Below are 72,089 nucleotides of genomic sequence, written 5' to 3' on the forward strand. Positions count from 1 at the left end.
TTTCGAAAAATGAGGTTAGGAAGGTCGGGATAATATATTTTAAAGAAAAGAAATAAAATAATTTTCTCTCTCCTGTGTTTCCTTTTATTTACAAATTTGTCACCTTGCCCTTTTCAATTATCATCAAAACTACGTAGTTTTATTCTGTCACACCATAAACTCTCTGTCACACCACAACCTCTTGTCTCACTAGATCTCACCCATATATATATATATATATATATATATATATATATATATATATATATATATATATATATATTAACTCTATATATAACAATATGAATTTTATTTATATGTATATATAGAGAATATGAAATATATAAAAATAGAGACATAGCCGTGATATATTGGTAGAAGTATTTGTCTAAATTTTATATTCACTGTGAATCATCATCTTTTGAAATTAACAAACATATAAGTTACTAATTACTCATAAATTTAGGGGAAACAAAACGGTATTTGTGAAAGGAGTGTGGTTTGTAATATGGTGAAATGAATGGAATGTCTAGGCTCGAATGGGTGAATAATAGAGAATGTGTTTAAGGTAGGGTAATATTTTGCGTTTGATATGTGGGGGTAAAACAAGAAAAGCCTTAATCATATCGTGTTTTGAGTTAGACGCGTGAGGTTTTGACCGATATTTGATGCAAATTCTCAAGTTTCGCGTAATTATGGAACACTCATGAGAAAAACAATGAAGCATTAGTGAATGCTTTTAAATTAGGCTCAAAACTCGCTTTGAATATTGTAATATGTGTCAATTAACTCAATTATATTACTCAAATTGTAAATGTCGATTTGTTAAAAACTGAGTGTAATGAATTAAGATTTTCAAATAAAACTTCATCCTATCAAAATTTAACATTTATTCTATACATCATTTTGTTTGATTTTCTTGTTTGATAAAAGCAAAAGTTTAGAGTGGAGGTTTTATTCAAAATTATTTGATGAAAAATACTAAAACATGAAAAAATGTGTTTTTAATGTTTTTCATGTTTTCGTGTTATTCACGTTTTCATGTTTTTTGTTTTTTCCATTTTTCACGTTCTTGTATTTTTCACATTTTGTCACTTTTTCGTGTTATTCGTGTTTTTTCATGTTTTTCGTGTTTTTCACGCTTTTTTCATTTTTTGTTTGTCTTTTCACGTTTTCGTGTGTTTTTTATGTATTTCCCATTTTCATGTTTATCTCAATTTCACGTTTTTGTGTTTTTTGTTTTTTCGTATTTTTTCACGTTTTTATATTTTTCATGTTTCCTTGCATTTTCCGTTTTTTCACGTTTTTGTGTTTTTCTTTTTTCGCATTTTCCTGTTTTTTCACGTTTTCGTATTTTTGTGTTTTCTCATGGGTTTTTCGTATTTTTCACGTTTTTGTGTTTTCGCGGTTTTCACGTTTGTATTTTTTTTCATTTTTCACGTTTTCGTGTTTTCCGCATTTTTTCACGTTTTTGTATTTTCGTGTTATTCATGTTTTTGTGTTTTTTGTGTTTTTGTGTTTTATAACATTTTCATGTTATTCACATTTTTTGTTCTTTCATATTCGCATTTTGTAACGTTTTGCCGTCTTTTCCATTTTTCACGTTTTTTTTAGGATATAACTTATGTATTTGACAAAATTCATAGGATTTGAGAAATTTGCTAGAATATAATTTTAGAAATGAATGATAATATATATTAGAAATAACTATTCCTAGGTTGAATGAATAAATCCATATTTCTCACTTATGGAATATATGTTCCATGAAATAGCTATTCAAAAAAAATGAACCAAATGTATGAATAGAAATTCTAAGTTATAGCTATTTTATTCCCTCTATATTCTATGAACCAAATCAGCAAGATTGAACTTGATGTTGGAGACTTAAAATGATCTGATGGAACGTAACCTTGTGGCAAATTGTCCCTCTTGACGAGTCTACACATTATTCTGCAAGCTTTGGTGGACTAATTGTTTCACTGCTTTCTTTTCGTCGCTCACCATGTCTTCTGCCTCCTCCAAGCACTCATTTCCAACGCCGTTTGGATGAGTCTGTAGAAGATGATGAAGAGCCATAAATCGGAGCAGACACAACTGCACATGAATTCCCACCGCAATTATGTGAAACTTGCTTTTCCTTATCGATTCTAAGACATTCCAAAATCTTTGATTTCTTATGAAAATACATCAGTGATTGCTGATAATTTCTTATATAAGATAAGATGATTTTGATAAAGATCTAACTTGCTTCGGATGGAAAATTGTATGTAAAAGTCTTGAATGGGTTTATGAATAATAATGATATCGATATTCTGATCTATAAATATGATAAGCATAACAAAAGAATTTTTTGTAGCTGCAAGGGTTACCGGAAAGATATGGATATGTTATGAATTTGCTTGTTTTATATGTGAATTTGCTTGAAATTTAGAACTTTGAAGATAAGTTATGAACTTCAAAAGTGTTTTTAATAGAATTGTACGGTGGAGAAGAAAGGGAATGAGATAGAAAGAGAGAAAAATATATATATATAAATTAATTTTGCCTTTGAAAAGTCAAGTCAACGTGTAAAAAAATTATTTACAAAATTGCCCCTTAGCACATCAATAATTTAACAAATCACAGACTTATTTTTGTGGCAAAAAGAAAAACCACAGATACCATTCTGTGAATTCGTGAAACCACGTGGTTTTTTTTCTAAATTAACACAAAAAAAAAGGTAAGAACAAAATACATTTAACAGTGTTAATTACATGAAACTTAGTAAATTTTATTAAAGACATGTAAATTGTAATATAATTAACTTTATTCTAAGAATGAATAAATATATATAACTGAAGGTTACTAAATTTAATAGGCAATTCCTTTTTTTACTAAATACTGATGATCAATTAAAAAAAAAGTTCAGTAGTACAATCAAGGAGAAGAAAACACAACTAGTGCCTTTAATGCAAAATAGAAAGTAGTTTTCGTTTAGTGGTCTATGAAGAAATAAATAAGCAGAATCAAACTCTTCATCTAGGGTCTTCAAACTTTATCAAAATTTGGTCCATTTGGGGTTGATGTTTTCTGACCTGCATTTGCATAGAAAAGGTGACATTGAAAAATTGACTGCCTGTATTTATATTGGCCGAGCAAAGGTGTTAACATATTCTATCAAGAGCATGAGCTTGTATACAGTCATGTTAGTGCATGATTTAGTATAGGTCCGTTTTGGATAATTCTTGTGCTTATTTACCAGATTTAGCATATGTTCTTAAAGACTCAAACTCTAAATCTCCCATAGGGAGAGATGCCATTACGATAATTATACACTTGGATAGGCTAGGTCAAGCTCTCAATACAAAAATGTTCTAGCTAAATCAATCCTATGATGAACTTTGAGACAGCTTAACTACGTATTGTAGGAAAGTAAATAGGTAACAGAAAAACTTATCATGAAATCGAACTGTGTCGTGGCAAGAACCACTGTCTTGAAAGCGATTTCAGCAGACGGAGATGTCATCTGATCACTCCTCAAGGTTAACACAGAAAGCTTCCAAACTTGTGTACTCAAAATTGAAAAGCAGTGGAACGTCAAGGTAGTTTATTTGCCTAGAAAAGTTTGAGAGAGAAAAACAAAACCAGTACGGTGGAAGGAAGATAAAAAAAACAACTTTATATTTTCTGTGTAAAAACTTATCATTGGAACGTGCAGTTGATGAGTAAGAATAGGAGAAAAAGTCTATGAAACTTAAACGTTCTGATTTTGATGTTGAATAAAACTAAAGTAGTTGAGCAAATGGTCTAATAACTTGTGAGAAAAAATAAAACTAGGGACCAGTCCAGTTGGGCATCGCGCGAACGCGCGCGTGTGATATATTATTTACCAAAACCCACTAAACACAATTTAAAAGCTCACAATACCCAAAACATTATAAACTCTTTTAACCTTTTACAAGTTTTCCATATGGGATAGAAAAACTACTTTACCTGAAAAAGCCACTTCACAAGTACATGTACGGAGATACTTTTACATGTTTTAAAGGCTTAATGCTAAAAGCCATTTCCAACTAAGTATAATCAATACTGAGTTTGAAAGATAGCCGACTTACTTTGATTCCAGCCATAGTTAGCAGCTTGTGAGACGCAATATAAGCTGTGTCGGAATTACTTAACTTCTTCTCCACAAAGTATATAACTTCAGATACACCAGACTGAGAATGAAGGTCAGAAGGAGATATATCAACAAAACATTTTCAGAACTTGAGAAAGCCTTACAAATGACAAACCAAAAGCCCTTGAAAGTTCTGAATCGTTTTGCTGACAGTAGTTCTAAGGTACTGGGAAAAAAAAGAACTTATTTCAATTAAACATTGCCAGTTAAGTTTCTTCTAACTGTACATATGCTTGCTTCAAGCCATTCGTCAACCAATTGATGTTAACTGTACATTTTGGTCTGAAATGATGTAAATATTTAATGCTCAAATACTGATTAAGAAATAAAAAGTTTAATTCCCTAACGGAGTACCAAAAACAGAGGACTGCTAACAGAACACTCATCTCGCCTGTTTGCCCCCTTGTAACCTTAATGAAAGAAAAGCACAAGGAAATGCATTTTAAGTGTATATCATGCTCCATAGTTCCATTCATATATAGAATAAAGTAGTGTCGTCAAACCTGAATAATTATCTTGGCACATTCGTTGCAAGGGAACATGGTCACATAAAGTTTCTGCAATTATTATCAAAAGATACATGATTTTTAGTTCTATATGTAAAAATACATTGTATGTACTGAATTACTAAAAACAAAAGTAGAGACAAACAGAAAATGACAAAAAAAAATAAAATAAATAACAATCAAACAATTACTACCTGTCCAGCAGCAGAAGCATGATTTGTGTTCAGAATAGCATTAACTTCAGCATGGCAAACATAACTGCAATAAGTGTTTAAATATATGGATTACACATTGGAGGTATTCACAAGACCATATAAAATAGAATAAGGCGACTTAACCGAATTTTCAACAAAGCAAAAACATTGGCAAGCAATAAATTAAGCAAAAGAATGATGATATGATCAAAAAATTAAACAAATGATGCTACATATTGGACATTATTGGACATTATTGGACATTATATATTAAGGAAAAATTGTAAAACAAATATATATATGCTGTACCAGAACATATATAATGCTAATAAGAAAGTAGCTAACTTGACTATGAAGTAAAAAAAGAAGCATGAGTTCTGTGATGCTTACGGATACTTTGTTTCCAAAGGGTTGTTAGTTCTAGATTTCTGAAACATAGATGAGATGGATTAGTAGATGAAAATCCTTGGTATTAAGAGAGACTTATCAAGATACCAACCTTTGCCCAAGGAAGTTTGTCATCAGAGCAACCTCTTGGAAATCCATTATAGCCTATGCCTAATCAAAGAAATCACTACGAGTCAATTACATTGGCTATATATTGTTACTAAATGCATTACATTCTTTAAAACTTATATTCATAGTCTACTATGCAACTACGAGCAGAAATAGATTTATGAAGTACCCTTGACATTTCATTACAATACCATTTAATTCCCTTGACATTTCATTACAATACCATTTAATTCCCTCATGGGCAGTGGCGCATCCAAAAATTTCTGAGATGCGCAATATCGGCAAGAAAAAACATGAATGAAAAGAGATGAGAGATGGGAGATTTTTTCTAGAACGAAATTTTTGCAAATTTTGGAGGCAATATTTAAAATTTGGATTTGGATTCTCTCAAGTTCGTCATGTTTAATACATCTCAACCAACAAAATTAATGATTGGGATTTAATGCTAATGGATAAGATGACAACATAACCAATTTGAGAGAGTTTCAACTTGAGAAGATCTCAATCCAAAAGATTTTATTTCGTTTTTTGAACATCCAAAGATAATGGTGGCAATTTTGGAATGAAATAATTAAGGGGTGTTAGAATAGAAATAGGGAAAACACAAATTTTTACCGAACACAATATGGGATGAGTCGCGGACAATGTCGTTCTCTTTAAGACATTCGCGGAACTTCCAGAAATTCAGTCGCCTCCATAGTCATGAAAGTCGAAAGGCGAGCCGAGGCGATGAGAGCAAAATATCGCCTCAAGGCGAGGCGAGAGGCGACCGCCTCTCGCACGTGAGGCAACACACAAATTAGAAAAAAAAAAACAGAAAAAAAAACTATAACTCAAATTGACTAGTTTAACTTCTAAAGTTGTAAAACAAAAAAAAAAATTCTAGTCTAATAATAAGATCCTAATTCCTAATAACATATCAGACATCATCATCAGAATTACTAATACTTCCCTGCCTTGAGCTTTTGCACATACTTCCAACAAGAATTCGTTCTTGTTGTAGCGTTCAATGTATTAGAATTACTAATACTCATGTCCAAAAGCCTGCAAAATTTGAAAATTAGACAATAATAAGCTATTGTTCTATTTCACAAACTTTCATACAGTTTCACAAACTTTCAATATAGTTTCATACTCTTTTACACACTTTCATAAACATGCATAAACTTATAACCTTCGTAAACTTTCATAAATGTAAGTAATAATAACAGAAAAATAATAGCAGCATCATCAGCATCATAATCAACATAACTTTCATAAAAATCCCAAAAATTGGGCAGCATTGTCAATCACAATAACAAAAAAATAAAATAAAAGAAGAAAGTAGAAGAGTAGAAATTTGGACAGCATAACCGTAGCATCAGCAGGATGAAGAAAATAAAAACAAAAAACAAAAGAGAAGATTAGAGAAAAGTAAAAAAGAACAGTACCTTAGAGTGCAATGAAGTAGATCGGTGGTGATGGTTGGCCGGCTGAAGAAGATCGGCGGTGGTTGTGGTGAGAATTTCTTTCGAGAAGAAGTTTCTTTCCTTTTTCTTCTTTTCTTTCTATCGTTAACTTACAAATCTGACCTAAAACAACATTATATATTTCTTTTCTATTTTTTCTTCCGATGACCAGAGAAAAAAAGAGGACCTACCTCCTCAACTACAAGAGGCGACCGCCTCTCGCCTCCCGACCGCCCCTCGCCTGAGTTGGAGAGGCGGTCGCCTCTTGCAAATCGCCCGCCTTCCAGCACCGAAGGCACGGGAAGGATCGTCTGGGTCACCTCTTGCCTCAGATGACCCAGGCAAACGCCTTTCACAACTATGGTCGCCTCCACCATAAAACAGTCCATTTTGGAAGAGAAATACGAATCGTATTATACAGTACGAACTTGGTCTGATTACACTCAATTTTGTTGCTCAGTTTCGAAATTCAGAAAGCAGAAGTATTCTTAAGTGTATTAAAAACGAAAATTACAACAGGTATTTATAGAACCTCATTATTGTGTTCGGTAAAACGTCTTCAAGAGTTTCCATGTGACCTGGGTTTCCAAGTTAAAACAAAGGAAAGAAGCATCATTCTTAAGTGGTTGTTACTGGCCTGTTTTGGTTCCTTTAAGGGTTCCCATTATGATTAACCCGAGTATTACGGTTTTGGTTCAATTTGCGATCTTGATTCTTAAAAAATTTCTAAACTGGTTTCAGAACAGCAGTGGATCTTTTAGTGTTGATTGAAACAAGTAAACAAGTACTTCTTTTTGGTCTTGTTTTCGGGCTTCCTGCTTAATACGGAGAAGAGCGATCAGACTTTCCATTGAAAATTCTTTTATTTTGTGTCTGAAAACATTTTTAAAATCCTTCCAGAAAAACGGCAGTCAATAATTACAGCAACTTGAAACTGATCATTAAGAGACATACCTTCCAAAATAATCTCGTGTGCAATTTTTTGGAGTTCATGGGATTGAGCTTCCACAGATTTTTCATCAGTTATTTGAAATTTGAGGTAGCGTTTGAAAGTATATTTCTTCAATTCAGCCTCTTCTATATCATCTTTCCTTTGAAGAGCATCTATATCTCTTTGGCAAATTTTAGTTCATCTGCTAAATCATTTAGAATGTAGTTTTTGCAAAAAAAAAAAAAAAAAAAACATCGGTCATCTGTGTCACCTTTCCTTTGAAGAGCATAAGCCACCTTTTTTGTAGTAAGGTAGAACAACATTTTTTGTTTCCACCTTTGGAAGTGAGCCCTCTCGAACCGGAATGGCTCGTTGATATCAGACAACCATTGGTTTATTCGGTAACCATAACAGTAGTGAATCGTCTTAAAATTGTTTGAACAGAAACAGGGAAAACACAAATTTTTACCGAACACAGTAATGGGATGAGCCGTAGACAATGTCGCTCTCTTTAAGACGTTCGCGGAACTGCCAGAAAGTGCAAGTCGTGTGTATTCCGGTCGCCTAAAGATAAAACAACCCACTTTGGAAGAGAAATACGAGTCGTATTGCACAGTACGAAGTCGGTTTGACTACACTCAATTAATTATTTTTTTTTCCAAAAAAATATAGAGTCCAACTGAACGCGGCTCGGACAGCGACGGCGCATGCACGTGTGGTGGTCAAGCATCAAGTAGGTCCTCGCCCTTTCACAAAAGTGGATACCTCTTGGGCCACATTGAAAATTCTTTTATTTTGTGTATGGGAACATTTTTAAAATCCTTCCAGGAAAACGGCAGTCAATAATTACAGCAACTTGAAACTGATCATTAAGAGACATACCTTCCAAAATAATCTCATGTGCAATTTTTTGGAGTTCATGGGATTGAGCCTCCACAGATTTTTCATCAGTTATCAGAAATTTGAGGTAGCGTTTGACAGTATATTTCTTCGATTCAGCCTCTTCTATGTCATCTTTCCTTTGAAGAGTATCTATATCTCTTTGGCAGATTTTTGTTCATCTGCCAAACCATTAAGAATGTAGTTTTTGGAGTTAATGGGATGAGTCGCAGACAATGTCGCTCTCTTTAAGACATTCGCGGAACTGCCAGAAAGTGCAAGCCGTGTGTATTCCGGTCGCCTAAAGATAAAACAGCCCACTTTGGAAGAGAAATAAGAGTCGTATTGCACAGTACGAAGTCGGTCTGACTACACTCAATTATTTTTTTTTCTAAAAAAATATAGAGTCCAACCGAACGCGGCTCGGACAGCGGCGGCGACGATGCGCGTGTAGTGATCAAGCATCAAGTAGGTCCTCGCCTTTTCACAAAAGTGGATACCTCTTGGGCCACACCCAATTGTGTGAGGACCTTATTTATAAATATCACTACAAAGTGATTTCTAAGCAACGTGGGATCCTTTAACTCTTCTAAAGCTCTTTGATGATAAAAACTTTAATAGATTTTTCATAAATTCAATTTGGACTTAAGTCACCTAGCCCATCGAGGGATGAAAAATGAAAATGGAGACCTATTCTACCAATTTTGTTACATGGTGCTTCTCATAGGCTTATGACACCGAAGATTTCATATTCAACTGCTAAATTTGGCGATTTGGGATGTTGACGACAAGGGTAAGAATGTGAGTGTGTTCAGTTACCTGCAATGGGACAAGACAAGTGTGGTGCATACATTTTTCAAGTTCTGAGTAGCATATATATGTAAAACAACATGACTATCACGTTAATATCACATCACTGTTCATTTACATGCGATGTATTTTTTTCTGTTGAATTGTTCAGAATGACTTTATTGAAACAAAATAAAATTCAGTAGCCTTTGTGAATAAGAACCCAAAATTCAGTGACTATACCCCTCGGTTCAGTAAGAAGCTCATACCTAAAGAACTGAGCCAAATGCTCAAAAATAAGATACAGCAAAAACCAAATCACAAAATTTACCAATTACAGCAAACCATACGCAAGTTGACTGAATCCATTGCAATTCTTCCCCATCTCACATAAACAGAAATACATAATATATTATTACCAAGTTTTTCATCCAATGCAAATAATTAGGAAGAAAAAGGCATCATTGGATTGCTATTATATGTACACCGATCATACAGTTCAGTCAATGAATTAAGCTCTGAATATCAAATGATAATATATGCAGTTGTGGAACCCAAGGGGGGAGGTGACCCTCCTGCCCCCATGGATCCGTCAGTGCTCATGGGTACTCTCTATAGTAAGTCAAGCATCCCCAAAAAATAAGGCTCTTTCATAGTACAAACATCATTACGAACGTTACCAAAAAAGGAATGAGCAGTAAGAAAAAACAAATGTCTATTGCAGGGGTTGCTAACTAAATTACCCATATAAGCGCATTCACATTTGTTCATCCATCAGTAGACCAAGAAGACTCTATCCACATTCCACAATAAACTTCAAACAATTTTTTTTTTATGGTTTTTTTTTTAGCCCTGGTTTGGGAGGGGTTAATGGAAATAAATGGGAGTAATGGAAGGTCAAATATCAAGTTATGAGTTTTTTTTTAGAGTAAACGAAGGTTAGTGGAAGATAAATGTTTACTTCCTTTAACCTTCAAATTGAGAGTTAATGGGAGTAACGAAAAGTTTTTTAATTTTTTTTTTGGTCTCTGCAAGAGTAAATTTAACTTTATTTCTCCTCCATATTTAAACTCTAAAAAATAGTTAAACATTTAACCTCGTTTACATTCTATAAACTCTCAAACAATGTTAATTTTTAACTTTACTTTCTATCATTTCCCTTCCCTTTCCATTACCTCCTTTAATGGTCAACTAGTTAACCTTCAAACTCCCAAACAAAGGCTAAGAAAATGAATTCCAACCCACAACCTTATTTCAGCTATGTAAATTCAAACAAATTTAAAGCAAGAAAGGTTCCAGCCTAATAGTTGGACCGAATCTTTCAGCTAAGTGATCTTACCAAGAATAACGCCATTTTGACTAACCAAGCACGCGCCTACCTGACACATGAAACGTTTCGAGAAATCAACAACAAACTCTACAGATTCTCAATATAGTAGTTTGTGATTCACTTCATAACAAAATATGCAATCATTATTACATAAGCTACTAAAACTCAAGAGAAAGAAAACATACCTGCCTGTTTGGATCTTTGGATCGTTCAGCTGACAGGAACGCGATTGCCATAAAATAATCGTCCCATGACAAATATCTTCAAATTAAAACAACAAAAAAAAAACACGGTGAAACCTCCTATCTGTAATGAAAATTTTCAAACTTAATTGATTTTGAGGCATTCCACTTACTCTTTGCGTTTGGAGGGATCGAACGGGCTCTGAGGAGAACTTTTCTTGGAAGCGGCCCCGTTTCGAGTGGAATCGATTTGGGGAAAGCGTTCTTTCTGGTTAAGGAAAAAGAAACGAACAGCAAGTGCAGATGATAATGCACCGAAGACCGTTGCTGAAGAGACAAGAAGGAAATCTCGAGAACTCATACAGCTCGGTTGCTGAGAAAATGCTCGACAATCCAAAGATACAGCTTTTTTTTTCCAGATAAAAGAAATAGGGATTGCTGCGTTATTTAAATTCTAAACAAGCGAAAAATATGTGCAAAAAGTAAAATAGCCGGAAAGTTATATAAAAAAAAAACTAAACTGTTGACATGTGTTAGATTAGCAGAGTTAATAAGCTAGAGTAATCTAGCATCAGAGTGTGTTGTGCCTCCTCCACATACGAGACATCATCCAGGACAATATATGTGGGATTAGTTTTGATAATTTGATTTGATTTTTTTCTTTTGTTTTCTTGTTTGTTTCAAATGTTTAACACTCCTCTTACCAAAAAAACAAATAAGCTAGACCAGTTCACAAAACTATTCCACCTTAGCTCATACAAAGTTGGATCAAAGCATAATTCTAGGGGTCCACGTGGTCAGTTAACCAGTTCATTAAAGTTAATTTGATCGGTTTTTTAACAACATTAACCATATATTAGTCCGCTAAATTCGATTAACCACTAATCGATTAACCAATTATTTCGGTTGGTTAACCTTTTATTTTGGTTTTTAACCATTAGTAAATAAAAGAATTCTAATTTTTATTCTAAGTGCGACGACTAAATGGTGAGTTGAAGAGATTAACGGCAGCGAGAGATGTGTGTGCATTGTGTCTGTGTAGAGTGAATGAGATGAAGAAGGTAGCGGCAGAAACTGTAAATGATGAACTAAGTAAAAATAGGATTCAAAACAAAGAAATGAAAAAATAATCCGTAGATATAGGAGTGAGCAAAACCGAACCGAGAAAATCAAACCAAACTGAACCAAATTGCAATTTGGTTTGGTTTGGTTCTCATTTTTGTGCAACTTCAGTTTTTGGTTCGGGTATAAACCGAAAAAACCTAAAAACCGAATTAAAATATTATTTGGATATTAAAAATAACCCAACAGATATAAAAGTCGAGAAAGAGAAATTAGAGTACTATTATATTAACTTAAAACTTTTTTTTTTGTTATACTACCAGCAGATAAAACTCGAGAAAGATCTTTACATATATAATTATTATGGATTTGGAATGAGAATACCATTGTAAAATTTTAATTAATTTAAATAAATTAATTTAGAATTATTATTTGCGATGTTTTATAATTTATAAAAAAATAAAAAGTTCTACAAAAAAAAAGTTTCAGCAACATCTCAAATGTGTGAGATTTTGTATAATTTACAAACTAAGATAAACGGATATTAATATAAAACATTATAGATTATAAAAAAAAATTGTAAAACATTTATAGAATTAAGAAAAAAGTTCCATCTCTAATTTGGTTTGGAATAGAACCGAACTAAACCAAACCGAAATAGTTTGGTTCGGTTTTAACCAAACCGAATTACAATTTGATTCAATTCGGTTTACAAAAAATGCTCTTATCTGATTCGGTTTTGTTTGGTTCGGTTCAATTTTTGAACCGAATTAGACCATGCTCACCTTTACGCGGATAGATTGTATAAATAAAAAGCATTTATTTTTATTTATCAGATTAATATTAGATATTCAACTTATATTTAAATTCGTATAAACAAATTTTAGCATAAATTAAATCTTAATCTATTCAGTCGATGAATATTTTGTCTTTCTAGAACCCAAAGTGAGAAGAAAAGTAAAACTTTTTAACCTTAGAGTTCCTAATCAGCCTTCCACTTTTGACTGCCTTTCACCTTAGGCCATTGAAGAACAAAACGCTTAGCTCCGTCGAATGACCATTTCACATCCTGAAAAGTGATGAAAGGGCCCATCTTCCCCCCTCCACAGCCAAATTAGGATTATTTACCCAATACCTGGATTGGGAGATGAGATTTCCACTGCCCGTAGGTGTTGTGGCTAAGCTTAATGAGTTTAATATTTGCCCTTGCCAAATTACCCCTAACGCTTGGTTGGAACTTCTTAATTTTGACAACGTTTAAAGCAATTTGGATATTGAATTGACTGGACCTCTCTTTCGGAGTTTATGGCATCCAATTAAGCAACCAGACGAAGCCATGATTTACTGGACCATTTCCAACCGAAGACGACCCTTCTTGATAAAGAAAGTCCAAAGTGTTAAAGACTTCAAGCCGAAGTGGTTCTAGATAGAGTCGAATGGGGTTGACCCGAACAATCCCTATGTTGAGGGCTTTCCCTTCATCACTAAAATCCCAAAGAAAAAACCACATGGAAACTTGAGAGGGCGCTAAGCCCCGAAGAAAAAGTGTATGCCGAACGGATCAGTGCTTACAAACTTCAGTAGGAATATCCACACATGATCAAAGTAATCTGAACCAAAGGACACACCGGATTCTTTAGTATAGTCAAAGGAATTGCATATCCAGGATCTAAAGAATTTGCTGCTAGAGAAGGTAGATTTACTTACATTCTTTTTATTTTTGTTTTTTCTTCTTTGCCGCAGGTAATTCTGATCAATGTCTACCTTTCATGATCAAATCATTGCTCGTCTCAAGCAAGTGAAATTTGAGAAAGCAGCGAATGATGCAGTAGCATAAAGCTCATCAAGCAGAAATGCTCCTCCCGAAGTGTCGAACGCAACCGTTGAAGCTCAAATAACTCCAACATCTACTGAAACACAGGTATCCGAAGAGCCGGAGGTGCAGACAAATCCAGAAACTTCCCTTGTTGCCAATGTTATTTCTACACCTCCTGCACCAAACCTTCCTCTGAACTCCGAATCTCTTCTATTCGTCTCTACAACTTTTTTAAATGAAGTTGCCATCTCCATTGAAGGAATTCCTCCTTCACCAGGGCAATTTGGGGAAACTCTAAACCTTGTGAATGAAGAGACTATTGAGAAATAGTAATATATTATGTATCTTCCTCACCCGAACCTTCCTAAACCCTTCAAGTTGTTGTTCCCACCAAAGCTGTCGTCCCAACTCAATGTGAGAGTTCGAAGGGGACTAAGCAAGCTAAGCTCAAAGGTAAGCTTCTAGAAAAACCTTCTAGCACACAAGATTATTCTGATTCAGATGTATCTGATACTGAAGAAGCAATTGGAATGGAAGAAATAAACCCACAACTGAGCCAAAACTACCGCTTGAAGAGAATTCAAATTCCAGTTCCCGAAGATTCACACTTCGCTGTAAAACGCCCAATGCCTATTGAAGTGATAGATCTGAAGGAACCTGTGACAAAAAAGCTGAAAATATACACTTCAGCGATGAGTCTATGTTACACTCTAGCCAATAGTTGGTGTAGGTGGGCTTCACATAATGTTGTGCAAGATACGAGCTAAGACCTAGACCTTATTTTCTAAGTCATTTAGCTTGCGCTACTTTATTTTATCAAATTCTATTTGATTTATCATTTCTGAAATTAAAAAAAAATACTCGGGATAAAAAAAATGATCTTCGATCGAAGACATGTTCCCCGATCGAGGATGAGGGTCTTCGATCTGTGATCCTTGACGGTTTTCGGGTAGTTGCTTCATCATTCGTCTTCCCATTCCCTTTGTGCTTAGAGGTTGCTGGAGTTGCTTCAACCTGATTGTGGTGCGTTTCTTGGAGAGAGGTTGTTCATCAGATGAAATCTTAGAGCCGGTTCTCTCTGAGGGCTTTGGAGATTTAAAGGTTCTAGTCGACTTTTGCTCAGTAGCATTGCATTTCCTCCTTTTTCCTTTCTGCTGGTGTACAACAGAATCTTCTTCTTCTTGTACCTTGCAATGTGCCAAACTATTCAGCCTATCTATAGTTATTTCACTTCCAGCGACTGACTCCTTTTCACCAAATTTAATCTTGTAATGTTTAAGGATTTGAGTGATAAGAGCGCCATGGACGTACTGCACAGAGCACCTTTGAAGAGCACCAATCAAGAAGACTGGAAGATTCAAAGGCTTGTTTTCATTCATGTACTAGATGATGCACTACTTGAACTTAGATACTGAGTTGATAGAGCTCTTCTGAGGGAATAGATGATTTGTTTGAGATAGTGAGCTTATCGATGGGGCTGAGTCATGAAGGTGGCACATAGTTCACTAACATATCCTTTGGGCTTGCAAAAGTCTTCTAGAAAGGCTTTAATGTTTCTCTCGTTGCCGATGTTTCTGGACGTATGATTATTTGCTGTTTGTTAACACATCTGATGAGATAATCACAATCATCTTGAGCGACCCTTAGAATCACATAGAATTCTCGCACAAGATCTGGGTAAATTATGCTCGAAAGAGCAAAGAAATTGTCCCATTTTTGCTGAGATATCCATCTACAGAAGGGCTCAACACTCTTTAGGAAGGCATCAGAGAAATACGTGATCTATGAATCACAGGATTCTTCACTTTGTGTAGTCCAGGATAAACTATGGTGTTTGGCTTAAGGTGTTTGGCCTTTGATTTTTCTGGGTATTTTCTTCATTGTTTCAAGTAGATTTTTTAACGATTTGAATCTGAGGAGGAACCTCAAGATTATCCTCACTAGATGATGAAGAAATATCTTCAAGATTGTTAGAGGAGTGTTCTTCGTTTGACATTACTGTTTAAACGGTTTTATGAAGAACTTAGAACGATGAAGAATTGGTTGTTCAGAAATTTAGAGAGAGAGAGAGAGCAAGAGCAGAATTGTTTATGTGTAAAGAGAAGAAGAGGAGATTTGGCCTCTTTTTATAGGCAAGGTTGGGGTAGATGAAAGCTTAGAATTCTAATGGTTAGAATTTGAAAAGTCTATACTAGACCCATTTATTGCCTATTATCTGACATTAATAAAGTGACTGTGCATGCGTTATAGCCAACGTTAATGATGAAGGTGATGTCATCCTACTCACTAAGTTAACTATGCATGCTAACCCTAGATGACGTGGCATGTTATTTAGAGGAGACACATAGCATGTAAGCAAGTTATCATTTAGAGGCATGCATATAGCTCAGATCTATTTAAAAGGATTGAACATACCTATTGATTCTCTCAAAGCATAAAATTGTTCTCGTGCCAGAGGCTTAGTGAAGATATCGGCAAGTTGTTATTCTGAAGGTATATAGATCAGTTTAATTTCTCCCTTAAGTATGTGATCTCTAATGAAATGATGTCTTATACTGATATGTTTCATCATGCTATGCAGGATTGGATTCTTGGATAGATCAATAGCACTCTTGTTGTCACACATGACATCAATAACTTTTGTCTTTAATCCAAAATATTCTAGTGTTGTTTGATCCAGAGGACTTGGGCAACACAGCTTCCAGCAGCAACGTACTCAGCTTCTATGGTTGAATGCCATCAAACTGGACACATCAAGCCAAACTGTCCAGCACCGAAGAAAGACAAAAAAGTCTCAAAAGAAGGCTATGGTAGCCACATGGAGCGACAGTGATGAGTCTTCATCTTCAAAAGCAAAAACTGCTGAGGCAGCACATGTGTGCCTCATGGAAAATGAGACAGAAGAAAAGAGTGCAAATGAAGGAGAACCATTAATTGCCTCTGAGAATAAAACTCAAAATATTGAGGTAACAACTCTTCCTGTCTTTAGATAAGAAATGATTAATGCCCTCTGTAATGTCTATACACTTGTTAAAAAGTGTGATAAGAAAATCAAGGCAATTAATAGAAGATGTGATGAGATTGAGGAAGTTAAACTTTCTGACATCCAACATGTCCTTCAATACAACATTAGGCGAGATGAAAACTTAAAGATCAGAGTGATATCACATCGATTCAGAGTCATCTGACTCCGAATCTGTATAGTCACCATCACAAGTACTATGGAAGTAACTCTTCCAATAGGAAAGGATGGAAGCCAAAGAAGACTGTCCAATGTGACTTCTATGGTAAGTATGGCCACACCACCAAGGATTGTTGGCACATAAATGACTATACCAAACATGAAAATATCAAACCTGAGAAAACTAACTCCAAAGAACCAAAAAAGACTTAGGTACCTAAGAAACCTTGATACTTATGCAGGTTGGCCTGAGATGTGCACAACAATAAAAATTGTGGTATATTGATAGTGCATGCTCAAGGAATATGACTGGTGATGAAACTCAATTCATCACACTCGAACGAAAAAGAGGCGGCACTATAAGTTTTGGAGATGACAAGAAAGGAAGAATAGTAGGCTCGGGATCCATCGGAACCAATCTGGCTATTGATGAAGTCTCCCTAGTCAGAGGTCTGAAGTATAACCTACTGAGTGTGGCTCAACTGTGTGATAAAGACAGAAGGGTTATCTTCGATGCCTCTAAATGTCAAATTATAGACAGTAATACAAACTCTCTTATCCTTACTACTCCTAGGATAGACAACGTTTTCATGCTGAATTTAGAAAACAAATTTTCAAAAGAAATATGTCTTGTCTCAAAGGAAGAGAATTCCTAGCTATGGCGCAGAAGACTTGGTCATGTGAGCATGGACCTTCTAGACAAATTAGCAAGAAAGCAATTAGTTGAAGGATTGGCAACTTTGAAATTTGAAAAGGATCAATTATGCAATACTTGTCAAGCTGGAAAATAGACTAGGAAATCTTTTCAAAACAAAAAACTAGTGTCAACCAAACGTCCTCTAGAACTATTGCACTTAGATCTTTTTGGGCATGCACAACCTCTGAGCTTGGGCTAAAGAATATTTACACTTGTAGTAGTAGATGATTTTTCTTGGTATACATGGGTCATCTTGATCAGTAGCAAGGATGAAACATTCGAGACTTTTTCAAACCTCTGTAAAAGGATTGAAAATGAAAAGGACTTAAAAATCGCTCAGATCAGAAGTGATAATGGTGGAGAATTCAAAAACCAAATGTTTGATGAATTCTGTGATACTAGAGGCATTGACCATAACTTTTCTGCTCCTACAGCTTGGTGTATTAAATAGGGACGCTAGCAAGTGTACTAGGTCGTTTGTAATATTTGGTAAGACCAAGTGTCGTATTCCATAGGGATTGGTCTTTAGTGAGAAGAATAGGTTACCTTAAGTGTTAGATTCTTAACTTGGATGAATAAGGTGTGGGATCTTAACATAAACAGAAACTAGTGAAAAGTAAACTAAAGGAATCCAAGATAAACAAGCACAGATCTAGCCATACGCCTAACGAACAACTGTGCCTAACTTTTACCGCTGAATGATATAAATCTATATTCATGAGTTGGGTCTCTCTCTCTCTATGGTCACTGAGGTCTGGTGTCCCATTTCCAAAGATACTAAGTAAGTAACATTAACCAAGTGTCCTTGCGCTAACATACGAACAGGCATTAAGCAACAGAGAGCATTCATAAAGAAACCCCAATATGTGGTAGTTTTCGTATCCGTCCACTACAACATATGCCGATTAGCTGTTTCCATTACGTCGGAGCACTGTCATGTCATCCTCGGTAACTATCAAATAGACTCGATCTTAATCTATGCTTTAAGCATGCTAATAACACTCAATCGTGGATAAACATACTTCATTCATTAATAAAAGATACTTACAGTCGCCGTTTAAATGGATGGCTAGGCCTGCAGATTGACTACTCACTCATTGACATGAGTGAACAGCTTGTTCTTCCCAAAAACATGCTTGCAATGGAAAATAAAAATAGAATATAAAAACTAAAGGTGGTGGTAATGACGAGGTCCCCTATTACAATCATCCTTCTCCTATTTATACTCCCCTTACATCAACCCTAATTACAAGGGCAAAAAGTCTCAAAAAGGTAAAAACAAGGACAATTAAACAATCTCCCTACACTTGGCGCAAGATGGAAAGCTGTCTTGCTTTCCACGTTTTTCTCTCTTTCTCTCTCCTGTAACTTGCTCGATCCGCGCGTTTATCCGTTTTCCTTCCAAATGACCTGTTAAATGCTGTTGTTTAAGCTGTTCTACTAAGAGGCTGTTCGTGAAGATTCCTGCTTGAACTGTAATTTCTGGTTGTTTCTTCCATTTCTGGTTGAAAACTAGGACTTTGAAGCTCTTTTCCATGAATGATCATCCTCATAAATTTGCTCTTTTTACTCGCATCAAATTACCTCCAACTTAAGCTTTTGCTTGTCCTCAAGCAACACATCAAAATAAATGGAAGAACATGATGAAATTACATAAACAAAAGAACAGCTAAGTCAATGCATTTAAGGTTTCTTGTGATGATTGAAATTCAAATGATGAGTAATTGGGCTGATATAACTAGTTAATGAATCCCCTAATCAAAGATCAATTATTTTCCTAGTACTTCTGGGAATTCGCTCATCTTTCACAGTGTTTGCTCTTTGTTTGTAGGGTGTTTAAGTCACTCGACAGCTATGCATAAAAAGAATAAGTTTTGATCTGACTTCTTGTCCAACAGATACTTGAAACTACTCTTGGCACCTCGGAATCCTCACAAGGGTGAGGGGTGGTTTGAATGGTGGATTGGTTGGAATTTATGGTTGGAGTAGCTATTTTGTGTTTAGCGGATAAGTTTAATTCTGAGGAGCTGGTCATTTTCTGTTTGTAAGCTTTCCTGTTTCGTTTCTCTTTTTGAATGCTTTGAGGGGACCGGTTTCCTATTGTTTTTTTGACAGCATCCCCTTTTGATATATTTATGGAAACAGGGCCTTTTTCTTTTGTTGCCAGCTCCCAGCTATGGTTGTTTGATGGTGAATGATTGGATGTTCATCCTCATGTGCCAAGATTCATTTCTTTCTATTGAAGGGCAAACAAGGCAAAATCTAACTTATCTAATATATGCAAAGCCCACTCTAAAAAGAATAATTTGCACACAATATGCACAATTTAGGCACAAGCCTCACTGGTTGTTTGTACTTGGTCAATACTTGATCTGATCAGGGACTTCACAAATTAATTAATCAGCCTAAACTACTTATCAACAAATCATCACCTCATCACAAAGAAAAACAGCAATTTTATGGTGACTTAACTATGTTAAGTTTGGTAAAATCATCCCAAAGTGATTATGGATGGTGGAGTTGCGGGTGAAGCGCACAGGGTGATTATGGTGTTTGTGCTTTGTTTTTCTTTTTGTGGGGTGGTGCTGATGTGAAACGAGGACCAAGCAAAACTCAAAAGTGGAAATAAAATAAACGAGCATGGCAAACATAATAGCAAATTTAAACAGCCAAACAGTTGTTAAGACCCTGGTCTCCCACCCCTAACTTAACAAACACATTGTCCTCAATGTAAGACAATTGGGCAAGAGACAGGCGCCAACAGTATCGCGCGAAAACAATAGCAGCAGCAAGTCGAACAAAGGATAGAGAGAAAGAGAGTGATAGATTTACAATGTGGGTGACTGGGAGGACTCCGCCTCCTCATCGGCATTGGGTTTTGGGACAGATGGTGTGGTGCCTGCTTCAACTGGTTCATTTTTGATGGGGCTCTTCTGTGATTCATTGGAAACATGGGGCTTTGGTGCTGACTGGGTGTTCCCTTCTAGAATGGCTATTCTGGCTCGTAAGATCTCCACTTCTTACTCGTAAGCATTGATTCGCTGCTCCATCACCCGGATGTTGAGAAGGATGGTTTCCATGCTCATTCTAGCAGCAATGTGGTAGATTTTGTCATCATCACCGGTTGGTGGGTGTTCTGGAACAGAGCGTATGGGGGTGACATTAACAGGTTCTAGCATGGACTCCTCGGATCTGGGTCTTTGTCCTTTTTCTTGAGTTGTTCAGCCTCGCGCCATAGGTACCAGACTCCTTTGATATCGCAACAGATTTCAATCCGCTTCATCACCTGCAAGTTCAAGGGTTCCATAACTGGACCAAGGGTTAGTGTAGTGAATTTGGGATCAAAAAATCCCAAATTCTGAGCAATGGTGGTGATGAATGGTCCACAGAACAGGCCAGCGACATTCTTCTTTTGTTGCAATGAGGTAATGTACTCAGCAAAATAGTACCCAACATTCAGCGGCTTCCGGTCATGCAAACATGCCAGTGCAAATAGGTCAGCGGATGGTACTGTGGCTTGATGGACCCTGCCAAAAAGTGAACCAGCAAGAATACAGTGTAAATATTTGAATGAATAGCTCTCGATACCTGAGGCCTTGGAGGAACTGGGATTATACTCGGGGTGACCAGTGATTGCATGCTAGAAGGCACTAGCATCAAATTCCTCTGGAATCTCGCGGTACGCCGATAGATAGGGTTCTTCTTCAAGTTTGGTTTGGTCGACCAGGCCAAGTAAAATGTTCATTTTGTTGATGGAGCAGTTCAGGTGGTTCCCCATGAGTCGAAATTGGTAGCGCTTGTGATGATTGGGGTCAGTGTACTTGGCATCCCGTTGAAATATGGAAATGAACTCCATTGTGAGTTCGTGGTACGTGAACTCGTCAATGGCTAGAAATTTAGCCAGATTAACGCCTTCGATCATTTGCTTAACCTCTGCATCAAGACCAACCTCTCGCAAACTTTCCCAGCAGATTTGTCTGGTGGCGCACAGCTCCGTGTTTTGGAAAGTTTCATAGTTAGTTTGCTCGGTTTCATCGGAGAAAGTAAGAAGTTGCTTAGAGAGGACAAGAGAGGTTTGGGTACTAGAGCTGACATCGGGCTTCTTTTCTTTGCCCTTGGTAGCAGTGGCAGACCTTGTATTCTTTCGTGCCATGGCGGAGTGTCAAAAGTGGTTAGTGGGGTTTGGAGATGCAGAAACGTGTGTGTTTAGTAAAATGGCAACCCTTTATACAAGATGGAGCAGAAAAGAAAACCGTCAAGGATGGTTGCAACCGTTTGAACCAATCATTTTCCTTATTCCACCGTAAGAATATGGAATTAAACTGCCATGTTTGGAAAGAGGGGTAGCCACATCAATTCTTGTGACCGTTGTGGTTGAGGGTCTGCCGTCTGACAATGTGGCATTAAAGGACAAGACGGCTGAGGCGGTGATTGTCTCGTGAGTGATGCGAGTTGGTGAGAGGAATGATTGTTCGTACTTCTCTATGTACTTAGACACAATTTTATCCAAAAGGGGACTAAAATAGGGGAGGTGAGAAGGTGAAATTGAAAATAAACTAAATTGCAAAAAATAAAAATTTAAAGCAAAAGTAGAAAAATGAAATTTATTTACCCCCAACTTTTGATTTGTCATGGGTTGGTTAGTCGATGGGTAATGCCCATAGTTTCGGGGGGTTCATGGGCCAAGTAAGGCTTCAGGCGTTGTCCATTAACTTTGAATGTATCGCCATTGGTGTTCTGAATTTCTATCGCCCCATGAGGGAAGATGCGGTGGATGGTGAATAGGCCAGACCATCATGAGCGAAGTTTACCAGAGAACAGGCATAGGCGTGAGTTATACAGGAGCATAGGATCACCCTCTTTAAAATGCTTGGCCTGAATACGCTGATCGTTCCACTGTTTGGTCCTTTCATTATACTTGATCGCGTTTTCGTAAGCGAATAGTCTGAATTCATCCATTTCATTCAACTGAGCACACCTGTTTAGCTTAACATCCTGATCATCAAAATTTAGAAATGTTAGTGCCCAATATGCCCTATGTTCTAATTCAACAGGGAGGTGGCATGCTTTTCCGAACAAGAGCCGAAAAGGGGACATCCCTATGGGTGTTTTATAGGCTATTCGGTAAGCCCACAGTGCATTATCGAGTTTTAGAGACCAGTCCTTTCGTGAAGAATTGACTGTTTTCTCTAAAATTCGCTTCAGCTCCCTGTTGGATAATTCCACCTGTCCACTCGTTTGGGGGTGGTATGGTGTAGCTATACGATGTGTAACACCATATTTCTGAAGTAGTTTCTCAAATAATTGGTTACAGAAATGAGTACCTTGATCACTTATAATTGCCCTTGGTACTCCAAATTTGGCAAACAATTGTTTCAAAAATTTTATCACTACATTGGCATCATTCTAGGGACACGCACATGCTTCTACCCATTTACTCACATAGTCCATAGCGACCAGGATATATTGATTCCCAAAAGAGATGGGAAATGGTCCCATTAAGTCGATACCACATACATCAAAAATCTCGCAAACAACGATGTTGTTTAGAGGCATGGCGTTTCGGGCAGAGATGTTGCCTGTTCGTTGAAATTCATCGCATCGTTGAACAAACTGTTGCGCATCCTTCTATATGGTGGGCCAGAAGAAACCTGCTTGAAAAACCTTTGCAGCTATTCGATTGGCCCCAAAGTGACCACCTGCTTCCGTAGCGTGGCATTTGTGCAAGATTTCCATGCCTTCCTCCCTAGTCACACATCTTCGCATGAGCTGGTCTGCACATAATTTAAATAAATAAGGTTCCTCCCAAATGTAATATTTAAGATCAGAATAAAACTTTCGTTTCTTATTAGTGGAATATCGAAACGGTTTTATTTTGCAGGCTAAGAAATTCGCAATAGCAAACCAGGGGAGCGTGGAAATAGCAAACAGTTGTTCATCAGGAAAATGGTCGAGGATCTCGGGTTGTTCGATTTCTATGGTCGCTTGTATTCTGGATAAGTGATCAGCTGCTAGATTTTCTGATCCCTTTTTATCCTTGATTTCTAAGTCGAACTCTTGTAGGAGTAACAACCATCAGATTAGTCGTGGTTTAGTGTCCTTCTTGGCGAACAGGTATTTCAATGCAGAATGGTCGGTGTAGACAGTCACTCTGGAGAGCACGAGATAGGGACGAAATTTATCAAATGCATAGACCACTGCAAGCAATTCTTTTTCTGTGGTTGTGTAATTCTGTTGAGCTTCATTCAGAGTTTTGCTTGCATAGTGTATGGGCTTAAACTGCTTGTTAATTCGTTATCCAAGAACAGCCCCTACACTGAGATCACTGGCATCGCATATGAGCTCGAATGGTGCATCCCAATTTGGTGCGGTGAGTACAGGTGCATGTGTCAAAAGCTTATTGATCTGTTCGAATGCTTGGTTGCACTCGTTTGTGAATATGAAGTTAGCCTCCTTGTGTAATAGTGCAGAGAGCGGTTGTGCGATCTTTGAGAAGTCCTTGATGAATTGCCTGTAGAAACCAGCGTGTCCCACAAAACTTCGAATGTCCTTGACCGTTTTGGGCACAGGTAGTTTCTCGATTACCTCTACTTTAGCTTTGTCAACTTCCAACCCTTTGCTCGATATTTTGTGACCAAGTACAATACCCCCTGTGACCATGAAGTGGCACTTTTCCCAATTTAGGACTAACTGTGTTTCCATGCAGCGTTCCAGAACAGCTTCTAAGTTCTCCAAACAAGCTTCGAAGGATGTTCCGTAAACCGAGAAATCGTCCATAAATATTTCTACTGCTTTCTCGATCATGTCATGGAATATGGCCATCATGCACCTCTGAAATGTTGCTGGAGCATTGCACAGCCCAAATGGCATATGTTTGTACGCGAAGGTCCTATATGGACAGGTAAATGTGGTCTTTTCTTGATCTTTGGTGCAGATGTGGATCTGATTATACCCGGAATATCCGTCGAGGAAACAATAGAATTGATAACCAGCTAGTCTCTCCAACATTTGATCAATAAATGGTAGTGGGAAGTGATCCTTTCTGGTTGCTTCGTTGAGTTTTCTGTAGTCAATGCACATCCGCCACCCTGTGATTGTTCTGGTAGGGATGAGCTCATTTTTGTCATTTTTAACCACGGTGGTCCCTCCCTTCTTAGGAACAACTTGGACAGGGCTGGTCCACATACTATCGGAAATGGAGTAAATGATTCCTACCTCGATGAGTTTGATCACTTCTGCTTTCACAACGTCCTTCATGTGTGGATTTAGTCGTCTTTGCGGTTGCACAGTTGGTCGGTGATCTTCTTCCATTAAAATCTTATGCATGCAGATGGTCGGGCTGATTCCTTTTATATCTTCGATTTTCCATGCTAGAGCCGTCTTGTGCCTCCTTAGGATGGTAAGCAGCTATTCCTTCTGGTCTTTTGTCAATGTTGCCAAAATGATTACTGGTCTACTATTTTGTGGATCTAGAAATGCATATTCCAAGTGGTCAGGCAACTATTTCACTTCGGGACATCTCTCCTCATTCCCCTTTTCTGGATCTATATCAGGAAGACTATCCTGTTCTTCTTCATTGTCAATGCCTTCGTTATTACTCCCTTCTTGGTCTAGATCAAACAGTTGTTCCTCCTCTTGACGTTTTTCCGTATCCACTTGCTCCTGTAAGAACAAATCATTATCTTGTGTATCGAGAAAGTAACATGAATCATCAGAAACTGAAGCGTAACGAACTGCTTCATGCATCTTAAATACTACTTCTTCATTATTGATTTTTAGAACAAGATGTCCTTTGTGCACATCAATGACAACTCTTCCTGTGGCTAGAAAAGGTCGTCCTAAGATTATGGGAACTTTCAAATCTTCCGCAATATCCATTATAACAAAGTCGGCAGGCAATATGAAATTTCCGACTTTAACCAAAACATCTTCAATTATACCCTTAGGGTATCGAATTGGCCGGTCCGTTAATTGGACCGTGACCTTTGTTGGTCTTGGTTCTCCTAATCCTAATTGCATATAGATTGAGTATGGCATAAGATTAATGTTGGCTCCTAGATCACATAAAGCATTCTGAATAGTAAGTGTTCCTATTGAACAAGGTATAGAAAAACTCCTTGGATCTTTGAGCTTCTTTGGAAGTTGTTGTTTGGCTTGTAAGATTGATGAGCTATCCCTGTTCAGTTGCACCATGGCTACACTTTCCAGTTTCTTTTTGTTGGTCAGCAAATCCTTCAAGAATTTGACATACATGGGCATTTCAGACAAGGCTTCGATGAATGGGATGTTGATGTGTAGCTTTGTCAATTGTTCTAGAAAGCTCCTATGTCTCTTCTCACAATTCTGTTGCTTCAGTCGTTCTGGGTATGGAACCCTTAGTTTGTAACAAGGCGTGCCTGGTTCATCTTCAATCAACTATTTATCTTTCTTGTGTTGAGGCACAGGTGGTTGATCATTGGACTTTGCTTCATCTTCTTTATCTGTAATAAATTTTTCACCAATGTTCCTTATTTCTTTACCTCCCCTTAGTATGATGGCATTGACTTCTTCTTTTGGGTTGGTCACAGTGTTGCTTGGGAGAGCGCATTTTTCCTTAGAGGATATGGCTGTGGCAAATTGCTGAATTTGAGTCTCGAGATTCTTTATGGAGGATTGTGTCTGTTTCATGAACTGCATCATCATGGCCTCTAGATCAGTCTTTCCTTCTTGTTGAACATTTGATTGGCGCTGATACTGTTGGTTAGATGAGCTGCCTTGTTGTGGTTGATATGCTGGCCGTGGGTGCTCTTGTCTATAAGGTTGCTGCATAGCTGGTTGCCTCTGATTATCTTGCCAAGAGAAGTTAGGATGGCTTCTCCACCCTGGGTTATAGGTGTTCGAATAAGGATTCGGTGGTTGGCGAGCAATGAAATCACACTGTTCCTGCATTAATGCACCTGGTTTGGTTCCTGGACAATCTATTGGTCGATGAGGTCCACTGCAGAAATCACAACCATCGGGTGATAGGATTTCCATCGGAGCAGAGGGTTGCGTATTGACTGCTGAGACGTTCATCTTTCCCATTGTTTTGACCAGTTATTCCATTTGTGAAGATAACTTGCTAATTGCTTCACTGTTTGCAGTATTCGTGACTCTCTTACCATCAGCTCTCAGTGAATGCCAATTGTAACTAGTGTTGACCACTCTCTCTATTAGCTCATACAGTGCTTGAGGTTCAAGTTCCTCCGGATTTCCATTGGCAACTGATTCAATTTGTATCTTGTACGCGTTGGTCACTCCATTATAAAAAATTTGCACTTGCATCCACATGGGTATGCCATGATTCGGCACTCTTCTCAATAATTCTTTGTGTCTTTCCCATGCTTCAGATAAAGATTCATCTTCTTCTTGAAAAAAATGAGAAACTTCATTCCTCAACTTGATTGCTTGTCTGGGCGGAAAATATTTCATTAAGAACATGGTAGCCATCTCCTCCCAGTTTGTGATAGATCCTGGTTGTAGATTCTTCAACCAATTCCTCGCCTTATCCTTCAAGGAAAAGGGAAACAGTTTGAGTCAGATAACCTCATCACTATCATTTCTATGGGTACGAAATGTTTTGCACATGGTGACAAAGTCTTGGATGTGCGCATTTGGATCTTCATTTGGGTATCCTCCGAACTGCTCAGCTATTTGTAGCATTTGAACCATTGACGCTTTTACTTCGAACATTCGATTACCTTCTTCTGGTAGGATGATGCATGACGAATGGCCCTCAGTAGATGGCCTGGAGTAATCCTTCATCCGCAATCTCTGGTTGCCATTATTATTATTTTCGTTTTCACCATGACCCTCCTCATGGTTCTCATTTTGTCTCTCGTCGTTTGGCATTTCGACCTCGCGATCCATTCTGATGCGTCTAGCTTGCCTAAGTATTCTTCTCCTTCTTCTGTACGTTCTCTCTATTTCAACATCTATAGGAAGGATAGGAACACCTGCTCTTCGCATACAAAACTAGAAACCGAAAAACCAAAGACTAGACAAACAGATGGTTAACAGGTAACGAAATAAGCATACGTGTTCTTCAAAACTTAAGTTTAAACAATCCCCGGCAACGGAGCCAAAAACTTGGTGTATTAAATCGGGACGCTAGCAAGTGTACTAGGTCGTCTGTAATATTTGGTAAGACCAAGTGTCGTATTCCACATGGATTGGTCTTTAGTGAGAAGAATAGGTTACCTTAAGTGTTAGATTCTTAACTTGGATGAATAAGGTGTGGGATCTTAACATAAACAGAAACTAGTGAAAAGTAAACTAAAGGAATCCAAGATAAACAAGCACAGATCTAGACATACGCCTAACGAACAACTGTGCCTAACTTTTACCGCTGAATGATATAAATCTATATTCATGAGTTAGGTCTCTCTCTCTATGGTCACTAAGGTCCGGTGTCCCATTTCCAAAGATACTAAGTAAGTAACATTAACCAAGTGTCCTTGCGCTAACATACGAACAAGAATTAGTTGTTTCCATTACGTCGGAGCACTGTCGTGTCATCCTCGGTAACTATCAAATAGACTCGATCTTAATCTATTATTTAAGTATGCTAATAACACTCAATCATGGATAAACATACTTCATTCATTAATAAAAGATACTTACAGTTGCCGTTTAAATGGCTCGCTAGGCCTGCAGATTGACTACTCACTCATTGACATGAGTGAACAGCTTGTTCTTCCCAAAAACATGCTTGTAACGGAAAATAAAAACAGAATATAAAAACTAAAGGTGGCGGTAATGCCGAGGTCCCCTATTACAATCATCCTTCTCCTATTTATACTCCCCTTACATCAACCCTAATTACAAGGGCAAAAAGTCCCAAAAAGGTAAAAACAAGGACAATTAAACAATCTCCCTACACTTGGCGCAAGATGGAAAGCTGTCTTGCTTTCCACGTTTTTCTCTCTTTCTCTCTCCTGTAACTTGTTCGACCCGCGCGTTTATCCGTTTTCCTTCCAAATGACCCGTTAAATGCTGTTGTTTAAGCTGTTCTGTTCTCCTGAGAGGCTGTTCGTGAAGATTCCTACTTGAACTGTAATTTCTGGTTGTTTCTTCCATTTCTGGTTGAAAACTAGGACTTTGAAGCTCTTTTCCATGAATGATCGTCCTCATAAATTTGCTCTTTTTACTCGCATCACAGCTCCTCAACAAAATGGGGTAGTTGAAGGAAGAACAGAACGCTAGTTGAAATGGCCAGAATAATGCTGAGTGAAAATAAGCTTCCGAAGTATTTTTTGGGAGAAGTTGTTAATAGGGCTCTAGTCAGACCTATACTAAAGAAATATCCCTACGAACTATGGAAAGGGCGAAAGCCTATGATAGGATACTTCCGAGCTTTTGGTTGCAAATGCTTTATTTTAAATACAAAAGACAATCTTGCAAAGTTTGATTCAAAGGATGATGAAGCCATTTTTCTTGGCTACTCAACAAACAACAAAAGCTATAGAATTTTCAATAAGAGAACCCATGTAGTTGAGGAATCAGTACATGTGGAATTCGATGAGACTTACCCTATAGGTAAACTCAGAAGTAAGGAGGATGAAGAGCATATCTCAGTACTTACTGAGTATGTTCAAGCTACTAAGCTCCCTTTCGTTGGAATGTCAGAAGGTAAAATTAACTCTGAGATTATTTTTACTGACGAAATTGCTCCTATAGAGATTTTTGAAACACACACAGCTGAAGACAACCCTCTACCTAGAGAAGTAAAAGTTCCTAGAGGACACTCTGTGGAAAACATCTTGGATACTGTCCAGAATGGAGTGGGAACTAGAAATAAACTTAGGCTACTGAACGTAACCTTTGTATCAATTATTGAGCTAAAGAATCCCAAAAGCAGAAGAAGATGAATACTGGATGATTTCTATGCAATAAGAATTAGACCAAATTAGAAGGAACGATGTATGGGACTTAGTCCCTCTGCCAAAGAACAAGTGATGCGCCTCACGGCATCGTACCGAAAGGCTCACTAAGGGATAAGTGTACCCCGTCGTTATCAAGTAATAATCTGGACAAGTCCAGGCATATCGAAGCCACATGATTTATTCCTGCAAGTATCGAGCTACTGGGTCTCAGGTGTTATCTAGGCTTTGGGGGGTTTTGAGTTGGTTTTGATTAAGTTAATCTACTCCTAGTTGAATTACTCTACTCCTAGCTAAGTTATTCTACGCCTAATTAAGTTATTCTACTCCTAATTAAGTTATTCTACTCCTAGGTGATCTTTCACTAATGCAATTACCTGAAGAAACATGGTATGAGCGATAATAATGAAGATAGATTATTAGGTCAATTGATTAAAAAACTAATCTAAGTCACTTGTATTCAAGGCGATTAACCCTACTTACCCTTCTTAAGTCCCTAGTGCGTGATTCCCTTGTAAGGCTGAAACTAGGTCTAAGGCTCAGCAATTTGGGCTTAATCAACTAAGAGGTCGTCAATCTCATAGGCTCTCACTAGGTCAGATTCAACTCACAATATGTGCCAACTAGATTTTTGGGCTTTTGAATAAGTTAAACTAATTAAATAAAGCGTAAGACAAAGATTAAACAAATAAATCATTGAACAAAACAAGAGCTAAAATATTATTAAAGATGAAGAACATTGTCACGGGGATACAATTAGCCTAGGATTCATAGACTGTATCAAGGGATAAAAACATAATTAGATGAAAGAGATGAGAAAATCCCTTTCAGGGAACCTGTCTACCCTGCAGCCGGCTTCCTAGGACTTAAAGAAGGACCTTGAATAATCCTTGGTGAATGGAGCTTCGAAGGTTCTTCAATGGAGGTTGAAGGAGATGGAGGAGGCGGAGAGGATTCTTCAAGGGTGAAGGCTAAGGTAAATTACAATAAATGAAAGATATCTAATTTACAATTGAAAATTCCTATTTATAGTCGCGGTTCGGGCCCTCTTTCTGACCTAATTCGTATCCTTTTGCAGGTGGGAAGACGTGGGGTCGATCGTGGCATCGTGGGGCCGGGAATCAGTGTTTTGACTGATTCCCGGAGTGCAGCTCGCCGAGCTGGGCGAGCCAGCTCGACGCGAGCTGGCCTATAGAGGCCAGCTGGCCGCTTAAGGGCCTGCTCACCGGGATGGCAGTGCCAGCTCGCCGATCTGGCTCCAAAAAGGCCATATCAACGAGCGGGAATGCTCAGAACGCCTTGCACGACTGCTGGATGTCCCGAAATGCAATTTTCGCCCAAACTCATTCCTGTTTTAACATGCACACGCACGTAAACTCCAAATAACTTTAGTTCCGAGGCTAAATTGACCCGCCAATCGCCCATTTTGAGTAAACACTCCGTTTGGTGCGACTTTTGGCGGATCAATTAGCTATAAAAGATAATGGAAATTTAATGTGCATGCTAATTTGGACATAAAAAAAAGGGCGGCCCGGTCGCACTACGCGTCCCTGATAGGGGTAAAAAACCCCTATCTTTGGGTACGGTTTTAGGACGGTTTTTAGCGTTATTTTATGAATAAGTGAGTGATTCTCACATTTATATGCTTTTGTGTGAGTTAGTTAGAAATTGTATATGTTCTATTTACTTTTCGTTGTTTAGGCTCGTTTTCTGGTTATTTTAGGCAAATATGGCCAAATTGGCATGTACGTTAAATTTCCATTATCTTTTATAGCTAATTGATCCGCCAAAAGTCACACCAAACGGAGTGGTTACTCAAAATGAGCGATTGACGGGTCAATTTAGCCTCAGAACTAATGTTATTTGGAGTTTTCGTGCATGTGTAGGATAAAACAGGAACAAGTTTGGGTGAAAGTTGCATTTCGGGACATCCAGCAGTCGCGCAAGGCGTTCTGGGCATTCCCGCTCGTCGAAATGGCCTTTTTGGGGCCGGATCGGCGAGCTGGAACTGCCAGCCCGTCGAGCAGGCCTTTAAAGGGCCAACTCGGTGAGCTGGCCCCTAGAGGCCAGCTCGCGTCGAGCTGGCTCGCCCAGCTCGACGAGCTGCCCTGCGGGAATCAGTCAAAAGACTGATTCCCGGTCCCACAAAGCCACGATTGACCCCACGACTTCCCACCTGCAAAAGGATATGAATTAGGTCAGAAAGAGGGCCCGAACCGCGTCTATAATTAGTAATTTCCAATTGTAAAATAAACATCTTTGATTATTGTAATTTTCTTAGCTTCCCCCTTGAAAAATCCTCTCCACCTCCTCCATCTCCTTCAAACTCCATTGAAGAAATTCCGAAGCTCCATGCACCGAGGATTATTCAAGGTCCGTCCTTAAGTCCTAAGAAGCCGGCTGCAGGGTAGATAGGTTCCCTGAAAGGGATTTTCTTATCTCATTTCATCTAATTATGTTTGTACCCTTTGATACAGTCTATGAATCCTAGGCTAATTGTATCCCATGACAATGTTCTTCATCTTTAATAATATTTTAGCTCTTATTTTGTTCTATGATTTATCTATTTAATCTTTGTCTTACGCTTTATTTAATTGGTTTAACTCATTCAAAAGCCCCAAAATCTAGTTGGCACATATTGTGAGCTGAATCTGACATAGTCAGAGCCTAGGAGATTGACGATCTCTTAGTTGATTAAGCCCAAATTGCTGAGCCTTAGACCTAGTTTCGGCCTTACAAGGGAATCACGCACTAGGGACTTCAGGAGGGTAAGTAGGGTTAATCGCCTTAAATACAAGTGACTTAGATTAGGTTTTTAATCTATTGACCTAATAATCTATCTTCATTATTATTGTTCATACCATGTTCCTTCGGGTAATTGCATTAGTGAAAGATCACCTAGGAGTAGTTTAACTTAATTAGGAGTAGAATAACTTAATTAGGAGTAGAATAACTTAGTTCGAATTAGAATAACTTAGCTAGGAGTAGAGTAATTCAACTAGGAGTAGATTAATTTAAACAAACAAACTCAAAACCCACACAACCTAGATAACACCTGAGACCAAGTAGCTCGATACTTGCAGGAATAAATCCTGTGGATTTGATACCTGGACTTGTCCAGATTTTATTACTTGATAACGACGAGGTACACTTATCCCTTAGTGAGCCTTGCGGTACCGAACGCCGCGAGGCGCATCAAGTTTTTGGCGCCGTTGCCGGGGATTTATTTCTTCTGCAATATCGAACCAAAGGTTGATTTGTTAGTTTAGGCATTCTTTTGTGAATACCTTTGTTTATATCATCTATACTTGTCGATATTTTTTTATTATCTATACTTGTAAATATATTGTCATACAATCATTTCATACGACCGATAGTATTATACTTCTTATATACTTGTAAAATCTCTTTTTCAGCAATTATGGACAACAGAACTCCAGAACCGTCCATGGCTGACCTTAACAAGAAAATGGATTTCCTTGTGGCCTCCTTTGGCCATAACAACCAAACAGGGACACCATTTTGTGCACGATGTGACCAGAATCACCCCGGTGAGGTATGCCATGTCAACCACCATGTACCTAGAGGTGAGAATGTAAGTTATTTGGGTAATCGTCAAAGGTATAACTCTGAACCCCCAACTTACAACTTTTATGATCGGGAACACACACGATATTCGCCAGGGCCATACGCGGCACCCACAGATAATCTTCCCTATCCCCCTTCTAATTCTGATTTTTATGACAGGCAGACAGAGCACTCAGAAGGAATACTGGTTCTCTTAAGGGAAATATCCATCTGACTCGCAGCCAACGAGGAGGTATGCAGAACCCTGAGCAAACAACTTGCTGCGATCAAACATGAGGAAAGGGAATGCCAAGAGGCGTTCCTCTCACAAGAGGAAACGGTTCAAGCCATCGCCTTGAGAAGTGGCAAGGAACACACTCGTGCCACCCCAATCACAAACACAACCGTCACCTTAGGTAAGTAAGGAACCGGAAGTGGTAAGCAACCCCGGTCCCGTGTCTGAAACTTCAGCTCCTGGAGTAGCTGTAGAGAAAGTAGTCAGGCCTTATGCACCAAAATTACCATTTCCCCAGAAACAGAAAAAGGACAACTTAGATAAGAAATTTGCTAGATTTTCGGAAATCCTTAGTAGATTAGAAATTAATATTCCATTAATGGAAGCACTAGAGGAAATGCCAAACTATGCAAAGTTTCTTAAAGACATGTTGTCGAAAAAGAAAAAGTTTGGGGAGAATGAGATAGTGGCCCTAACAGAACAATGTTCAGCCATAATCACTCATAAATTGCCCCCCAAGCTTAAAGATCAAGGGAGCTTTACCATCCCGTGTAGGATAGGCAACATGCATATAGATAGGGCACTATGCGATTTAGGAGCAAGTATTAATCTAATGCCTTTATCTATTTTCAGGAAATTGGGACTCGAAGAACCCAAACCAACAAATATGACATTACAGCTAGCGGACAGGTCAATCGCACGGCCTAGGGGCATAGTTGAAGATGTATTGGTAAAGGTGGATAAACTGAGCTTCCCAGTCGACTTCGTGGTCCTCGACATGGAAGAAGATGACTCCATCCCCATTCTCATCGGGAGACCGTTCCTTGCAACTGGTAGGACACTAATAAATGTTCATGGAGGTAAATTGGTCCTAAGGGTGCAAGACGAAGAGGTAACATTTAATGTTTATCAGTCTATGAAATTTCCTCAAGAGCTTTCCAAAAGCTGTAATTTTGTAGATGCGTTAATAGGCGAATGTGTTGAGGAAGTTAATCATAGCATGATAGATGCCTCTTTGGCTTAATTTAGGTAGTGAGCAATGTGAGAACTTAAATGAACCATTCGAAGACCTCCCACCTGAAAAATGTTGTTGGGTAAAGGGTAGAAAAGAGGACCTTGATCGTTTTAGGTTTAGGCTTGATCTCACGATCAAGGTCCTCTTTTCTACCCTTTACCCAACAACATTTTTCAGGTGGGAGGTCTTCGAATGGTTCATTTAAGTTCTCACATTCCTCACTACCTAAATTAAGTTCCAAAGAGGCATCTCTCATGCTATGATTAACTTCCTCAACACATTCATCTATTAACACATCGTGAGATCAAGCCTAAACCTAAACCTAAAAACTTGGCACTCAATTGGGAAAAGTGCCAGTTTATGGTTCAAAATTGTATAGTGCTAGGACACAAGGTGTCGGGAAAAGGGATTGAGGTCGATCCGGCAAAAATTGAGGTGATCGAAAAATTGCCTCCTCTCACCAATGTTAAATTGGTTGGAGCTTTTTAGGGACATGCGGGGTTTTATAGGCGATTCATAAAGGATTTTTCAAAAATCACTAAACCCCTCACTCAATTATTACTAAAGGATGCTGATTTTAATTTTAATGAAGAATGTATGTCTGCTTTTAAATTATTGAAAAAGAAATTAATTGAAGCACCTGTTATGGTAAGCCCGGATTGGTCCCTTCCCTTTGAATTAATGTGTGATGCCAGCGATCTAGCTATAGGAGCCTGTCTTGGGCAGAGGGTGGATAAAGTTTTTCGCCCAATCTTCTATGCTAGCAAAACCTTAAATGATGCACAACAGAATTATTCAATAACTGAAAAGGAATTGCTAGCTGTAGTTTTTGCCTTTGACAAATTTAGATCTTATTTGGTGCTATCTAAGGTGATTGTTTTTACTGACCATGCAGCTTTAAGATATTTGATGAGTAAGCAAGATGCAAACCTAGGCTGATCCACTGGATTTTACTACTCCAGGAATTTGACATCGAGATCAAAAATAAGAAAGGAGTGGAGAACGTGATAGCAGATCACCTATCCAGGTTAGAGTCAGATCAACAACCCTTAGAACATGAGGAGATCAAGGAGGTATTTCAGGATGAAACATTATATTCGGTAAAAACTCTCCCCTAGTTTGCAGACATCGCGAATTACAAAGTCGGTAACATTCTTCCTCTTAATTTAGATGCAAGCAAAAAACGTAAGTTTATGTTTGAGAACAAACAATATTTTTGGGAAGAACCGTATTTATTTCGATTCTGCACTGATGGCATTATTAGGAGATGTATACCTGAAGAGGATGTAGAATCAGTGATTAATATGTGTCATTCTAGAGAACCAGGTGGCCACTTCGGGCCAGATAGGACAGTGGCAAAAATCCTCTAAAGTGGGTTTTGGTGGCCACAAATGCATAATGATGTCAGTAGCTATATTAAATATTGTGATGCATGTCAGAGAGTGGGGAATATCTCTAGGAGAAATGACACTACAAGAAAATAACAGTTTACCAACGACAATTTACCAACGACACATTTGTCGTGGTTAGTACTAACTACATACCTACGATTTACATACAAAATCATTCTACCAACATTATAGACGAAAATAGCCATAAAATGCAAATAACTTACCAACGATATATATTACCAACGACATATATTACCAACGACATTTGTCATTGGAAGTTTTAATGACAATACATGACAATGCCATGTCATTGGTATTATAGAGAACATTCTTACGATATACCTTCAAATTTCTAGAACTATATTAAAATTTTTTTAAAAATAATGGTCAAAATAGTTTTTAAATGGCAAGAAGTATAAATTTAGTCAAAATAAAAGTTTAGGAATTAACTCAGTTATCAAATTTGCAATTTTTAACAAATTAACCTGTGTATAATTAATTTTGATACCAAATTTTTAATAAAATTCAACTACTTTATCAAAATTTATCAACTTAAAAGTTGAATTCACACATAAATTTCAATTTTAAGTTAAATTTATGTTAGCTTTTAATTCTAAAAAAATACCAACAACTTAGCAATGACATCAAAAAAATCACTATCAAGTTTGTTTCCCACCCTTTTTCTAAAATTTCCAATCATTTTATTTTACTTTTCCCTCTAATTTTTTTTTACCTTCATCCATTTCCCTAAAAGCTTCCCTCTTAATTTTTTTTTACCTTTTACTCATTCACTGCTGTCTCTAACTAAACAGATGCGTTTCCCTAATTTCTGATTCTAGGGCAAAAACAAACTCTCTCTCTCTAACGGTACAGATGCATTTCCCTAATTTCTGATTCGGGGGCAAATACCAAGCATCTCTCGGTTGATTAATTTCTCTGGTTCGAATCAGTTCTCTAAAATCTTTTTTTGGGTCACAGTGGTGGATGGGATTCGAATTCTGCTCTGGCTGCTCTCGGATTCGAATTATATGATTATAGAGTTTTGGATCATGTACATACATTTTGCTAGGTCATCTGGTTTAACTTTGTTTCTGGTTAGACATGGCCGCTCCGCTCTCTGCGCTTCTAAGGTAGGCTTGCTTTCATTCTTTATTGAGATCTCCTTTCTTAATTTTATTCCCTGTATTTCCATTTACTTCTTCGCTTCTGTTTGGTACTATAGAAAATTGAGGTACTGGGCTTTGAACTTCTTGTACGGTAGTCTCTGTTTTCTTGTATTGTTCTTTTCTGTTAGGTTTTTTAACCTTTTATTATGCTGATTACCGATTCTAGAGTACCTGAGCTTTCCTTTGATGTTACTTAAAGCGATTATATCGGAGAAATTTTAGCTTATTTTCATTTTCATGCTGACATCAAGATATCATATTTGATAGCTCTCTAATGCTGTGATTTTTACTTGCAATAATTTTTTGGTTGCTGTGTCTGGGTGATATAGAGATGCCTTTCTTTTTCTTATATTTAATGACTCGATCCTTTTTTGTTTTGTGAAATTTTCAGCAGTTGTTGCTGGTGGTTCTATTGGTTCTTCTTTTCTGTTTCCTTGAATATGCGGGCTACATCTATGATGTTTATTTTTCATGCTTGTATATGTGGATATATATATATTTATATATATATACTGTTCTTTGACTTGCATGATTGGAGTAATAATTTATCTATCATGTACTCAATTGGCAATTTCATTCGAGTCTTGTTCATATAGTAATACAAAGCCAAAAATAAAGACTACCAAGGGTAAAGGTCAAGGGGCATCAAAGGGCCCAAAAGAAGCTTTTAAGCATGCTGATGATAGGTCAGTTCAATTTCATATGCTTCATAGTTTATATTCTATGTAATGCTCAAATTGAAATTACATGATATTGTATGTTCTCTTCTGGGATGACATGATTATTTAGAAGGGTTTCCTTGATAATTAAGAGGATTTTAGTTTGCTGGCTAAATAAGGTCAAATTGATCTCTAATGTTATATATTTGATGGTGGATACAATTATTATCGGAATGTTAGTGTGACCGAACATATGTATCTCTTATCATTTTCAGAATGATAAAGGCAGAGCCTATTACTGATAAGAGTAGCAAACAAATGAATAAGGAGTAAAAGGCAAAGAAGGATCCAAACAAACCAAAAGGCCTCCTAGTGCTTTCTTTGTCTTCCTGTATGCATCTTCTTATTGCTTTTACTTCATTTTTTTCCTAGCAACTGTTCTAAAGTTGTTTCATCCCCATTTTACAGTGAGGAGTTCCGAAAGACTTTCAAGAAAGAAATCCGAATGTTGGATCTGTAGCAGCGGTAAGCAATAGATATTTGATAAAATTTATCATATCTAATTTTATTTTGATACCATATTATGATGCAAGCTCTATATTAAGACATTGACCATTGATGTGATTTTATAAATGAAGGTTGGAAAAGTTGGGGGTCAGAAGTTGAGATCATTGTCTCCTGCTGTAAGTACAAGAATATTTTCCATACAATCTTGTACCAAGCTTCTGTTGGCTTGAATATGATAAATGCATTATGGTTTCGTGTATACGAGTGGGATTCATATAAATTGTCTTGGAGTTGGACGTAATTGGATCTTGTTGGTGGGAAATTGGGCATGATTTGGTAATGATTTTGTGTTATTACGGGGACTCCACTCCTATTGAAAGTTAAACTTTTCTTTAATGGCCGGCTTTACATAATTTTGAATGACCACTTGTTGGTTTGGCAGGAAGGAGTATGGGAAGCTAATCAATGTGTGGATAGCCACTGCGTGTAAAGGATAGCCTGAACACCTATGCGAGGTCAAAGTCTCACTTCCTTGGACTGCTTTTTTCCATGGGTCATTCACTCTTATGAGCAAAGCAAGCTCAGTAAAGAATGGGGATCGTCAAAAGTGAGATTTCAATTCGCAGTTACGAAAGGAAATTCATTCACTTGCAAGCTAAAATCCCGGTAAACGCAAACTTCTCTCTTCTTTTTCTTACTAAACTATAACATAGTTTTGATTTGGATGTGTTAAACATATCTAAAAGTTAGCAGCACTGCTAAGTTCAGTTACTCAGTGTAGAGATTGGAACAACTTAGCGCGGGAGGTCATACTAACCACGACATATGTTGTCTTAGCATCCGCACTATCATATTAGCGACTAAGAGCAAAGATAAGGTCAGCTTTCTGTCAATCATAAGGTTTCTTTACAGAAAGAAGTAAAAATCCCGAGCTCTGTATATATATTGCCTAATATAAAAACAAGACTAGAAAAAGGATAGTATATTCAATGCTTAATAGAAAAACAAGACTAGAAAAAGGATATTTTGAATTTGCGGGTTCAGTACAACATACTGACACTTCCGTCCCAGATTAGTAACCCTTTTCTTTTCTTTCTAAAAGAATGGGAGTAGTTGGTGGATAGTATACTCCATTGACGTAGGTGCAGGTGCTGATTACGAAAGTCTAGTTGGGGTTTTATAATTTTTGTATATTTTTTTTAAATTCTGTAGATCTTATGTTCATGTTTATTCTGTAGGGTTAAGGTGCAAAAATACCCCTAACGTTTTGGGTCTGGAGCAATTTTACCTCTAACGTCTAAAATGGTGCAATTTTACCCTTAACGTTTGTAGCCAAGAGCAATTTTACCCCTAACGTTGATAAATTGGATCAATTTCAGAAATAATTCATCAAACTGTCTTCTCGGTCATGAATCTTATCATCTACACTTCATATATGCGTCATTTTATCAGTAACAAATCATAAACATATGCTGGGATGTGAAAAAAATAAAAAAATATATTGTCTTTTGTATGAATTAGATAAAAAAAATTCAAAAAATTCACCGAATTTGTAAATATTAATCTCCAATTCTATTATTAAATTACAAAAAAACATGAAATTCTTTTTTTAGGATGAATTGATATGAAATTGGTGCAAAATAATGAATAAAAATATATGTGTTTTATAATAATATCTGAAATTGACCCAAATTACCAACGTTAGGGGTAAAATTGCTCTTGGCTACAAACGTTAGGGGCAAAATTGCACCATTTTAGACGTTAGGGGTAAAATTGCTCCTGACCCAAAACGTTAGGGGTATTTTTGCACCTTAACCCTATTCTGTATGTAAATTTCTGAAATTTAATGTGAAGGACATTTCTTCCAAATATTATGTTACCTTCAACCATAGTGATTCTGCCTTTACTGTCTCTGCAGCTACTGCTTCAAACTATATAACAACTTATTTAATGCATCATTTTTTTTCTTCACTCAAAAGATTTTATGAAAGAGAATTTGGGTTGCACACTTTTTGCGATTGAAATGTTTCTTTTTTTATCCCTGCCAGAAATTTGCTTATTTTTACCATTGTAACTATCTTGGAACGTACGATTATATGAAATAGTATGGTGTGAATGTTGATACTATTGTGTTGCTTCATGGACAGAAAAGTTACATGGTTAAGATTCTTCGCCAATTTTACTAATTTTCTTGACATATTTGTGATTATGGACCAATAATGTCGTCATTTATTTTCTTTTACAGGAAACTTTGTTGTGCTATTGTTAAGTACGTTTTACCACTGACGAAAGCACGGTGGTCAAGTATAGTTGAGGCTGTCTGGTTGATAGCCGATCATGGTAAAACTCATAGTTGCCAATTGCATCCCAATTCAATTGAGGTTAAGCAGTTCAATATTTTAGGCTCTTTCTATGTAATGTTGATACCTAATGCCTCAATAACATGCCTTTCTTTATTTTCATCCTGATCCTGGAGATGTCATGAATTTAATATATTGTGTAGCAGAGGATCACTTGAATGTGGTTTTCCATCAAGGTTCATTTTATCATAAAGATTAATTGTTGGTGTAAATGTGAAGGCCATGTTCAATGCTCACCACCACCAACATTTGTTAAATTACGCTTATTTGGAGTTGTAATGGAATCTAGTATTTTGATTTCACATATTGCATATCCTTGTACTGAATTGTGTTTGATAGAATTTTCTACACTCCACTATATTGTTTATGAGTTGCTAGAGTCCAGTATTTTGATTTCAGTGTTATGTTTAGCATATATATATATATATATATATATATTATTTTTGACATACCGGCAAAAGACTGTATATACATTCCCAACGACATTATCGATCATTATATTTTTAAAATTTATGCATTTTTTTGGTGATATACTGAGGGCTATAATTTTGTGCCAAAAATATCACATTCAATATTTATATAATTGCAAACAACATTACTATGGTAATAATTTTGTTCCAAAATATAGCCTTAAAAATTACAAACGACATACTGTCTAAATATCAGCGGAGCCAATAAATTAGTGCCATATTTTGGTTAAACTTTAAAGATGACTTACCGACGATTTCAAGTTACCGACGACTTACCGATGACATGAGGCATACCTAAATGAGAGAAGTATTATATGTTTTGATTATTCTGTTAGGAGTTACCGACGACATTGTCGTCTTTAATACCGACGATAATGACTTTGTCGATGGTAATTTTTGTACCAACGGAGGAATTGCCTTGAACGTCTGTTTGGGCGGTATGTCGTCGGTAATTACTTTTACCGACGGGAAATTGCTGAATACCGATGACTTCATGTCGTTGGTACACTGCTTTTTTCTTGTAGTGTGAGATGCTTCAACAAGGCATACTCGTATGTGCTGTTTGATGTTTGGGGCATAGATTTTACGGGACACTTCCCCATGTCGCACAACAACCAATACATTCTTGTAGCGGTTGACTATGTCTCCAAATGGGTAGAAGCTGAAGCTCTACCCACAAATGATGCTCGAGTGGTGATGAGATTTCTGAAAAAGAATATCTTTACTAGATTCGGCACCCTCGGACCATCATCATGGGGGATCCCATTTCTGCAATAGGCAATTTGACATTTTGCTCCAAAAGTATGACGTAGCTCATAGGGTTGCAACACCTTACCACCCTCAGACCAGTGGTCAGGTGGAAGTGTCAAATAGAGAGCTGAAATGTATTCTTGAGAAAATAGTAGGGAATTCTAGAAAAGATTGGAGTCTTAAGCTGGATGATGCCCTTTGGGCATACCAGACAGCTTTTAAGACTCTCATAGGAATGTCCCCCTATCGTTTAGTTTTCAGGAAATCTTGTCATTTACCTGTTGAACTAGAACATAAGGCCTATTGGGCACTGAAATATTTAAATTTTGATTCTAAACTTTCAGGTGACCTACGGTTAACTTAACTGCACGAACTGGATGAGCTCCGGTACAATTCTTACGAGAATGCCAAGTTATACAAAGAACGAACCAAAAGGGTGCATGATAGGAAAGTACAAAAGAAAACCTTCCAGATAGGTGATCAAGTACTGCTGTACAACTCCCGATTGAAATTCTTCCCTGGCAAGCTCAAAAGTAGATGGTATGGACCATTTTCAGTTATCAATGCACATCCCTCTGGAATGGTTGAAATCGAGGGAAAAGATGGGATCACCCAAAAAGTAAACAGGCACCGCCTCAAGCTTTATCTTGGCAAGGATAACTCGGATGTGCAAGTTCTGCGCCTGCAGACTACTACAGAAAGGGGAGCCGATCAGTAAGTTGTCTTTTCCACCCTAACTTTTTACACTTGTGTTTTATGGTTTTAGATGCAATGTTGGAACTTATTGCATATTTTAAGTGTAAGGAGGAGGGGTAGACAAACTTACAAAAATTTGTATAATTTTTAAATTTTTGTTGCGTCGTGTCTAGTTTAGGTTAACGTTTTCGGGTTTTATTTACGCTTTGTCTATGTTTTTGCACATTTAGGACCTAAAACCGTGAACCTCCTTCGAATCTAAACTTCGTTATTTGTTTTTGAGGGCTGAAAACCGAATCTAAGATTGCATGACAACTAGTTTAGGTGTAGGACACAATCCTTGTATCTGTAAAAGCATGAGCTAAAGTTTGCATTTAGACCCTACTTTTGAAGAAATGTTAAAATCAGATAACTTAAGAACTGAAGGCATGTGATATTAAACATGAGTTTGAGGAGAACTAGTAAGCACAAATTTGAAACCCAAGAACTGTGAGTTGAATTTGAGCCCAAGAGCGAACATCAAAAAGCTCTTTTTCTTGACATTTTTGTGTGAATGCTTTAACTTGTGGAAAGATTATAGATTTTGCGCCTAATACTGAGTTGAACCTACATGCGATGATTTGAGATGTTAAACGATGAATCAGTCTCACTAGAATTAACCCTTTTCTTTACCTTATTTTCTCTTTTTCATCCACTTTAGGAAGCCCCTTTGAGCCGGTATTTTGTATCTTGTAGATTTTTCTTTCGTTCTAACCCAATTTTTGCAAACCATCACTTGGTTTGTTACTTAACCTGAGTTTTTGCAAAGCTCACATTGAGCCTTTGTTTTCTTCTAGCGCTTTATCTTTGTTTATGGCATCATAGTAGCAAGCCAAAAGGCTAAGAAGTGAATGAGCATTACTATCCAAAAAAAAAAGGAAAAGAAAAGAGACGAACAAAAGAAGGAGAACTCTATCTCCCAGTTCTTAAAATTAGAACGTCTCAGAAAAAAAATATGTGAATAAAAAGCTCAATCACTTCACAATTTGCTAAAGCCATTTTAAAATTTTGTTTTTCTAGCGCTAGAACTCCTAACCCTTGTTGTATCTTTAACCCTCTAATCACATTACAACCCCAATTCGAGGCTTTTTTGATATCATCAGAGTCATATAGCATAGTAGAGGAACTCGGATGAACGTGCAAAATCAATGTAATCCTAAGCAAGAACATAAGCCGAGAGTAAACACTTTAGCCACCAAAATTGTGTGAATTGAGTGAACTACCTATGGTGAGGTGTTTTACTTAGCTATCCCCTTAAGCTCGTTTAATTGAACATGTGTCCCTTTCTTAAACATATGACTTGTGATAATTGAAATGCGACTTTTGGATATCGTGTCTCTACTTTGTAATTCTGAATTCATGTAATTACAGATGCTCGAAATTGTGTCAAGCACCTAGTCAAACCAGGAGGTTTTCTAGCTTGCTTGTGATTGCAGGTTTAGTTTTTTAGTTTACTTGGGGACAAGTAAAGTTTTAAGTGCGAGGAGGTTTGATAGGGGTCAAAACCCCCTATCTTTAGGTACGGTTTTATGACGATTTTTAGCGTTATTTTATGAATAAGCGAGCAATTCTCGCATTTATATGCTTTTGTGTGAGTTAGTTAGAAATTGTATATGTTCTATTTACTTTTCGTTGTTTAGGCTCGTTTTCTGGTTATTTTAGGCAAATATGGCCAAATTGGCATGTACGTTAAATTTCCATTATTTTTTATAGCTAATTGATCCGCCAAAAGTCGCACCAAACGGAGTGTTTACTCAAAATGAGCGATTGGCGGGTCAATTTAGCCTCGGAACTAATGTTATTTGGAGTTTTCGTGCATGTGCAGGCTAAAACAGGAACGAGTTCGGGTGAAAGTTGCGTTTCGGGACATCCAACAGTCGCGCAAGGCGTTCTGGGCATTCTCGCTCGTCGAAATGGCCTTTTTGGGGCCGGATCGGCGAGCTGGCACTGCCAGCCTGTCGAGCAGGCCTTTAAGGGGCCTGTTCGGGCGAGCTGGTCTTCATAGGCCAGCTCGCCCATCTCGGTGAGTTGCCCTGCGGGAATTAGTCAAAAGACTGATTCCCGGTCCCAAGAAGTCACGATTGACCCCACGACTTTCCACCTGCAAAAGGATACGAATTAGGTCAGAAAGAGGGCCCGAACCGCGTCTATAAATAGGAATTTCCAATTGTAAAATAAACATCTTTGATTATTGTAATTTTCTTAGCTTTCCCACTTGAAAAATCCTCTCCACCTCCTCCATCTCCTTCAAACTCCATTGAAGAACTTCCGAAGCTCCATCCACCGAGGATTATTCAAGGTCCGTCCTTAAGTCCTAGGAAGCCGGCTGCAGGGTAGACAGGTTCCCTGAAATGGATTTTCTTATCTCCTTTCATCTAATTATGTTTGCACCCTTTGATACAGTCCATGAATCCTAGGCTAATTGTATCCCGTGACAATGTTCTTCATCTTTAATAATATTTTAGCTCTTATTTTGTTCTATGATTTATCTATTTAATCTTTGTCTTACGCTTTATTTAATTGGTTTAACTCATTCAAAAGCCCCAAAATCTAGTTGGCACATATTGTGAGCTGAATCTGACTTAGTCAGAGCCTAGGAGATTGACGACCTCTTAGTTGATTAAGCCCAAATTGCTGAGCCTTAGACCTAGTTTCGGTCTTACAAGGGAATCACGCACTAGGGACTTCACGAGGGTAAGTAGGGTTAATCGCCTTAAATATAAGTGACTTAGATTAGGTTTTTAATCTATTTACCTAATAATCTATCTTCATTATTATCGTTCATACCATGTTCCTTCGGGTAATTGCATTAGTGAAAGATCACCTAGGAGTAGTTTAACTTAATTAGGAGTAGAATAACTTAATTAGGAGTAGAATAACTTAGTTCGAATTAGAATAACTTAGCTAGGAGTAGAGTAATTCAACTAGGAGTAGATTAATTTAAACAAACAAACTTAAAACCCACACAGCCTAGATAACACCTGAGACTAAGTAGCTCGATACTTGCAAGAATAAATACTGTGGATTCGATACCTGGACTTGTCCAGATTTTATTACTTGATAACGATGGGGTACACTTATCCCTTAGTGAGCCTTGAGGTACCGAACGCCGCGAGGCGCATCAGTCCCCGCTGAGCGAGGGGCTAATTTGGCCATATTTGCCTAAAATAATCAGAAAACGAGCCTAAACAACGAAAAGTAAATAGAAGATATACAATTTGTAACTAACTCACACAAAAGCATATAAATGCGAGAATTGCTCGCTTTATTCATAAAATAACGCTAAAAACCGTCCTAAAACCGTACCCAAAGATAGAGGTTTTTGACCCCTATCAACAAGAAAACAGTCGAAACCAGATTAGTCTTCCGAAATAAATTAGATGAAGAAGGAAACGTGACGAGGAATAAGGCCAGACTTGTTGCACAAGGATACAGTCAGCAGGAAGATATTGAATATAGAGAAACTTTTGCTCATGTAGCAAGGTTAGAAGCTATTCGTATCTTATGTGCTTATGCAAGCTATATGAACTTAAATTATTCCAAATGGATGTTAAAAGTCAATTCCTCAATAGGATTATAAATGAAGAGGTATATATAAATCAACCTCCTGGTTTTGAAGACCCCAAGCTTCCAAACCACGTTAATAAACTCAAGAAGGCTCTGTATGGATTAAAACATGCACCACGTGCTTGGTATGAACGCTTAACGAGCTTCCTTCTAACTAAAAACTATGTTAGAGGCAAATCCAATACAACCTTATTTATTAAGAGGAAGGGTAAAGATACCCTCTTAGCACAAGTATATGTTGATGACATAATTTTTGGTGCTACTGATAGACACTCTGTAGAGAATTTAGCGAACAAACACAAACAGAATTTGAAATGTCCATGAGAACTTAGCTTCTTTCTTGGACTTCAAATTAAACAAGGCAAGAATGGAATCTTCATTAGTCAAACCAAGTATGCAATGCGATATTGAAGAAGTATGACATGGTAAATTGCAAGTCAATTTCTACACCTATGAGTACTGACACAGTTCTCTCAGTAGATAAGTCTGGTAAGTCGATAGACAACAAATTATACAAAGGTATGATTGGCTCCTTACTCTATCTTACTGCTAGCAGGCTGGATATTCAATTCTTTGTATGCTACTGTGCTAGATATCAATCTAATCATAAGGAATCTCACTACGTAGCAGTGAAAAGAATCCTTAGGTATTTGCAAGGTTCTGTGTGTGCAGGTCTATGGTATCCCAATACCTCTGAGTGCACTCTTTTGGGATATACGGATGCTGACTATGGATGGGATAAGCTTGCACGAAAAAGTACTTCCGGAGGATGTCACTTTCTAGGAAGCAGCTAGAGATGACAAAGTGTCAAGTAAACGCATGTCATATGATGCCGCTAGAGATGGCAGAGCGTGACCGATGTCTTATGCGCTATTAGACGGCAGTGAGCCCCGTGACAGTTTTATTTTTTGCGGGACGACGGTTTTGAATCGTCATCTGAAAGGGTATTCAGTGTAGTGTCAATTGAAGAACATAAATAATAGAATTACAATAAACTGGATATAATAAAACTTCAAATGAACTTGATAAAAGGAAGAAAAAGATTACGAAGCCCGATGAGATTAGTCTCCTTAAGTCAAATTTTGCCGCAATCGACAATCGTCTTCCTAAATACAAAAGAAGTGTGAGTCAAACTCTAACTGTGTGTGTCGAATTATCACCAAAAAACCAAGAAATAGGACAAACGAATCGGAACATAAGTTCTGGGCATTGAAAAAAAATTGGCATAAAGGAAAATTTTCACATGAATTGTCTTTCTGTTTTGAATGAGCGAAAAATCACTATTATAGAAAGAATTATTGGAATTTTTTTTCAAAATTAATTTATTTAACATGGAATTAATCTTACTGAACTATAACCACTAAAACATTTTATAGAATTAATAATGAATATCAATTTCATTTAATTCAATTAGCGATGTTTACTTCTCTAATAACCCCATGGGATTTGTGAAGATTAAATTAAATGCAAGGTGACTTGTCAACTTTCTATATAATTGTTCTTCTCAGCTTGATAAAAACAATAGGTTCACATATCAGATATAGATATTGATGATGTGGAAACATAGTTAGAGGTTTCAGAATATATATATATATATATATATATATATTTAGCCCAGACCTAGAAAGCCTCGAGTTGAGATTACATATTATTGAAGTAAAACACAATGGCTACTCGAGCTATAAGGCATAAGTTATTATAGACTATAGTATATATGCTCCCTTGATTGTAAATATTGTCAAGTAAATCTTTTTACTCTTCAAGTAGCATACGATACGATGCTGTTTGTCTTGTTGGTTCCTTCCTGCACATAAACAGGTGAGTCTAATTTATGGATTTGAAGCCTGAAAGTTGTTAGAAAGCTAAAATTCCTATTTACTTACAAGTCATCAACTTTAGGCTGATGATGGCAATTCCCATTTGAGAAATCCTCCTTGACCTCTTGCATTCAAGAACTTGTAAGCAGGACCAGAAGCTACATATATATAAATTTGTTTTTTTTTTTTAAATTTAAATGTTGCAGGAAAATACATTAATTATCATGTCAACTTGTAAAAGCTTACTTTCACAACCGCATATCACAGGATCCTCTGACAAAAGAAATGGCATATCTAGACCAACAAACCTGCATATCATCAATCATATAAATACAATAACCCTTAAATGGAAACAAAGTATGAGTTGTAGAAATATTATTACTTGAAACAACCAAGGCCAGCAGCCAAATGAGCAGCAAACCCTGTGGCAAGTCTAGTCTCAGCAGTGCTACTAATCATCAAATGCATGCCTGATTTTCTTGCCAATTCAACAACTTGGAGGGCTCCTATAACCCCAAATTTTGCTAGTTTAACGTTGATCACATGTGCTGAATTTTCGTTAATTACTCTTCCAATATCACTTAAACTCTGGCAGCTTTCATCAACACCAACTGATATTCCATACTTCACTCTGGCCAAGTTACTAACTTCTCCAAGTCCTTCCCAGTCATCTCTATGAACTGGTTGTTCCAAAACAGCAACTGTAACTCCTGAATCTGCAAACTTGATCGAAAACTGTACAACTTTTGATCGAAATAAAGGACTAATTCACTCAAAAGGTAAGGAGTTGACACGATACCATGTAAGTTTTGAAGAAGTTGTATGGCCTGTTGAGGAGTGTATCCTTCACTTGCATCGAGTATAAATGAAATATGAGGAGAAGCTGTTTGTATGGCTTGGAGTGTTTTGATTTGAGGACCTATGTTGTTCCCCATTTTAAGCTTAAAGGTCTTGAATCCCAATTCGCAATATTTTGAAGCCAATTCAGCAGGATAATTTGTTGGAAGCTGCTCATCATTATTCATTAAAGCATCTGGTCATAATTAGCCAAAAAAAAAAAAATGTCTGTAAGAAAGTAACCTACGGTTATAGCAGTGGACAAGGTATTTGATACACCGCCAAATAATCTCCATAGAGGCACATCAATACTATTCGCAACTGCATCAATTAAGGCCATCTCAACTCCAGCCCTAACCTTCAGTAAAAATATATATAAAATTACATAACTTGGACATATAGATAGAGATGAAAATATGATAATACTTACAGAAGCAAATTGAGTTCCAGGAAGTATTCCAGCAATTTCATGAAGAAGCAAATCCAAAATCTTAGGGGAACTGCAGGTCAGAAATTGAGAAGCTTCCTTAACCTTAGCAAGAGCAACAGTCTGATTTGTACTAGTAGTAAGTGAAGGAACCACTGAAACTTCACCCCATCCAACACATCCATTCATAAGTTCCACTCTAATTGCTACATTTTCTAGCTTTTCTATACCTACTCCTGCATTTACCTCCACATTTAACGCCCTCCCTTCTGCTCTCTGTACATCCACCCAAAATGTCTCTGCCAGATTCTTGAACCCAAAACCTCTTCTTTTAGATTCAGATTCATTTGAAATGACTGTCGTTAAACTACAAACAACCATCTTCCCCCTCCCATTCTGGAATACCCTTTCTACATTACAACAGGAATCAAAGATTGAAGTTAATGGGAAACTATTAATCAGAGCCATTGATGAGACCAAATCTTTACTACTACAAATTTTATATTGATCGACTCAGTTCAACTTGATAATAATTTGCTTATTTAACATGTTTTTTTGCTTTTATACATAAATATATCACAGGTTTCTTGTATTACTTGATCAATCCAATGATAAAATGCCCCTTGGGAGTATGGAAGAGGCACAACAAACACATTGTTTTTAAATGTAGGTAATTCGATCAACATGCTAAATTTGCTTAATTAATTATTCTTACTTCTCTTGGGGCATCACTCCGCTTTCTAATAATGACTATTAAGAACCCATCAAACTTTTTTTTTATTCCTTAATTCCCCTCAGTTCCTGCCCAATTCATCTATCATGTAATATTCTCTTAGAATATCTCCAGGATATTTTCTCTTTTTATATTACATTTTTTATTTTATTTTAATCCAATCACAAAGCATGTAATTTTTATCTTATAAAATAAACTTTAACATCCTACAAAAACAAACTTATAGTACCAATCACTACTTTAGTGTTACGTAAGCATAGCCTAACCCTAACTTATATACTGTAGTAACAACCAAAGTGACATAAATGCCTTCTTTTTTAATTAAAAAAACAAATGGAGAGAATCTCAATATCATGTTATTATTTTACTATTTTTTATTCTATTATTGTATGTATAAATAGTGAGTGGGTGCTATAGAATTTTGAAGTAACAAGTGACTATAATAGTGTGTTATTTAGAGGTGTTACTTGTGTCCACGTGGTACCAAATTGTAACAATGGTTTGTTACAACCATTGTGGATGCTCTTATAAACAAACCACATGTGTCCCAAAAGGTTGGACTTGGCAAAGAAAAGGAAGACTTAGCGAAAGTATCGGCAACCATATTAGCTTGACACTTTACATGAGAAAAAGTTAAGACCGGACAAGCAATAACTATAGCACGATACATGCGAATCAACAAACCAAACTCAGAAATATCCAACTTTGCTTCATTGAAACTATCCACAATGTGCTTCGTGTTTGACTCCAAGAGAATATTGTGCAGCTCGTGTCGTATAGGATTTATAATAGACGAACTCTTGTATTATAAGAGTCAGTACGTGTTGAGTTCTATAACACCAACCCTATAGAGAAGTCTAGCAAAGATTCAGAAGAAGAACAAACCTCAACACCTACTGAACCAAGTTCAGTCGGAGCCTCTGAAGGTAAAACTGAGTCAGAGATTATATTTGCTGACTAAAATCTACCTGCAGATATTGTTGAAACATATGTAACAGAAGACACCAATCTTTCGAGAGAAGTGAGAATCCCTAGAGGGTACTCTAAGAGGAACATCATTGACACTATTGAGAACACTATAATGACCAAAAGTCAACTAAGACAACTTCTGAGTAATGTTGTCTTCGTCTCTATTCTGGAACCCAAGAACTTTCCAGATGCAGAAAATGACGAGTACTGAATGATCACAATGCAAAAGGAGCTAGATCAATTCAGAAGAAATGATGTGTGGGACTTGGTACCCAAACCCAAGGATAAGAAGATCGTTGGAACCAGATGGGTCTTCTGAAACAAGTTAGGTGAAGGAGGAAACGTCATCAGAAACAAAGCAAGACTTGTAGCCCAAGGGTACAACCAACAAGAAGGTATTAACTTTCGAGAAACATTTTCTCTAGTAGCAAGGTTAGAAGCTATCATAATCCTTTGTGCATTTGCCAGTTATATGAATTTTGAACTATTTCAAATGGATGTTAAAAGTGCATTTCTCAATGGATTTATAAATGAAGAGGTTTATGTAAATCAACCTACTGGGTTTGAAGACCCTAAGCTTCTGAACCATATTTATAAGCTTAAGAAAGCTCGCTATGGCTTGAAACAAGCACCACGTGCTCTTGGGGATTAATCATTGAAAATCAACGAAACCCAACGGAATGCTACCGTTAAAACTTTCTATAATCCAGTTTGAACTGCGTTAGACTAACACAGATTGAACCTTAAAAAAATCTTAAAATTAAGATAGAGAACTCACGGGTTTAGTTTCTTCTAGAGACGGCTGAAGAATTCCACAAGTCGCAAGAATCTCCAAAGAGCTCGTGCACCAACTATATAGGAACCGAACAGGTACTAGCCAAAATCCGGGAACGGAAAAACGAAGAACACTGGAATAGGGGGGCCGAAATTCATAGTGTTAAGGGAGGCTGGGGTTTTAATTCTTTTAACATGGTCCTTAAATACCTTTCCGGATTAGGTTTAGGTTAAGTGTGGTTAATTTATAACTAGCCCCTTTCTGATCCCTAAGCATAAATACAACCCTAAAGATTATATTGCATTACGGTTCAATTAATAATTTATCCTATGCAATCTAATTAATCAATTGATTAATTAATTAAATTTGAAAATTTAATTAATTAACCATAATCAAATTAAATAGTAAATTGATTAACTTGTTACTTAACAAATAATCAATTAATCCCTTCTATTAATTAATTGACAATTAATTAACATGTTTCATTCCAATTAAATACAGTACATGTATTTATGATTATATTCAGTTTCACGAGTTGTGTGTGCATGATCCTAAAGGTCTGTCCTCAGTCAGACATGGACCTAAAGCCTAATGGCCGTAAGTGGGTTCTAGTAAACCATTACTGCTCCTGGCTGATACGAATTACTTCAGCCGTCTTTAGAAGACACATGAAACCCAGTAGATAATCAAGACACATGAAACCCAGTACATGATCTCTCACTATCTCTTACCAATTGCCTATTTATATTATAAACCAGAGACATGGTGGCTATCATTCTCTATATAGTTTATTATATTTCTTAATCGAAAACGAACTGATGAATCAGATAAGTAAACTACTTATCAAAGTATGGCCATACACTTCTTCAGTTCCACTTATCAAGTGGTCGCTGATATTTGCTCACCGTTAGGTGAGTGGTAATTCGTTCACTTCATCTATCTGCAACAACGTGTTCAATGATTCACCCAACATACCCATATTTGGCATCCTGTTACGGACCTGTTAGGCGTATATCAAAGTGAATGGAATCCCAAGTGATTTACTATAATAAAATCAGTTCTTGAGATAATAGAGTTCTACACTTAGAAAGATTAATCACACGTCCACCATAAATCTTTCGAGAGCGGATCGGTCCAGTCCCATATTGAGCTACATCAATACGTACTTGTATCCATATCTGACTGTACAAGTGTTGCAGTGGTGCTTCCTACACCACTACACAGATACTGGATGCATAGACCTTTAGTTATATTCATACATGTTTCATAGCACAAGTGTGAGCGACCGCTGAACCCGATTACCCTACTCTCGTGAGGGATTTTGGCAAATGAGATTCCATTTTTACATAACACCGTCACTTAGCGTTTTTAAGGACGACGTTTGGCGTGTCCCTTCCGGTGTATGCATTCTTTTGACTATTTTCTAACCCTTTTTTTTATCATGTTTTAGGATTAGGTTAATTATTCAGAGTCGCCACCCGAATTTTAATGTTGAGGAACATGTCAAAAGTTTAGATGACACACGGGCTCACAACATGCCATCTCTTTAGAGTTAGGTTCGTGAATTAAACGGTTAAAGGGTTTCATTAACAAATACGTAAGCTTGACTTCTGTTAGAATATCATAATATTTTTTCCAGATTCAGTTTAATATCATTTTAACGTTCAAAAGCAATAAATAAATACTGAAATATAAAATTATTACATCAATTTCACAAATAATACATCAGATCTAGCCCTAGAAAATAAATCTATTAAACCTGTAAAACAGACAAACATTAGCTGCGGGACATTGGAACCCGTTTTTCGGATTTAACTATGACGCCAGACTCGATCAATTAGGACTCATTCAGATCCTATTGTCTAATCACATTAGCATGCATTTAAATCCGTGAACTAAATCTATCTATTCTAACATATTTAATATTTATTCCAGAAATACCCCTAAAACCCGTAATTAATCACATTTTATGTGTTTGGGCATTTATACGCCTAATTAAGCCTAAATAAATATAAATTTACCAAAAAATGGAAAATTACAGTTTAGTCCCTAAACTCATTGAAAATTATAGATTAGTCCCTGAACTAAATAGAAATCAAATAAAATCAATTAGCACAGTAAAGGAAGGCTTGTAAACCCTACAGAGTGTTACCTTTGGCGCTATAGTCCAATTTGGTGTAGAGGTAGATTCACGAACGCAAACGAATGGAACATCAACCGAAACCCGAGATCAAATTCCCAAAGTGGTGGAATTGGACCCGAACGGAACTGAATTGATATTAATTGGTTGAATTAATATCTTTCATTGCCTATTGGAAGGATTAAGATGTCAAATTGGGTGATTACCCGAAGAATCAATGAAGGAAATGACAGTTTTCACTCACTTTCACTGACTTTCACTAACTTTTTCAAGTGTTTCTCTCTCTAGAAACCTCTCTCTAAACTCCCGATTCTGATCTTAGAGCATCTCCAATAGGGGTTAATGAAATGCTCAATAACCCCCATTTAGAGAATGATCCCATTAAGGAGAGTATAATAACTCTCCTCAACCTTCATACCGTTTGGTACAGACCAAACGGTATGAAGGCCTCAAAGGCAGCCTTGGCAGCCTTTGAGTTTAATATTATTTTTTTATATTAAAAACTTATATAATATATTATTAAATTAACTAGTAGGTCCTACATTATTGAGTGGTTATAGTATAATGATTATAATCCATTGGAGGGTATAGTTTAGTAGAATGAAATGGACCCCACATTGATGATGTGTCATGAATATTGAGTGGTTAGTAGTATAATCCATTGGAGATGCTCTTAAATGATGTTTAAAGATGGTTTGGGATGATTTCTCACAATTTGGTATGTTTTGGGATTGATTTGGATGTGAATTTGGGTGATTGGTGTGTGAAGAAGAAGAAGATGAAGAACACTCTGTAAGTTTCTCTCTTTATATTTTCATCCTTTTTTTCCAAATGAACTTCCTCCCTCCTAATGGCAGTTTCCAGCCTTTTAATGAATTGGAGCAGTTTGGGACAGTTTTCGGGCAGTTTACAACAGTTTTTTTCGATAAAAGCTACTGCTGCTTCTCGACGGTCCCTGATCGGGTATGAGTCATCCTCGATCAAGGATGGGGGTCCCCGATTAAGGATGGGTCATCCCTGATCGAGGAAGGGGGTCCCCGATCGAGTACGGGTCAATTAGGGGTAGATTTTCCCCTAAACCAGCCCTAGATCATTTCAGTTTCAAAAAACAGCCTTATTGACCTCTGATTTCGAAAATTCTTATACCATTGGATTCATATCGATGATACAGATATTTCGTATTTTATAATCAAAGGCTAAAAATGACCCGATCAAAAGATATGGCTCGACGATCGTTCGGAGCTTCCGTTCGAAAAACTTCAGATGGTCATAACTTCTTCATTTGACCTTCGAATTGAGCCTGGAAAAGTGCATTAGGCTCAAAATAGGTTATATATATATATATATATATATATATATATATATTACTTCAACCTCTAATATTAAGAGAAATAATTTTGGGTTTTGGCCTTTGATCCCATTTAAAGCGATGTTGGACCCACTTGCAACATACCGAGCACAGGTAACCTGAATTTCATCATCAGGGCCAGAAAACGTCCATGCTCACAGACTACCTCCCAATTAAGCGCTATTTTGAAGCTAAGGTGTTAACTATGACCTTGGTGTAAAATTGCTTAATCGAAAAGAGCATGCTGAGAGGGAAAAGAAAATCATACCTGAGCAGTTGACTTGTCTTTTCGTATTAGATTTTTCTACACTATCCGCATTATTTCTCAATCAATTTGTCCTAAGAAAAAATATTTTTCCCTCCCGATTGAGAATGATGAGGTAGTGAACAATGCCTCATCTACCTCCTACAACACGATCCCTTATCTCGGGGAGACGACTAACCCCGTCCAAGATGCTATAATCGAACGACCCATGTCTGGATGGACTTTGTTCTACAACTTTGATGACATATCAACTACCCATGTCTGGACGAACCTTGTTGTATAACTTGATAATGATGTCAACTACCCGTGTCTACACGGACCTTGTTGATGATTTGATGATGTGAACTACCCGTGTCTGGACGGACCTTGTTGATAATTTGAAAATGTCAACTACTCGTGTCTGGACGGACCTCGTTGATGATTTGATAATGCAACTACCCGTGTTTGGACGGACCTCGTTGATGATTTGATAATGCAACTACTAGTGTCTGGACGAACCTCATTGATGATTTGATAATGCAACTACCCGTGTCTAGACGGACCTCTTTGATGATTTGATGATGCAACTACCCGTGTTTGGATGGACCTCGTTGATGATTTGATGATGCAACTACCCGTGTTTAGACAAACCTTATTGAATAACTTTGTTGATGTTTGAAACAGAAGAATTTTCTCTTCGGTAAACCTGTTTAAATATGTGTGATGTATGTATGCATGTATGAATGCATGAAATGTATGACATTTGATATATATTGTCTTCCACGATGCTTTGGACATGTCCCAGAAAGATCTATTGGAGACATAGGCTGATCTGGAGGTAGTCCAAGCTCAAAACCGTGGGTTGTAGTACTTAATTAGGGGTAAATTTCATCAATGGTGTACAACCTTTGTCCCATTTCACACTTTGGTGTACAACCTTCAATTTGTCTCACTAATATGTACGAACTTATAGGTGACCTCCCACTATGGTGTACAGCAGGTAAAAATGACCGGTCAACCCGAAGTCAACGCGCCACATAAGCATTTTTCATCAAATTCATTAGTAAAAGTGGGACCCACAAATTATAAAGAAATTAATTTTATCATTTTCCCTCTATTACCCTTATCCCTTTCCTCTCTTTAGAGAAAGAGAAAAAATTGAAGAGAGAGAAAGTAATAGAGGGAAGAAGATGAAAAGATGAAAGGGATGAGGGTAAAAGTGAGAAAATGATAAAATTAATTTCTTTATAATTTGTGGGTCCCACTTTTACTAATGAATTTGATGAAAAATGCTTATGTGGCGCGTTGACTTCGGGTTGACCGGTCATTTTTACCTGCTGTACACCATAGTGGGAGGTCACCTATAAGTTCGTACATATTAGTGAGACAAATTGAAGGTTGTACACCAAAGTGTGAAATGGGACAAAGGTTGTACACCATTGATGAAATTTACCCCTTAATTAGTGAAGATAGGTCCATGTCTGTCGTGGCTGCTCATTACTCAAACTTCGAGTGCACGGACGAAAATGATCATAATAATTCTGATGTGGAATATGGCTGTGATGATGATCATTACTGAGGAATTTCGACTATGATGACAATAAGGGAGACTAGAGCTTTTGCTGCTGATCTTCCGATGATAAGATTTTTTTGCCGTTGGGGCGCTTTGATTCTGAGAATGATAAGAGAGATTAGAGCTCCTGCTGCAGGGACACTTTGATTATGATGACTGCTGTGGCACTTCGATTTTGATCTTCTTATTCATTTTGATTTTTTGCTCTTTCTTTTGCCTAGACCGCCCTTTGCGAGTTTTCAGTCTGGCGAGCTGCTCGACTTTTCTTAAGCCGCCCTTTGTGGGTTTGCAACTTAACAAGCAATTTGTCTTTTATTCTTATTCATTTTTTTTGGATATAGCCTCATTAGAGGCTCTTGGAAGGATACTACAGTTCACAAACTTCAGAAGGCATGGGAGCACTTTGAAGGATTTCTTTGAGTGGTTCACTCAAATTATGGATGTGTAGATCCGGGTTCAGATTTGCCCTTGATGGATGACCATTGAGATGCCATTGGCTTGATGTTGGAAGATACCTCAGAGGTATGCTTCGGAGAATCTTGAGTCTGCTATGACTTCTTGAGTTCATTTGATTTCTCTTGGGGATAGAAGCAAGTGATTTGTACTTCTGTTTCCGTTTTTTCTTTTGAAGATTTTTTTCATCTCGTTTCTTTTCTTACCGCTCTCTAATGCAAGGTCTTACTTGTACATCATCTCAATGACATGGTAATGTGAATGCATTAGTTCTTCTAAGAAAATGCATTTTAACAGACAAAATCAAACTTTACTTGACAGTAAGCTTGGTACACAGGTTTATTTGTACATTGACATGATTTAACCTCTGTTATCAGTTATTCCTTTCGGATTTTCTAACTGGACATTTTCTCTCGTTGCCTTACTATTACCTAGGCTGTCCTTTCGGATTTTCAACCTAGCAGGCGACTCGACTCTTTGTGGTCATTGTTTTTCAGTAGGCTGCCTTTTATGGGTTTACATCCTAACATACCTTATTTTCTCCCATCATTTTTTGTGTGTGTGTAAGGCTTCCGCTTTCAGGAAATAAGATGTGGTAGACTTCGGGCAATCTTGGTTGACCGGGTCCATGAATTCAACTCTGACCATGTCTGTCATTCTTGACTGATTCTTTAAGCTATACCAGTGTGAGTTTTATTTAAGCTGATGTGAGCTCTCTTTGTTATTTTCAAAGGAATCTTTAGGTGTATGACTCTCTCTTGTCATGAACTTTGTTCATTTGATGTATTTTTAGCTCATGTACGGGTTGGTGCTTCTTGTTATCAGGCATGATCATCTATTCATTCTCAAACAAATCCATTCTACCTCCAGATGGTTAATTGTTCATTCTCAAACAGACCCAATTATGCCTCTAGTGTTTTGGCTTTTATTGACCAACATTCTCTTTCAATTTATTTGCTTATGGGATCAACTAGATGATCACCTTGTAATTTCTGATAAGCTGGGATGACCTTTTTGTAGCTTGTATCAGTTGGATAAACACCTTGTGTTATGGATCAACTAGATAATCACTTTAAGATTTGAGGATCAACTGGATGATTGCTTTGAATCTTTGAATCTAATAGATGATCACTTAGAATTTTGGAGATCAACTAGAGGATCACCTTGAGGTTTGTGGATCAACTGGACAATTGCCTTGAGTCTTGGATCAGTTGGATAATCACATTCTGTCTATTCTATGTCTACTCTCGGCATATTGTCAAATAAGCAAGCGAAGCCCACACATGAATTTTCTTTATTTATTCTGTTTTTATTCTCTTATATCTCACCTCAAAGGTTAAATTATTCGATATAGAAACATTTTTTAGTGTCATCATGTGTTCCAAGATTAATGTCAAATAAAGATGATTCATGTATGCTAAAAAATGCTCTTAAGCGATACTAATGCATGCATAAGACCAATATCAGAGACATCATAGAAGTAAGCAAATTGATGTTCATTGCACTGAAAGACTTGATAAGGAGATCATCTTTTTCATTTTTTTTTGCGGAAACGGAAAGCATCAAATACATTAAAAATCTTCTTCCATAAGCTGAAGGAACCTTCATCTATTTCCTTAATGAGGTCTGCATGCCATTCTTCCAATCCTTCATTGATTGCTTTGAAGGATCTGTGATCTTCCCACTGTCAATAAGTTTCTCAATATCTTGCTCCAGTTTGATGCAACTATTGGTGTGATGACTCAATAACTAATGGTAGAAGCAGAAGTTATTGATATGTGAGCTCAGTGGCAACTTCATAAATGCATTAAGCGAGTCAAGAAGACCCACTTTCTTAAGCTCCCTGTATAAAGAACTTAAAGTAACCCCCCAAATGGCTAAGATCTTGACCATTAACATGTTGGTTCTCCTTCTCAGTCACAGCTGCCATATCTACCACTTTTACAGTTATAGTGACCTCATTCTCAGATTCAGAATTTACAACCGGGCTATTGGAATCGGTGGGTGTGTTAACCTGATTGTAAGTCCTTCCTCGATAACTGCTTGATCCCGTGACATGAGACCCTTCATACTTCTCTACTCGGATAGCCATGCGATAAACCTCTTCATATGATTTGAAATCACGAAATATCATTGCATCTCGATAGACAGGTAATGCACCCTCAACTAGTTTGTCTATCATGTCTTGCTTATTTGGCTTGTTCTTAACAAGTAGTTCCTTATCCATCCACCTGTTAAAGTAATCATCAAAAGTCTCATTTTGCATTTGTTTGATCATCTCTAGATCACTCATTTTAACCTTCATTTGAGTGCGATACCCATAGTGGTCAAGGAGAGCATCTGAAAGTAACTTCCCAATCATTCTGAGTCTCTTCAGGAAGATTGTTGTACCAGAGTAAGGCACCTTCTACCAAGTTGCAGAAAATAAGTTGATCAATTGATTATTGGTTTCCCCAGATCCTAACATGACATTGGAATATCAGTTTATGTGAGAAGACGGAGCTCTTTTCCCAGTATAGACTGTAGATATGGAATTTAGAAGCCTACAGGAAAAGTATCAACCTCTTTCACATAGTGGGTGTCTACATCAATGCATACCTCTTTGACAAGACTTTTCTCTTTTTCTTCAAACTGACGCTGGATTTTCCTCATCTCAGCCATATGCTGATTAGACTTACGATCTCTCTCAGACTCTTCATCATCAAAAGATGACCTCATTTCCATTATCATCCAGCCTCCGAGGCTTCTTTCCCTTATGTTTATGACCCGAAGTCTCAGGTATGGTATGTTCAGGAATGCCACCACCAGAGTTTGAAGTGGAATTGTTGACCTTAACTGCATCAGATACTGCCTTCTTTAAGGTATCCCCTTGGAGCATATCCTCCATCATCTGTCTTAAGTCCTCGATAGTAGCCATTGCAGGAAACTTGATTTTGTCACACAAATGTCTGGTTCAGACTAGGATCACTAAGAACTCCTGAAATAGGTAACATACATTAGCGTGATGCCTATGACCTCTATTTATGCATGCCTTGATGATAAGGATTATATGAATGTTGTATGATTTTATGATGATTTTTTTTACACAACAAACTGTGTGAGATTGAGCTGACCTAATAGGAATAAGCAATTGGCTTATTTGATTGACACTTATGAGAAATTAGATAGCATAACGGTATGATTTTGAGTAAACCTTACTATCCGAGTGAATAGGTGAATACCGATAACACGACACTTTTATGGTGAGACTTGAAATATAACTAAGACACGTTGACGACATACGAGGTATGTGTCAATTATCGACTTATAATCGAGACACAAATGACGTAATGGTGCATTGAATAAAACGCAAAGACAAGATACGGGGTATGTGTCAAAGGTTGACTCATAGTCTAGAGGTGAATAACATAACAACATATCTCTTGGTAATACGATGCATCATGCGGAATGTGGTGACATATTTGATACGTCCTAACAACATTTGAGATGCAAATAGCACACGATGACGACATACGGGGTATGTGTCAAAGGTTAACCTGAACTCAAGACATAAACATATCGACGCATTTGCGAAAGTTGGCGCATTATGAGAATGTGATGACATACGAGATATGTCTCAATGGGGATTGAGGTGCAAGCAAAACGGAAATGATGACATACGTGGTATGTGCCAAAGGTTAACTTGACTCAAGACACAAGCAACACAACGGCATGTTGAGAGACCGGTATATTATGTGGATGTTTCGACATACTTGGTATATCCACCAATTCAAGATGCAAGCAAAATGCAAATGACGACATACGTGGTATATGCCAAAGGTCGACTTGAATTCAAAATACTGACATCATGATGACGTATTTTTTAGAAATATATGTATTATGACGACATAGCAACATACGTGGTATGTCTTAAACTACAAATAGAATGCAGTGACGACATACGTGGTATGTGTCAAGATTAACTTATACTCGTACATGTGCAACATAATGATGTATTAAAAGCACACAGGCTCTATGTAAAGACGACATACGTGGTATGTCTGCTGACTCAACTATGTTGACAGTAGATGGGATAAATGACATACGTGGTATGTCAAGACTAAATGAGGTATGACTCAAGAATAGTTCAACTAGGAAAAGACATATAAGATATGTCATGGCATATGTGGTATGCCTCCTTATTGGTGTAAGACTTGGTAAAGATGTTCGGGGTTCGTCACGACATACATGGTATGCCTCCTGAATGGTGTATATAATGACAATTGGGCCAACTCTTTCTCACTTTTTGGACAAAATTAAAAATATGTCCTAATGTCTATTAATACCTAGAATGGTTGAAAAAAAAATGGGTTAGCATGTGACACTCTAAATGGTACTACTTATTTGACTCGATTGACTTATGTTTGATTCAAATGATGTGTAATCAAAAGGTAAACAAAATTAACAAACGGTTAGTACTTACACGTAACACACGATTAATTACGCCCCCTTCCGGCCTTATTCCTCCAAAATCGAAATATTCAATTCATCTTTCCTAGATATTGGTATCCTAAGGGGAGATTACTAGGGCTACTTATATGAGCTTCGGACTGACTTGGCTGGGGGTACTTTCAAAGGCTCCCATAGCACGATATACTTGTCCTACGCCTCTCCTCGTTTAGGAGTTCTAGCGATTTGTAGGGGTACAACTATGAGTGTTTTGCACACATGTACACCTAAGGCTTCAATGAACACGAGGAATGCACACATCGACAAAATGGGGCTAATATGGTAGTAGTGCAAACTGTGCAAGTGTTGTGAAGTGATGCAACATACATATTTGAACGAGAAGTCAATTTTAGATTCATTAATCGTCAAACCCTTAGTATTGTTTAATTCATTTACTTTTCCCCAGTGGAGTCGCCACTGTGAGAGGCTGTGGAACCCGATTACGCTACTCTCGCGAGGGATTTCAGCAAATGGGATTCCGTTTTTACATAACACCGTCACTTACTGTTTTTAAGGACGACGCTTGGCGTGTCCCTTTCGGTGTATGCATTCTTTTGACTATTTTCTAACACTTTTTTTTATCATGTTTTAGGATTAGATTAATTATTTAGAGTCGCCACCCGAATTTTAATGTTCGGGAACATGTCAAAAGTTTAAATGGCACACGGACTCACAACATGCAATCTCTTCAGAGTTAGGTTCGTGAATTAAACAGTTAAAGGTTTGATTAATAAATACGTAGTCTTGATCTCTGTTAGAATATCATAATATTTCTATTCTAGATTCAGTTTAATATCATTTTAACATTCAAAAGTGATAAATAAATACAGAAATATAAAATTATTACATCAATTTCATAAATGGCACAAATAGTCCTAATACATCAGATCTAGCCCTAGAAAATAAATCTATTAAACCTGCAAAACAGATAAATATTAGTTGTGGGACATTGGTACCCGTCTTACGGATTTAACGATGATGTCGGACTCGAACAATTAGGACTTATTCAGATCCTATTATCGAATCACATCTGCATGCATTTAAAACCGTGAACTAAATCTATCTATTCTAACATATTTAATATTTATTCCAGAAATACCCTAAACCCGTAGTTAATAACATTTTATATGTTTGAGCATTTATATGCCTAATTAAGCCTAAATAAATATAAATTTGCCAAAAATGGAAAATTATAGTTTGGAAGGATTAAGATGTCAAATTGGGTGATTACCCGAAGAATCTGTGAAGGAAATGATAGTTTTCACTCACTTTCACTAACTTTCAAGTGTTTCTGTCTCTAGAAACCTCTCTCTAAACTCTCGATTCTGATATTAAATGATGTTTAAAGATGGTTTGGGATTATTCCTCACAATTCGGTATGTTTTGGGATTGATTTGGATGTGGTTTTGGGTGATTGGTGTGTGAAGAAGAAGAAGATGAAGAACTCTCAGTAACTTTCTCAATCTTCTTTCCCTCTATCTTTTCATCCTTTTTTTTTCAAATGAACTTCCTCCCTCCTAATGGCAGTTTCCAGGCTTTTAATCCTGAATTGGAGCAGTTTGGGACAGTTTTCGGGAAGTTTACAACAGTTTTTTCGATAAAAACTGCTGCTGCTTCCCGATGGTCCCCGATCGGGTATGGGTCATCCATGATCAAGGATGGGGGTCCCCGATCAAGGACGGGTCATCCTTAATTGAGGATGTGGGTCCTCGATTGAGTACGGGGGTCCCCGATTGAGTACGGGGATCCCCGATCGAGTACGAAGGTCCCCGATCGAGTACGGGTCAATCAGGGGCAGATTTGCCCCTAAACCAGCCCTAGATAATTTCAGTTTCCGAAAATAGCCTTTCTGACCTCTGATTTCACCGATTCTTATACTATTGGATTCGTATCAACGATACGGATATTTTATATTTATAATTGAAGGCTAAAAATGACCCGATCAAAAGATATGGCTCCACGACCGTCCGGAGCTTCCGTTCGGAAAACTTTAGATGGTCATAACTTCTTCGTTTGACCTCCGAATTGAGCCCGAAAAAGTGTGTTAGGCTCGAAACAAGATATATATTACTTCAAGATCTAATATTGAGAGAAATAATTTTGGTTTTTAGCCTTTGATCCTGTTCGGAGCGATGTTGGACCCACTTGCAATGTACCGAGCACAGGTAACCTGAATTTCATCATCAGGGTCGGAAAAAGTCCATGCTCACAAAAAGATATAAATAATATGAATTAATGCCTTTATCATATAACACATATGCAATGTATTCAAACAATATACAAAATGTCTAATACATATTCCAGAACCAATGCCTATGAACTAGGGCACACCAATAGTCTCCCACTTGACCTAGGTCCAAGAAGGCATTGCCCTAATTCCTGTATATCTAGTGTGATTGTCATGCTCTGCCTGTCATAGTGCTTTGGTCAAAGGATCAGTGACATTTTCCTCTGTGTCTACTCTCTCTAATCTTATTTCACATTTGGCTACGATTTCTCGAATGTAGGGAAATTTCTTGTGAAAGTGTTTGGATCCTTAGTGTGACTGTGGCTCCTTAGCTTGTCCATTGGCCATCTTGTTGTCATGGAATACCACGACTGGCCCTAGGATGAGGGTAGTACTCCTAGGTCAGTGATGAACTTCTTGATCGAGACAACTTCCTTTGCAGCATCGCCTGCAGTAATGTACTCAACTTCCGTTGTAGAATCAGCAACTGTTGGTTGCTTAGATGATCTCCAACTAACAACACCATCGTTCAGGAGACACACGTATCCAAATTGTGATTAGAATCCATCTTTATCAGTCTGGAAACTTGCATCGGTGTAGCCCGTTATTGCCAGCTCCTCTTATCCTCTTGTGAGCGGCCGCGAAACCCGATTACCCTTTACTCCTACGAGGGAGAATGGATTTCCAGAAAATGGGATTCCATTTTTACATAACACCATCACTTATCATTTTTAAGGACAACGCTTAGCGTGTTCCTTCCGATGTATGCATTCTTTTATTTATACCTTAAACTTTTTTATCATGTTTTGGGTTAAAGTATTTATATCAGAGTCGCCAACCGAATTTTAATGTTCAAGAATATGTCAAGAGATTAGATGACACACGGGCTCACAACATGCCACCTCTTCAGAGTTAGGTTCGTGACTTAAACGATTCAAGGGCCTGATTGATAAACGCGTAGAGTTGTCTTAATTAAAATATCATAATATTTCTATTCCAGATTTAGTTATATATCGTTTTTAGCGTTCAAAATCGATAAACCAATACTGAAATATAAATTATTACATCATTTTCACAAATGGCACAAATAGCCCTAATACATCAAATCTAGCCCTAGAAAGTAAATTTATTAAACCTGCAAGACAATAAACGTTAGCGACGGGTGCTTTGGGTCCCATCTTTCGGATTAACGACGACGCCAGACTCATTTAGCGATGCGTGATTTGGGACACGTCAATATGCAATTATTCTGAAGCGTAATTTATTTGTCTAAATAGATTTTAATAGAAATGCCCAAAATACCCTTATACCCGAGATTGATTTTATCTTCATTTGTAAATATAGACTACAAATAATAAATTTACGGAAATAGAAACCTATTCTACCCGGACAAGAAAACACGGATCTGCCCGATAGTTCCCTGTTACTGATCTGAGGTGATCCCCGATCGGTAACAAGGGTCCTCGATCGAGGATCGCCTTACGGGAAGGCCCTCTATTTTGATGTTAGAATCAGAAAACAAGGGAAAAAAGTGTAAAAATAAGTAAATAGAGAGCAAACAGTAGGGAATCTGCTTTTAAAACCCTTCAAACGTTACCTTTAAAACGCTTTTCCAATTTTAGTGTGGAGTAGGCCGACGTAGGCATGATTGTGACTTGAGTAACAACCCGGACTAGTGCAGCAAGAGACCCTAAGTGATCAGAATGTGGTATTCCACCAGACTAGACCGAAAACCACTAATTTGAAGTAGATTTGACCCAAAAGATCAATTCTGGAAGTGTAATGACTTCAGAATTGACAAATTAGTGAAGAATAGTTGTAGGAAACGTGTTTCTTCGACTAATATCTTTGAAATAGTTTGTGTTTGGGTGTTTAAACCTCTCAAATTGATTTGTTTTGGTAAGATTTGTGTAGAAACCTCACTATTTCACTCACTTTCAAGTGGATTTCACTAAGTTTCACTTGATTCACTCAAATTCAGTCAATTTCATTAAACCACTTTTGTTTTTTCTTCCAAAATTCCTCCTTCTCGTCTGGTAGTTTCTTCCTCCTTTAGTAATAGGAAGTGGACGAAAACTGCTAGGAAACTGACTAGAAACTACCTAAAAACCGTCAAGGATCACGATCGAAGACCAATGTCCCCGATCGAGGATTATTTTTCACTTCGATCGAAGACCCATGTCCCCGATGAGTCATCTAGGATTAGGTCTTCGATCGAAGATCATTTTTTACTTCGAGTATTTTTAAAACTTTAGAAACAATAAATCAAATAGAATTTGATAAAAATAAAGTAAAGCAAGCTAAATGACTCAGAAAACGGGGTCCAGGTCTTAGCTCGTATCTCGCACAGCGCATCGTGTGAAGCCCATCTACACAAATGGTTAGATAGAGTGTAACAAAGACTCATCACTAAGGTCGAAAAAAGTCCGTGCTCACAGGCTTGATGGGAAATAGACAAGCCTAGGTGCATCAAAATTATAAAATTTATCTATTTTATCTATTTTCCTTTTCCAAAGATCTGTTAATCGTTATTTCAATGAAAGAGGGATTGAACAAGTGTACCTTTCCTGAAGATCAATCTACCGTTGCAAACGAAGTGCCCACAACTTCAAATCCATGTTTCACGAACAATGAAATCAACAGAAAAGAGAATGGTTAGTAATCAACCAATGAGTAGCAATCTAAATTGATTGCCTCTAAAGGAATCGACACAAGATCAAAGAGAGAGTAAACGAAAGAGTAATTTAGACGGGATGATTTCGAAAGAATTCCTAGCCTCCAATACTTGAGTTGGTCGAAATACCTAGGGGGAGGGGCTATATATAGTCTCCTCAAATCCTAACCCTAGTTGTATTAGTTTAATTAATTAATTAGAATCCAATTCGGAATAGGATTACTAATTAGATAATTAAATAAATATCTATTATTATCTTAATCATATCCTAATATAATTAGATAATAATTCTAATCCAATTAGATATTAATTTATGTTAGGAATAATTAATTAGAGTTATAATCACATTAAAACTTCTAATGATATCACTTAATCATATAATTTAATTTACAATTATAATCTGTTTCACCCATATTTTAGTTTAGACCAATTTCATAATTAATCTACTTAATTTGGTCCAAATTAATATAATTGATGGAGGTTAAGGGCAATTAGATAATTAGGCAATTTAATTTGGCTTGGATTTAGTATTATTTTGCCAATTGTATCTTTTTTGTCAAAATGTGTGAGAAATTAGAAGTATTGGACCGATTTGGTAATTTACCAATTATTTTGGCTGAATTGGATAATTAACCCATTAAATACATGATGGAGCTGTACAAATTCGTGGAAGTTGGGAAGTGGAGATAGTGGGGAGGTAGTGGAGCTGAAACATGGGTTAGTGGGGGAAAGCAGTTATGGAACTTCCTTGCTGAGCAGTTACAGAACTTTCTCACTAAAATGTGGAACTTACTTGCTGAAACGTGGAACTTTCTTGATGGGAAGTTTCCAACATATTTATTACAGCAGAAAAGTATAATTCAGCAGCAAAAAACAGTTAGTGGATAAGAGCAGTTACAGAACTTATTGGAACTTTCTCACTAAAACATGGAGCTTACTTGATGGACATCTACCTACTTATACTTACATTATAAATACAAGTTTTGGCAGCAGGGAGAAGAATCCAACTCAATCAATCAAAACAATCAACAAAACTCAACAATGACTCAAAAGTCTTAGCAAAATCTCTACAACAATCTTGTCAATCTCTTTCGATTTTCAATTGCTTTAGTTCTACAAACTTTCTTGCAATTTTAAATTTCAAGTTCTTCCAATTCAATTCCTATATCTGTAATCCTTTCAATTTCAGAATCTCAATTCCAATTATTCAAGCATTCCTTTTTATTCTCAATTTCAATTTAGGCATCATTTTCTTCAATTAATCTCGACATCCGTAGATATAATTGACGAACTTTAGGCTCTTTTATGTCCTTTAAGTCCTTTACACAATCTTTTGATCTAGAAGTTAGATTTCCAATTTTTGTAAGTTTTCCATAAACTTTCTGGCACGCTCGACACAATCCAATTCACACAAAAAAGGCGTTCAACATAATCCAATTACATTTATTAATTAGATTATCTTATCCCTATTATTTCCAAATTTCGGCCCATATACATCAATCCCTCTAAATTACAATTCCTTCCTTCGGTCCCAAGTCTCATATGCGACCCATTAGGTTCTTATCGCCACTAGCCATATATATTTATTGGAATTAATTCAACCTGATTAATTTCAACTTATATATAATGATATGACTTCGTGAGCTGTTACTAGCAGAACCTTAGACATTCCCCCAATGCAATAAGAAGCCAGGTTGAATACTGACATTTACCTTTCCGTATTAGGTCTAATATAATTCGATCCTTCATCAATTATATCCTTCAGACAATTCTTATAACCATGGAACGTGTCATGTTACATATAACGAAGAGTCTGTTGTACTTATCTGATGACCGGTGATGAATTCTTGATCGGAGCCCTTCCCTGTGAGGCACCGTTGGGATCGGCGGGGGACACTCCGATGCTAAAGTCAGTAACTTGTATGAGAATAAACTGTAAGCACGAAGTAGGGTTTTGGAAAGTGTGTACCTCAATAGCTTGGGGTGCAAGCTATTTATACTCATGTAGTTGTAACTTCGGATATCTAGAAAGTCTCCATTAATGCCTCATTAATGGCGGTTACTGATCTTATTCAAGTATGACCGTCAGCTTATTAATGAGTTATTAGTTGCCTTTATTGGGAATCGACTCTACCATTCAAGGGGCATATCGAGGTGAGATGGCGGATCTCCCAAGTGTTTGACTATCGATGGCATGTTATGGAATCTATCTGATTCGCCGTCTAGGAGCCTTGCTTCATATGCTATAGCCTTGGCGATCCCCTTTATCCGCGATTGTTTGGTTAATTACCCTTTTAGTCTCATAAATAATATCCGAACGTTATCAGAAGCCTCCCTTAAAATGCCGGTAAAGTCCTTTAGGGCTTTTGAGCTTCCAGGCGTGCCGTCAATCGACGACTTATTGATGATTGCTCTGTCCCAGACCACTCTTCGATTTCCAGGTGTCTAGGACGCCCGAATCGAGGTGAGTATTTCTTTTAAAACTCTTTCTTTCTCTCTCTTCTGATTTCATTTCTCCATTGTTTGGCCTTTTGATTCTCGCCTAAATTTCTTTGGAGCCCTCTTCGTGCCAAAAACTCGAGTGTTAAAGCTTCTTCTTTCTTACTTTGGAATTTCATGTAAATTTGACTTCGTACTTCTTCCGTTTATCTGCCCTTTTGCTTTTATGAGTTCTGTCTCTGGTTCTACCTCTGAGCTTTTTGGTTTGTCCTCTTCTACCGATTACTCATTAAGTTTAGAGTTTTCTAAAAGCACGGATTCTTCTGAGAGTACTTCGAGCTGCGATTTGTCTAGCTTGTGTAGTGCTTTAGAGGAACGTAGGAATCGTTGTTCTGGGTTTATAGAAACCTAGAATTCCTTCCCTACTATTGCCCCAGTTGTATGAGCGGCGAATCCTAGTATTATCTCAAGGATGGAGGCTTCTCCTTCAACTCCTTATAGGAAAAAGGGTCCTCACGCGGAGATCACTTCATCTCGTATGAGTCCTGCGGATCTTGCCTACTTGGTGGATCACTATCCCTGGATAATTTTGAACTAATGTTGGCGGATGCCCATCAACGTCCTACCTGTCCTCCTAAGGGTTTCCTTTCTGTGTATAAGAGCCATGTGGAAAGGGGTTTTCGTCTTCCCCTTCCCAAAGTGATTGGAGAAGTTCTTGATTACTTTGGGATCACAGTTAGTCAATTGCATCCAAACGGCTGGTTGGATTTAGGTCTGGATGCTTATTTGGCATCCAATCTGGGGGTAAATTTCACTCCTCGGGTTTTCAGATCCCTTCATAAGCCTTCTAAACGGAAGAGCGAATCATTTATACCCTTCGTTAAGTTTAGGGGCTACTCGCCTTTTAGTGATAAGATGTCTAATGTCCATCTTTGGGACGAAAAGTTCTTCTTCGTCAAGCTGAAAGAGGGCGAATCCTTGGGATTCCCGGCATATTGGAACCACAAACCCCAACACATGGCTGGCGAATTGATTCAATTGACTCCCATTGAGAAGAAGGTGGCGAATCTCACGAGGAGTATCAAGACAGATTTTTGGACCTACGCCGATGCCCTTGAATTCATGATGAGCGAGGTTCCGTTGGTCCGCCGAGTGGGCGCTCAGATCGACTATGTGACATTTTCCCAACTTGAGGAAGGTACTTTTATTCTTCCTTGAACCTTGACTTTCTTTTTGTCCTCTTGTCAAGGAGTTGTCTGAGGCCAGTCGTGCCCTTGTAGAGAGGCGGAAGAAGATGAATGAGCTGGAAGCGAAGAAGAGAAATGAGCCAGTGGCGAATCCCGGTAAGAAAGACGGGAAACACCTTTTGGACGGTGCTCAGCTTCCCGCGGACAAGAGGACAAAGGCGGCTCCTGCTGGTGGAGCAAAGCTGATGGCTGCTGCTTCGAGGGCGAGAAAGCCCAAAATTGACTAACTGGGTGTCACTCAAGAACAGGTACAGTTCTTCCTTTTTACTCTGCCTTTTGCTATAGGTCCTAATTCCTGCTTTTTCCGTTTAGGTGGCAAAACCAGATTTAGGGAAGTACTGGTTCGCCAAGCATGGGGAGAAGGGAGCCATTGAGAACGAGTCAATCATAAATGATCTGGATGAGGCCATTGGTCAGCTGGGGAAGGTGCGGGAGAGCCATGCCAAGTACTCTGGATCCGCCCATACTAAGATGGGAAAAAGGGACCTTCTTACGGTAAGTTTCTCATCGTTTCATATTTTTGGATGAAAGAGTGATCCTAGTTTCGTCGATCTTGTTTTCTAAGTGACCTTTTCCTTTTATCAGGCGTATGCCCATATGTGCGCAATGGAGGCGGATCTTCTCCAGGGTGTTGCCGATAAGGCCACCATCAAGAAGTTGGAGACTAAAGTGTCCATCATCAGTGCCAATGATACTGCAGCCATTGCTCTTAATGAGAGTAAGGATGCCAAGATCCATGAGCTGGAGAAGAAAATAGTCGAAGATGCTAAAGACCACGGGGCCGCTTTGCTGAATATGGAGATTTTGGCTGGTAGCCGTGCCTTTTATTGTGGCGAGCGGATCATGACTTATGTTAAACTCGCCTATCCGGAGATAGATTTCATAGATCCAAAGTATATCGTTCCTTCAGCCGAAGAGGCTATCAAATATCACAAAATGGTGAATGCTCATGACTTCATCCGTGGTCAAGTCCGGAATGAGCTGAAGGGATTGAATGAAGAAGATATGAAGCCTATTGTCAACCTTGAGGCTGAGGCGGATGACCTTAGCAAAGCGTCCAAGGAGCTTGGTAATGAGGCTGACATCGTGGAGATTGATAGCGGCGTTCCTCAGGCGAAGGAGAATGAGGCTCCTCTAAAGGATGCACCTTTAGAAAAAGGTGTAGGGGAGGATGTTATTGTAAAAACTTAATTTGTTATGATGTAATTAAGTACAATTTTATTTTTGTTTGAACGAATCCTTTTCCCAGAACTTTACTTATGCATTATATCTTTTAGCAAGTAAGTTTCTAGAATCTGGTTTAGGACTTGTTTGATTGTTTAGGGCAGGTGGCCAGCCATACCCTAATGTGGACCTTTTTTGAAGGTTAAAAGATTTATTCCGTTTGAGGAAATTAAGCTGCCCTTGGTGGCGATCGAATTTTTCCTATCTTTGAGGTAAGTCGATCCGCCGGTAGGTCTTTTGATTCTCTTGTGAGGAGAAAGTTGATGGTGTAATGATCTCATGTCTGAGACAATTTTAACCCGCTTTTGACGGTGGTCAACCCTTTTCCTATCTTTGAGGTAGATTGATTCGCCATTTGAGCCTTTTGTTCTCCTATCTTTGAGGAGAAGGTAGATACACCGTAGTGGCGTTTTCTACGATGGGAATGCTTTTGTTGCCTCCCATCCTTGAATTTGGAATATTTATATTTCTGCAAAAAATACTTAA

At 37.5% G+C, this 72,089-nt stretch overlaps 2 protein-coding genes, 1 long non-coding RNA gene and 1 other non-coding gene across 14 annotated transcripts; 2 read left to right on the forward strand and 2 right to left on the reverse strand.

Moving 5' to 3' along the window:
• Positions 1 to 1,795: 1,795 nt before the first annotated feature.
• On the reverse strand, positions 1,796 to 11,562 carry LOC136201908 (uncharacterized). 8 transcript variants are annotated; one of them, XR_010674212.1, is made up of 11 exons: positions 11,084 to 11,562; positions 10,914 to 10,989; positions 10,738 to 10,777; positions 9,730 to 9,783; positions 5,335 to 5,393; positions 5,226 to 5,263; positions 4,836 to 4,899; positions 4,639 to 4,692; positions 4,490 to 4,545; positions 4,074 to 4,175; positions 1,935 to 2,073 (listed from the first exon to the last, which is right to left on the reverse strand). XR_010674212.1 is itself a non-coding variant. In XM_065992290.1 (10 exons), exons 1-10 carry the CDS (start codon positions 11,269 to 11,271, stop codon positions 1,918 to 1,920), a joined length of 822 nt encoding a protein of 273 aa, XP_065848362.1. In that variant the 5' UTR covers positions 11,272 to 11,560; the 3' UTR covers positions 1,796 to 1,917. The 8 variants fall into 8 exon arrangements, 6 of the variants coding, with proteins under 6 accessions (XP_065848362.1, XP_065848361.1, XP_065848368.1 ...); XR_010674211.1 differs by lacking the exon at positions 1,935 to 2,073 and adding an exon at positions 2,768 to 3,053 and having other exon boundaries at positions 11,084 to 11,560; XM_065992290.1 differs by lacking the exon at positions 4,490 to 4,545 and having other exon boundaries at positions 1,796 to 2,073; positions 9,730 to 9,774; positions 11,084 to 11,560.
• A 15,417-nt stretch (positions 11,563 to 26,979) lies between these two features.
• On the forward strand, positions 26,980 to 27,086 carry LOC136216133 (small nucleolar RNA R71). Its single transcript, XR_010683126.1, has one exon. It is a non-coding gene; the product is annotated as a small nucleolar RNA R71 (small nucleolar RNA).
• Positions 27,087 to 36,582: 9,496 nt separating this feature from the next.
• On the forward strand, positions 36,583 to 40,792 carry LOC136201937 (uncharacterized). Of its 3 annotated transcripts, XR_010674219.1 has the most exons (7): positions 36,583 to 36,904; positions 37,537 to 37,626; positions 37,875 to 37,990; positions 38,068 to 38,124; positions 38,238 to 38,442; positions 38,549 to 38,983; positions 40,352 to 40,792. It is a non-coding gene; the product is annotated as an uncharacterized lncRNA (long non-coding RNA). The 3 variants fall into 3 exon arrangements; XR_010674214.1 differs by lacking the exon at positions 37,537 to 37,626 and having other exon boundaries at positions 36,585 to 36,904; XR_010674217.1 differs by lacking the exon at positions 37,537 to 37,626 and having other exon boundaries at positions 36,585 to 36,904; positions 38,238 to 38,282.
• A 6,682-nt stretch (positions 40,793 to 47,474) lies between these two features.
• LOC136210512 (L-Ala-D/L-amino acid epimerase-like) lies at positions 47,475 to 49,598 on the reverse strand. Of its 2 annotated transcripts, none has more exons than XM_066001804.1 (7): positions 49,073 to 49,598; positions 48,890 to 49,000; positions 48,605 to 48,812; positions 48,188 to 48,485; positions 48,052 to 48,113; positions 47,872 to 47,963; positions 47,475 to 47,792 (listed from the first exon to the last, which is right to left on the reverse strand). In XM_066001804.1, the coding sequence occupies exons 1-6, from the start codon at positions 49,535 to 49,537 to the stop codon at positions 47,884 to 47,886; spliced, it is 1,224 nt and encodes a 407-aa protein (XP_065857876.1). In that variant the 5' UTR covers positions 49,538 to 49,598; the 3' UTR covers positions 47,475 to 47,792; positions 47,872 to 47,883. The 2 variants fall into 2 exon arrangements, with proteins under 2 accessions (XP_065857876.1, XP_065857868.1); XM_066001796.1 differs by having other exon boundaries at positions 47,476 to 47,792; positions 48,188 to 48,521.
• Between the last annotated feature and the right edge of the window lie 22,491 nt (positions 49,599 to 72,089).

This window comes from Euphorbia lathyris, chromosome 1, assembly GCF_963576675.1.
Source record: "Euphorbia lathyris chromosome 1, ddEupLath1.1, whole genome shotgun sequence".
Taxonomy (NCBI): Eukaryota; Viridiplantae; Streptophyta; class Magnoliopsida; order Malpighiales; family Euphorbiaceae; genus Euphorbia; species Euphorbia lathyris.

What these genes read in the sequence shown, in the direction of transcription:
- LOC136210512 (XM_066001796.1), bottom strand. Translation starts at nt 49,537, where the DNA reads ATGGCTCTGATTAATAGTTTCCCATTAACTTCAATCTTTGATTCCTGT. An exon ending in CTGGAACTCAATTTGCTTCT is followed by an intron (nt 49,001 to 49,072) that starts GTAAGTATTATC and finishes TTTTTACTGAAG; the next exon opens with GTTAGGGCTGGAGTTGAGAT. An exon ending in CCTTGTCCACTGCTATAACC is followed by an intron (nt 48,813 to 48,889) that starts GTAGGTTACTTT and finishes AATGATGAGCAG; the next exon opens with CTTCCAACAAATTATCCTGC.
- LOC136201908 (XM_065992289.1), bottom strand. Translation starts at nt 11,271, where the DNA reads ATGAGTTCTCGAGATTTCCTTCTTGTCTCTTCAGCAACGGTCTTCGGT. An exon ending in CCAAAGATCCAAACAGGCAG is followed by an intron (nt 10,778 to 10,913) that starts GTATGTTTTCTT and finishes TTCATGTGTCAG; the next exon opens with GTAGGCGCGTGCTTGGTTAG. An exon ending in ACAAACTTCCTTGGGCAAAG is followed by an intron (nt 5,264 to 5,334) that starts GTTGGTATCTTG and finishes TCTATGTTTCAG; the next exon opens with AAATCTAGAACTAACAACCC.